Source organism: Caretta caretta, chromosome 28 (genome assembly GCF_965140235.1).
Source record: "Caretta caretta isolate rCarCar2 chromosome 28, rCarCar1.hap1, whole genome shotgun sequence".
Lineage (NCBI taxonomy): Eukaryota > Metazoa > Chordata > Testudines > Cheloniidae > Caretta > Caretta caretta.
This window is the reverse complement of record NC_134233.1, coordinates 5,513,029-5,584,874: the sequence shown is the minus strand read 5'-3', so window position 1 is coordinate 5,584,874 and position 71,846 is coordinate 5,513,029. Positions and strand designations below refer to the sequence as shown.

The window sequence follows — 71,846 nt, the reverse complement described above, 5'->3', positions numbered from 1 at the left end:
GGCTGAAGGTGATGGCTAGTGGCGTTCTGTTATTTTCTTTGTTAGGCCTGTCCTGTAGTAGGTAACTTCTGGGAACTCTTCTGGCTCTATCGATCTGTTTCTTTACTTCCGCAGGTGGGTATTGTAGTTGTAAGAAAGCTTGACAGAGATCTTGTAGGTGTTTGTCTCTGTCTGAGGGGTTGGAGCAAATGCGGTTGTATCGCAGAGCTTGGCTGTAGACGATGGATCGTGTGGTGTGGTCAGGGTGAAAGCTGGAGGCATGCAGGTAGGAATAGCGGTCAGTAGGTTTCCGGTATAGGGTGGTGTTTATGTGACCATTGTTTATTAGCACTGTAGTGTCCAGGAAGTGGATCTCTTGTGTGGACTGGACCAGGCTGAGGTTGGTGGTGGGATGGAAATTGTTGAAATCATGGTGGAATTCCTCAAGGGCTTCTTTTCCATGGGTCCAGATGATGAAGATGTCATCAATATAGCACAAGTAGAGTAGGGGCTTTAGGGGACGAGAGCTATCACCAGCAGGAGAGTGAATTTGTGTGGGGGGGTGGAGGGTGAGAAAACCTGGATTTGTGCTGGAAATGGCCCAACCTGATGATCACTTTAGATAAGCTATTACCAGCAGGACAGTGGGGTGGGAGAAGGTATTGTTTCATATTCTCTGTGTGTATATAAAGTCTGCTGCAGTTTCCACGGTATGCATCCGATGAAGTGAGCTGTAGTTCACGAAAGCTCATGCTCAAATAAATTGGTTAGTCTCTAAGGTGCCACAAGTACTCCTTTTCTTTTTGCGAATACAGACTAACATGGCTGTTACTCTGAAACCTGTCACAAGGAGAGAGTATCTTGATGTGCAGGTGTTTTGTTTTTTTTATCTCCTTCTCTTCCTCCCCAGGAAACAGAGGATGCTTTTCATCAGAGGCAGTTACCTACAAATCTTGTTGCCTGGGTCACCATGTGTATAAAGCCAGAACTTGTGTGCATATTTATTATCTAACAAGTCACTATCTAGACCAGGAAACCCCACTGGTAGCAAATTCCTCCTGCAGTTCACACATGCACACACAGAGACAGTTACCTTAATGAGTGGTACCTCACCTTGGTGACGTGAAAAACATCAATTTCCTCCTTATATTGCTCAAGGAGCCATGAGATCTCCTTAAATATCGGATTTTGTGGCTCCTTTTTGTGTAGTAGGATGCCCATCATGGGACCAAGGGCTTTGATGATGGCCTGCTTGAGCTGCATAGATGAGACACAGAATTTATGTTCCTATGAATTCATTCAATATCTTCCAATAGGCACACCTTTTCTACTTCTAATGAGTGCAATTTCCCTTGTTCCACTGTCGGAACGGTCCTATCCCAATATTTCCTGGTAAAGAACCAGGACTCGTAGGGTTGGTGTCAGGATTATATTCTAATGCACCTCACAACTAGAGCAGGTAAAATATTTCCCCAGATTAATATGCATTCTAGGCCAACTCATCCCTGCTGTAACTCCACTGGGGCTGAATGGACTTAGACCAGGAATTAATTTAGCCCACTATCCCGGGTTCATCTGCACATTAGGTGCACAAAACTAGAATCCATGTACACTAGGTACAGACCGAATTTCCATGATGTGGTGACATTATAAACGTATGGGTTTTCGATGTTTTACATGACACTCTGTTCCATCCAAAAGGACCTACCATTAAATGCCATCATCACAAAGAGTGCCAGACACACAGAATGTAACATCACAATTTCCGCTAAAGGTTTAGAACGTCAGCAATTCTCACCTCCAGCTCCTCACAGGTCAGCCAGTTGCTGGTCACATGACAATATAAGGGAAGAATTTGATTGCAGAATTGTGATTCACCCATTCTGGGGAATGAGCACTTTTCCCAGTTCATAAAATATCCATTCACTGCCCTTGAGCATTTTTCCAGAACTGCAGGGAAGGAGAGAAGACAGGCAATGTGAAAAGGACATAGTAATAATGAGGAGAAGTTGCTTTCTCAGAGAAGACACCCAGGCCTATCGTTTACTCCAATTCCATGGCAGCTCCTATCAGGACTAGATGCTGAAATCCCATATCAATTTGGAGCTATTTCTCTTTCCCCCATTCCATTTCTTGTTTCTTAAAAGGCTTTTTTCTTTGTACATCTCTCCATCTTTTTTCAATGACCATCATTTGAAGACTCGCGTCCTCTGCAGTTGTTGTTTATTCAACCCGAACACTGTATGATTTCATCTTGAGTTACAGTTTGTCTGAAAGATGTTCAGTGCCCCTAACTGCCATTGGCTTTAGTGGGATTTGAAGGTAGTGGGGAGCACTTTGCCCTAAAAGTAGGTGTATCTAGTGTCCTTGCTAAGAGGAATTAGGGCCCAATCCTGTTCTCTATGAAGTGGATGGCAAAATTCCCATTTCCCTCAAGGGCACAGGATTAACCCCTTACTGAGCATCACCTGAAAAGCAAAGGAAGAGAGAAGTGGAGAAGAAGAGAAGACAGAGAAAGAGGGTGAAAGGAGATGATGATGATGAAGAAACTAAGGAGAGAGAATGGGTGGAGGAGTGGGAAACAGGGGATTTTTAAATGTACAGTAATGAAATCTGCTCCCTTCACCTCCTCCCCCAGGAGCCTCCTGGCAGAGGGGCAGCTTCAGCCTTTGTGTCTGTTTATTTTAAACGATATGCGTGAGTCACAAAGGGCCTGAACTTACAAATGCTCAGCACCTCCTGCAAAGTAAGGAGCATTCTCAACTTCACTGTGTGCCACGGGAGCCAAGCAACGCAGCACCTGGTGCAGTCCAGGGAAGGGAGCACAGTTCAGGGCCTGTTTGCAGACTTGGTCAGTCACTTAAATCTGTACCAAGACCCCCTAAATATCCTGGCTGGGACGATTTAACTGGGAATTGGTCCTGCTTCGAGCAGGGGGTTGGACTAGATGACCTTCTGGGGTCCCTTCCAACCCTGATATTCTATTCTATGATCCATTTGGGGCACCTACAGGAAGTGCTGGCACTTACCACCACAAAATGCTTGTCTCATCCTGCTGTCCTCGACTAACTCCAACATGGAGATCATGACGTTCAGGATCATTCCCACAAAAGGGATACACTTAAGTGCTGCAGAGAAAGGCCAGAAGAGAAGGAAGACAGACAATCAGCTGCTCTCTGCCTTCTTACAACACACTTAGAAACACTGTGGGGCAGGATGCTATGGGTTCCGAGGCCATTGGCGCTGCGTAAGCAGAGAAGAATGGCTTTAAAGCAGCCATTGAAAGCCAGTGGGGGAGTCACCCTGAAGAGGGGAATCCTCCACAAGTGTACAGCTGTGCCCAATGCCCAACTCACTCCCAGAGTAAGGGGAGAGAGCACTGGGGCGGGATGGGAAGTGAGGTGGAGAAGAGCTCCACTAGACCTGATCTTCCACTCATTCCCATCCTTCAGGTACTTCACTCAGGGGCATAAGTTAGAGCTTGCACCTCCGGCTGGATCGCTCATGACCTGGAGGCCAGAACTAGCAACAGCAGTTAATCTTGTGTTTCTACACACACACTCAAACAGAGCTCTGTTTAGCGGAAACATTTTTAGGTAGAGAGATAATCCCCTGTCCTTAAATGAAAAACAATCACTTTGAAAGAAAAGAGGGAAGTGACCATACCATAGGCGGATGACAGGTTGCCCAACGTAATGAAAATAAACTCCTCAGGCAGCTCCAGATGATACATCAGCTCTACCATGACATCGCTGAAATAGCAGCGTGCCAGAGTCACTAAGGTGTTGCTAGCTGCCACTTTTAGTTTATTTCTTGCTTCCTAAAAACAAAAACCAAAAGAGAGAGACTGAGGTGACTGAAGCCGGTTGCACTAGCCAGAGTTGTTTACATGAGTCAAGTCCTTATTTCTGTGCACAAGTTGTGAAGGAACCAGCCCAACTTTCTGAGGGTAGAGTCATTCGTCATAAATATTCCTTGAGTCACTTGGCTAAAGAGTTTTCAGCCTTCGAGTTGCTTGCAAGCTGCTTCGTTACCCTATTCACTGTTAGCTACTTGTGGTGGGTGACTGGTCACCATAGTCACATGATATTTTCCCTGCCCTTCCCTGAGGCGGTAAGTGAGACACAGACTGGGCAGCTTCAAGATATTCCGAGAGCTTTCCTGGAATAAACTGTCCCCCAAAAGGAGGCTGACTTCCTTTGGAACAAGAGAGGGATTTTTCCATGGGTTTTCCTGCTGGCAAACTATATTCTAAATCCAATGCTGCTTCTTTTGGAGATAGCTCAGATTCTGTCTGTCTTGGGGCTTTATACTGCCACTTATCGCTACAATATCAGAGCGCCTTCCCCATAAAATCAGTATCAATAATGAAATCCTGAGTAGACTTCGGGAAAGACTTGCTCCTTAAGACACCATAGGCCTGTCTCTGGGTCTGAGATCATGTGTCTCAGGTCCTGATCCTGCAAAGCACTTCAGCACATGTGTAACTTTCAGCATGTGAGTTGTCCCATCTTATGCATGTGCACAAGTGCTCTCTAGGACCTGGGCTTTGGTCTGGAGGAAGGTGTGGGCCTCCAACAGAAGAATACATTTTCATTTCAGTATATAGTTTATCCCCCCAAAAGAGAGTTTGAATGAGTTAAAGCTTTGGATCCTTTGATTGGTATCTCGGGAGAACTAACTTACCTGAGTCTCTCTCATGTGGTTTGAGGCTAGTGTTGTTATTTTCTTCAGAAGCCTTCTCTCCAGGCCCTGGGTGTCCTGCTGTAAGACTTTCTCCAGGACACAGTAAATGTCTACTCTGTTTTGCTGGGGACAAAACATAAAAGAGAAGAATTGGGAAAACTCTTTCTTGCCGACCAGACAGTAATGTGGCTAATAAGCCCCTGCCCTAATTGGTGGCTTAATTGGTGTAAAACGTGCCCGGCCCTCCACAAGCACCGCATTGAGCAGCGCTTCAGAAGCAGCCGAGCAACTGACATCGTTTAATCTTCCTGGAGAGAAAAGAGCCAGAGGAAGCGCCCTTCACTGCCCCCTTCTCTAGTTTCATTTATTCAGAACAAACAATAAAAATGAGCACCTTGCCCTTGCTCTAGCCACTCCAGGCAGAATTTGTAAATGTGGAATATAAAATACCCAACTCCTGCAGTAAGTCCTCAACCGCTCCCAGGGGCAATGAGCTCAGCCGTTAGATCTACACGGGAGTGGGTTTCTGAGTGGGGGTGGAGGGACACATGTGGACAGGGGGTGCCAGGACCCACGGGTGTGCAGGAACACATGGAGACAGGGGCAGATGTGCCTTACTGAATGGGAGAGGTTAGGGGTCAGACAGGGTCTGCATGGGGGGAGCTGCCTAACAATTCCTTCCCGCCCCTCCCAAAAAAACTCTTCCATACTTTTCCCACCCATACCCAGCAACGCTCCAAGTTCACACCCAGGCTCCTTCCCAGCAATTTACTTCCCTCTCCCACAGCTCCTCCATTACCCCTGACTCTACCAAGCCTTTGCACTGCGCCTAAGGGGTGCAAGAAATATGGTTCTGTATTGAGTTTAAATGAATTATTACTCTGAGTTCTGTATTAACATGCATAGTAAGGAATCAATTTGTCAAAAAACATTTCCTGAATCCTTTTTGTTGTCTGTATTCATACAGACATACTTGCTGACAGGTATTTTGAAATAAATAACCAAAAATAATTTTAACGGGTGTAATTATATTGTATTATTTTGACAAACAAAATATGCAGAATTTTGCAGAACTTCTAAAATATTGTACGCATCATTTTTATTTTTTTCTTGCAGAATTCCCCCCGTAGAAAATATATAGATAAGGGTCCCTTCAATGCTATAATCTCAATAATATGTCATCATCATAAAGGAGTGTTGGCTAGGATTTAGAGCAGGGAGTCAGTTCACTTGGGTTTTATTCACATTCTTTGACTAACTTGCTAAGTGGTGTTGAGCAAGTTACTTAATTCCCTGTGACACAAGTCATCCGTAAATGAGGATAATGCTTCCCATTCTCACAAGGGTGCTGTGCGTCTTAATTCATTAGTATTAGGGAAGTGCTTTGAGATTTTTGGATGAAGATGCGAAAGAAGGGCAAAGTATTATTAGAAGAGATTACTGCTAGTCCGATGGTGTACTTTTACTGTCTACAGCCCATGTACTCCACTGTGTGTAAAAGGACAATGCTCTCTTTATAGAGCATTATATCATCCTGATCTGTAAGAACAGCATTTTGCATGATGAGTTTACGCCTGAGGACAGAAGGGCGAATACTGATTCTCCTGATGGTGCGCCAGGCCAAGTTCTACACTGAATTATCCCCGTGCAGTCCCCTGTACCCCCATGAAGTCAGGCAGAATTTGGTGTGGACACCTGGAAAGCGGATGTAATTTCATGAAACTGCCCTACCTCATCCTTTTGCAGTTTCTCGAGCAGAACTGTCAGAACGATAGCCAGCTTGGTCTCGGCTATAAAGGCAATCCTGAGGGCAATTTTGCCCTTATCTTGATCATCCATATGTGCCAGGAGGGAGACAACCTCATTATAAACACCTGAAATTAAATAAAAGGATAGCAGAAATTGGTGCTGGCCTCTTTAATTCACTATCTAGTCAAGATTCTGCAGGAGCCCCAACACTGTGAGAAGTAGACCTGGGAATCGTGGAAATCCTCTTCCTTCCTCCTCATGACCAGGTTTGTTTGCTGAACTACCCAGTGTGCTTGGGGGGAAATCATAATGAAGCAAATTTGCTCCTTTCAAGTAGATCCCCCCATAAAATAATCTTCCTTTCCCTCTTTACTGTCAATTGATGAGTTTTGATAGCATACAGAGTAATAATTTAACTCTAAGCCAAGAAATAGAGCTAAAGTTAAGCACATGCTTAAGAGTTTTGCTTAGTCAGGGCCCCATTTTCAAAAATCCTGAGCACCCAGATGTACCTATTGGCTATGCTGGGAACTTTGGGGGCTCGGTATCTCTTGAAAATCAGGCCACTGTTGGAGAGCTCAGTATGAATTTAGAAGCCTAACTTTAGGCCCCTTGTTTTGAAGAAAGCCTTCAATCTTCTTTTATGGTAGTTTAAATACTTGCAGAGAAGACTCATGGAACGGAGTTCATCCAGTTCATAGAATATCAGGGTTGGAAGGGACCTCAGGAGGTCATCTAGTCCGACCCCCTGCTCAAAGCAGGACCAATCCCCAACTTTTGCCCCAGATCCCTAAATGGCCCCCTCAAGGGTTGAACTCACAACCCTGGGTTTAGCAGGCCAATGTTCAAACCACTGAGCTATCCCTCCCCCCTGTACAGTTGCCTGTAGAGGTCATAAAGGAATTCCCCCCCCCCCCCCATGCACAATTGGTGAGGTGTACGCTGTGAGTGGGGTGGGGTGGGGTGAGTCCCTCCAACCTTCATCTGAAGCATCAGGGATTGACCATAGCAGGAGATGGGACACCTGGTAGGGTGGACCAGTGCTCTAAGATGGTTCAGAGAATCTGTTTCCTTAGCTGTCCTGCTCACATGCTCAGGGTCCAACTGATCTCCAGAGTTGTGGGTGGGAAGGAATTTCCCCCTGGTCGGATTGGCAGGGACCTTTGAGTGGGAGGATGGGGCACTGATCACCTGCTAGGATAATCTGAGTATATCTGACCTAATCAATTCTCGACCATTGCAAGGGCCTCAGGCATTGGTGGAACCTCAGTCTCTCCTGTCCTCTGCCGATGGCACACAACAGTTTTGTCTCCTAAAGACTGAAATGTTTTCGTCCAAGACAAATTTTGGGGTTCAGGGTAGGGTTGCTAGGTGAAATGTAGTGGCCTGTGAAATACAGGAAGTCAGACTAGATGATCTAATGGTCCCTTCTGGCCTTAAACTCTAGGAAACAATGAAATAGCTGGTGTATGAAAAAAATCAGGATTTGATCTCCCATGTATCTCTTCGCTCTGGGCAGAAATTCTCCAGGAGACTTAATATTTCACAAGAAATCTGAAATGCCGTATTTATCTGTCTCCATTGTAACAGCATTCCAAGCATGAAGGAGGAACTAACAAGATTTCCCCTTCCCAGGAAAGACTGCTTGAGGTTAGGTGATTGCCCATCCGTTATGCAAATTGCATCCTTCAGTTGTAACACCCAGATGCAAACGGAATCATATCTGTAACCTACACTGCCCATCCGTGTGGGATGAGGAGCACTAGTGTTGCTAAGAAATGTGACCCCCATGCTTTGTTCTCTTGCATTTAAGATATTAGCAGAGCTTCATTTAGACAGCTAGAGGAGAAGTCCTTCTGCCTTTTTTGTTCTAATTTCCCCTCTCTCTGATGGAGTTGGCTCCATGGATGCAGAAGACACAAAATGAGGGCCCATAACAAACATAAAACAACTGGGAGAAAAGAAGGAAGGCCTCCCCCATAACATTCCCTAGAAACTCAGATTCTCAGGAAAGTTTCCAGGTCCAGAGGCTGTAGGCCAACGCCTCAACTGGTGTAAATCAACACAGCTACAAGGAAGTCAACAGAGGGAGACTGGTTTCCAGCAGCTGAGGTTCTGCTCATACAAAAGGAGAACATTACAGCTAATCTGTATGCCTATGCTTTCTACATGTGTGTGTGAATATAGAATGGATATAGAGAATACAATGCTGACCCTTACCTCTGTCAGTTACCTCCTGCTCACTCACAAATTTATTCATGTTTTAATCTTTCCTCAACACTTCCTCCAGTCCTTTCTCCAAAGAGCTCCAGTACTGATAGGCAGCTGGCCTCTCAGGCTGTCCTGTCCTGTCCAGGATAGCCAGTTCAGATGATGCAAGCACTATTATGACATCGCTGTGACTGTGACATAGCACATAAACTGCTGCTGACCAGGTGGGTGCTGTGATGACATGGACAAGATCCTCAAAGGTATTTAGGCTCCTAACTCGCACTGAAATCAATAGATGTGAGGAACCTAAATACATTTCAATATGTGGACCCATCCATGTACGCAGTCCAATAGGTGGCTAAATTTGCTCCAGTGTAGAATTTCTCATTCGCTCTAAATCATTTTGAATTTTGGTTCCGTCCCTCTCTCAGTTTGCCACACTTTCCAATATTGGTTTTATTGGAAAATCTGCTCCTGGTTGAATGGATAGAAAATAAAAGCACCGAACAAAGAAAGAGAAGAAACTGCCTTGGAGAATGCACAGTGACACTTGAGTGTGGTTGGTTGGTTGGAATGCACAGTGACACTTGAGTGTGGGTGGTTGGTTTCCTTTGCTGCGGTGGGGGGCTCAGGGCTGTGGTGAGGGGATGGAAGGGGTGGGGCCTCAGCCGGAAGGGGCAGGGCTGGGGGCTAGCCTCCCCCAGCTGGCGGTCCATTCGCATCCGATGCTCACATTCCCCTAATGGAGGCTGCTTGGTGCTGAATACTTTTGGGAATTTGGTCCCACATGAAATGCCCAGTATCACAGATGGAGTTTGTGGCAGAGCCAGGAACGGACCCCAGACGTCCTGAGTCCCAGTCCAGAGCTTTCATCACAAGAGCTCTTGGAGACAGCTCCTTTTTTCTCTTCTGAGAGAGCAGTGCATGGCGCAGGCTCCAGGCACCTGGCAGACTCTACGAGGATACTAAGACATGTATGCCTGTGACAATGGACGCAGCTCAGTGAATGGCAGGACTTTCCATTTCCCCCTTGGCTGGACCAACACATTCTCTCAGAGATACCCTGATACAAACAAGCTGCCCCTCTGACTTAGATACTGCCCTCTGACCTGGCTAGTTATTGCCCACGTTTTTGTACATGTTGGTTTGATTAAAACATTTGTATTTATTACGTTGCTATTTGACCTTATCTTTTAGGAGGGCTCAGTGTGTTCCTGTTATCCTTGGGGAATGTTTTTGTGCCATTCTTGATGTTGTGGTTTTTGTACCACGCTTCTGGAATGTGTTTGTGTGAGTCCTTTGTGCCGAGCACTGTCCAGGACTGCGCGTTTCTGCACGATCAGCGCTGGGCTGGCCAGATTCTGGGAACGTGCAAGTGGGCAGGGCCTGACGTTCACTCACAGCAGGGAGAGGGGATACTGGGCTGGATGGGCCCTGTAGGAACCAGCCAGGCTGAGTTTCCTGCAGGGCAGAGGGAGGTGAGTGGGTCTCGTTAGATGCAGCCTGGGGGGCTGGCTGTGGTGAGGGGGGTCTCGGGCTTTGGGGGGGCGGGTTCTCCAACAGGCTGTCTCTGTGACTGATGCTGATCACACTACGCTGCCCTCTTCTTAAAGCCCAGCCCAGCCCAGCCCTGCCCAGCAGCCTGAGTCCACCCCGTAATTAGGAAATGAGATTTAATTTCAGGCAACAAAATGCCACGAAAGTGGCAGGTGAGCCGGCTTTGGGCTGCGCGGTAAGATGATAAGCAGCATCACACGGGCTGGTTGGTTGCATAATTGTGAACTTGGCTCAGGCCGGTCGCCTTCCCCACCCCCCGCCCAGCCCTGGAGGTTGGGGGACGACTCTGGGGAGGGCTGGGGGACGAGATGCTGGGTCCCTGCCCGGGAGAAGGGGTGTGCACTGGGCATCATTCTGGGATCACTCAGCCCCCAGCATGGCCAGGCCCAGGGCAGGGGGCACCAGGCTGCAGTCCACACCCACAAGGGATGGGCAGTTTGGGACAGGGCTGGCTCAGCCTGGGTTTGGTGAACTCCGATCTTTAGACAATATTTGCTCTAGGGCCCATTGGATGCACCCGTACTGCCTACAGGGGGCACTGCCGCTGCATGGGGGTGTCACCCACCCGCACCTCCTGCCTCCCACTGCCCCACCCCAAATCACCCCTGACCCCCCCACCCATGCAGTGTATACAGCTTGCAGTTACTGTAAACCTCTCCCCCTCCCTGCTACCCCCACTGCCTTCCCCCCACCCTACTGTAAGCCCCCCAAGTCACCCTGCTCTGTCCCAAACAATCTCCCCAAACAAGCAGGGTCTGCATGCAGGTCTCTGCAGGATGAGCTCTTCTGCAAGCCTGGTGCAGCCTCACCTGTCCCTGGGTCCCAGCTCCGCCCGAGTCATGATCCCCCCAATCCAGGCCCAAAGGTCTTGGGGGCCCTGGCACAGCTGGCACTGGGAGCTTATGCTCAAATAAATTGGTTAGTCTCTAAGGTGCCACAAGGACTCCTTTTCTTTTTCCTAACCCAAATGTATCCCATTGGCTACAGGGAGTTCCAAGCTGGGACAAGTTCACCTTGATGTCTTTCTCCAGCAGGCGGATGGTTGCAGAATCTCTCCTGGGTTACAGAATCGCTCCTAGCCAGGGCTGGCTTTGATGCAGCAGCCTGGGGACGGTGCCCCATCCTAGCTGGGCAGGGCTCATGCCCTCCTTGCCTGGCCAATCCCATCGGGCTCCCCTTGAATATGTCCAGGACGCGATGGCTGCAGCCCTGCAGCCGCTGTACAGCCATGGGCACAGTAGGCCTGTGTGTGGGTGTTCGTCTGGCTCCAGGGCTGGGGAGGGAGGAGGAGACCCGGGAAAGAGCAGCAGCAAGCCATTCCCTGAGTAGACAGGACTGGGCTGGCAGCTCCAGGCACGTTCCCAGCTCCGCGGAAAGGGACGTCAAGGCTGGCTGGACTGGGTCTGCGCTTCCCTCCGAGCCAGGCTCCGGGCAAAGCGTTGGTGACTGGGAGACCCAGCGTGTGCGTGATTACCCCAAACCTTCCTGCAGGCGCCGGGAGACTGGGTGGCACCTGGAAAGACCGTGGAGGTGTTTCCTTTGGGCCAGCCGTGGGGCTGGGGCTGCTTTGCAGCCGAGGGCGGTGGGGGGCTGCGTGGGGGCTCCCGCATGGGCCCTGCTGCCCGCCAGGGGACGGACGGCTGGGCCTGCACAAGGGGCCTGGGTTTATACCTGGCACAGACACAAGGGCTAGCGCCTCATAGCAGCAAGTGAGGATCTGACGGGCTCCATCCCCAGCCGCGCCCTGACGTGGCCCAGCTCTGTGCCTCAGTTTCCCCCTCTGTAGAACAGGAGGATAGCGACACCAACCCTCCGGCTGTCCCGCTGCAGGACTGGGCCCTTGGTGGCATGGTTCTGGAGGATAGCTTCATGCAGCCAGGGAAGGCTGGCATCAAGCTGTCTGTGTTTTCAAAGGCCCTCCAGCTCCCTCCCCTGCCCCTGCACTCTGGTGCGGATTACAGGGATCCCGGTGCGGTTGTTGATTGGGAACGCTTCCCAGCCGCTGCTCCAGGCCCAGAACACGGTGTGTTCGCTTTCAAACCTCGCACTACGTCTGTCAGCCTTTTACAAGGCCAAGACAAGAGCTGGGAACCAGCCAGGGCTGGAGCTCTTCTCCATCTTCCTTTCCCGGTGTGCCAACCAGCCGGCTGCACCGTGCCACAGCCAACAAGTTCCTTTCCCTTAACGCTCAGTGGAAACCCTTCCTGCTGCCCCTTGCCAGCCACGCCAGCGTCACACCCACAGACCCTGGTCGTCGGCGGATGGGGATCAAACCTGGGGCCTCTGGAGCTTAGTGCATGAGCCTCTATCGCGTGAGCTAAAAGCCCCCTGGCTGTTCGCGACGGCTGCAGAGCAGACTCATCTTATCTCTCTCTCGAATGGTCTTGGTGCCACTCGATGGGACACAACACCACACCCAGAAGGTGCGTGGGTTACATCAGCTGGCGGAGGAATAACTTCATGTCGAGCTTCAGATCCCCGTCTTGGGCTTTGATTGATTGGGAGGGGAGTCCCCAGGCATGCTGGGGTGGCTGGGAGGAAATCGAAAGGAGCTGTTTGTGCTGAATTGCCCCCCTCCCGTCACCCCACATTCTCCATAACAAACCCCGGGGCAGCAGCAGCTTCCAGTACACTGGGCTCCCCACAGCTCCCACCGGGGCAGACCTCAGCTGGGGCAGTTTGTCCCAGCCCTGTTCAGGGGCACAGCACATCTCCAGCCCCGTTCCTGGAGCCGTGGTCACTGACACGAGCAGTGGATCTGCCCCAGTGACTTCAGTGCAGCTGTGGGACTCAGCGCTGCAGAAGAGGAGGCCCTAGGTAACTAGCAGCTGAAGCGCCAGGATGAGAACCCTGGGCCCGAAAGCCGCCCTGTATGACGTCCCCAACCGCTGTCCAGAGGAGAGCGCTTGCCCTGGCTCTGGGACTAGGGCTTTTAATCCGCTCCGGGTGGCTCCGTTCCCCAGCGACGCAGGCTCGTTCCTACCAGAGGGGTTTATTGCAGTCTCTGTTTGCCTCCCGTTAACAGCAGGCGGGAGGGAGGGAGAAGCTAGGAATTGCACATCCACCCGCAAGGCAGGTCGGTCTTTCCCAGGGGCTTGGGGAGAGGCTCTGCTTTCACTTTGGCCCGTTCGCTCCATCTGATGCTGTTGTGGGCCGGATGTAAACCAAGCTGGCTGGGTTTCAGTCCAACACTCATTGCAGGGCCTCTTGGAGAGGCACCAAGTCCCAGGGTTAAACAGGGCGCCCTGGGGCTCCCAGCTCCCTGCACAAATAGCAAAATCTCATACCCAGTGTGACGAAGGGGGACTGTTCTTAATGTTTCCTCTGAATAGTGCGTGGTTCCTCGGTTTCCCCTAGGCAGTTCTTAAGTATCTAGGTGGTGGGGTAAGGGTGTATGATCGTTGCAGATCCCTAGAGGGCAGGTGTGTGCAGGGGTCTGGACACAGAGAATGGCCGACACCCTGTTTCCTGGCAACTGATGGCCTGGGCCCTTCCCCCCTGCAAGGTGAGAGCTAAAGGGGTTGGAGAACAAAGGAATCAGGTGCCCTCCTGGCCGGGTAAAGGGACAAAGCCCAGAGGAGGAGGGGCTGGAGGGAGTTTCAGTCTGGGGCTGGCTGGGACATGGAGTGAAGGGCAGACGTGGTTGTCTGGCTCACTGCCCCCCAAAATGGACCCCCCAGCTGAAGGGTCCAGTTCTCTGCACCTACAAGCTCTGTATTAGACCATGTTCCTGTCATCTAACAAACCTTCTGTTTTACTGCGAGAAGCAGCGCGGGGCGAGGGATGTGCTGGCCACGGCTTCCTGCAGCCCCCGTTGGCCTGCAGTGGGGAACCGCGGCCAATGGGATCCGCGGTCGGCCAAACCTGCGGACGCGGCTGTTAAAGAAACTGGCCCGGCCCACCAGGGGGCTTACCCTGGGGGCTGCGTGCCAAACGTTACCAACCCCGGTGCTACAGCAATCTCCCGTACAGCAATGGCTCTTACAAGACAGAGTAAGTTAGAACAACCCAGAGTCTAAAGCTCAGGTGTATTTGAGGATCTGGGCCAGTACTTGGCTGTTTCTATAGTAATGACCCCTGAGCAAGCAGTGTAATGTACATGCTTATCACTGAGCTTGTCCAGAGGCTGCATAGAATATCAGGGTTGGAAGGGACCTCAGGAGGTCATCTAGTCCAACCCCCTGCTCAAAAGCAGGACCAATCCCCAATTAAATCAGAATGACTAGATGTCCTGATGTGTAATAAAAACACTTCAAATCATAAAAAATCAACCCAGCCTACTTTACAGGGCCTGATCCTTCTCTCCCTTACAGCATCTGAGCAGTAGGAGAATGGCTAATACGGGCCAGTATTATGGTTGTTGTATTCTATTTATAAAAGTATAATACTGGCCAGTATTATAGTTGCTGTATCGTGCTATAAAACAACAAAATAAATAGAAAAATAAAAAATACAAATGAATGTTTTGAATTAATTTGGGGAAAAGAATTTACAGCACAGTACAAGGATTTAAAACATTTAAAACATTCCTTTCTTTCTCTCCAGTATTATAGTCTCTCTTGTTCCAATTTTGGGTCGCAGGAGCGAGTTGTATAAAGGCCCTACCATCAATCAAACGTTAACCCCACCCCTTGACCCTGTAAGCCCTGCACACAGGTCACTGGAAGTCCCACCTCATGGGAGTATTACTTCCAGGGTCAAGGCGGACACATGTCCGGAAGCAAAGTGTGTCATGTGACCCCTTTAAGAACTCCTCCCACTGTCCTCTGCTGATCAGGATGGATTTTGCCCTGACAGGAACGACTCGAAAGAAGATTTGACCAATCAGGTGGAGTTCCGGGGTTTGTGTGACCCCTCTAAGAACTCCTCCCACTGCCCTATACCAATCAGGAAGGGTTTCAGCCGCTGGGGACCACCCCGAGAGGAGATTTGTCCAATTGGGGGGAATTCTGGGGCGGGGTGACCCGTCAGGAAGTGGCTCGTGTGACCCCTCTAAGAACTCCTCCCACCACCCTCTACCAATCGCGATGGGTTTTGGCCACAGAGGACAGCCCCGAAAGGAGATTCGACCAAAATAGGGTGGGTTCTGGGACGGGGTCAACCGCCCAGAAGAGGGTCGTGTGACCCCTCTAAGGACCCCTTCCAAGGTCCTCTGCCAATTAGAGTGCAGCACCATCACCTCATAAGTCCCAGCGCTGGGAAGAGGAGGCCATCTCTTACCAAGAAGACGTGTTTTAGAAATTGTGGAAAGGCTGAGAGGAAACGTGGACTCCTTTACCACTCCTGGGAGACCTTCAGACTTTGTTTTAGCCCCGAGGACCTTTGGAGTTGTGTGGAGAAAGCGCTACAGCAGCGACAGTTCTGAAGAGGATGAGAGAGAAGCCAAGGGGATTCCTTTGGCCCAGCCATTGATGGATATGCCAGAATCCAACCCTGAAGCCCAACTGCTCATGAGACACCCCCGTGAGCATGGTGGCCTCTCGTCATCCGCCACCCTGGAGGAGGAAGGCCATCATGGCGTGGGGGAGGCATTGGCAGACAAGGTGAATGGAAAAGACGTAGCTCAGGTAAATGAATGATTAAGAAGCGACGGTCGATGATTGGGTGTAATGGGGTTAGGAACCAGGGGTTGTGTAAATCTAAAAACAAGCAGTGGGAACTTACGCTTGTTTCTTGTCTGAAAATCTCTCGACAGCTTGACGATGCCTTTCTAGAGGACCCGGAGGCCCTGGACGGCGTTGCATCAAACAGCGAAGGTGAACCAGGCCCGCCTTGTTTTTGCTCAACGCCGCTAGAAATTGTTGAAGATGACTCCGAGGAGGACGGCTATGAGGAGTTTAGGAGAGGCTTGGCATGGAACTCGCTGAGCCAGTGCCATGTCACGAGCGTAAAAATGTTATGCGGACTATTGTACACGTTGCTGTTTATGCTGTTCTTCATCACTGTCTTGGGGAAAAGCTTTTTGAAAATGGTGAGGGCTGTGTCATAAATGCCCCAGCCCAATGGCACCATGCCTGTGTGACTTGGACTTCAATGGATAGAAACTGCAAGCTCTGGGGCCTGTGTGCTGAGCTGTGTTTGGAAAGCTTATTGAACACTATTATTGCCATAGGTTATGTTATGCAACGTCTGTGCCTAACCCAAGAACATTTAGCGCAAGCGGTGACCTTGAGAAATGCTGTGCAATTCAGTGGAGACCCTGACCGTGTTTTAAAGAAAATGTCCAAAATGGAAGATGCCTGCTTACAGCGTTACATTGACCGTCTGGTCCACACAAAAACTGACAGAACCCTGCTTAAGAAAAAGACTATTTGTAAGAAATCTAAAAGGATTAATTGAGAGAATGATGAGGGGACAAACATGCAATATCAAACTTGGTCGCTGTACATTTTAAAAAATTGAATGAAAAGGGCTTTGTGATTATCTGTGTTTCTGTTAGAAGGTCTCTGGCCCTTAAGTGAGCTAAAAGTTTTAATGGAGATCTGGGTTTGTTTTCAAGAAGCTGTATGACTTTTAAATTGAAAAAAAATGGTTTGTGAGAACCTAGCTCTTGTGTCTTTGTGTAAAAGAGACCCATTTACAGCAACAAGCTGTGAAGTGGGAGGGGAACAAATCCTAGAAATGTGTTTACAGTGTAACCCTTCTGCCCATCAGAGTTGGCAACAACAGGGTCTAGGTTCAGTATCTAGGAGTTCCATTCCAGTAACACAATGCAAAACCAGGTCAAGCCCCCACCAGTGGGGCACTGAAGCTCCCCTACGACAAGTTGAAATCACTGAATACTGTGTTAAGTAGTAGTGGGCCTCAGAGCTGGGGCACCATGAACCCAAAGTGAATTCAGCTCTGCAGTCTGTAACCGAACTCCTAATAGAATTAAAATTCTCTCTGATATTACATAATGGAGAGAAGGTACAATTGGTGTTTGGGGCCCTCAGAAGGGGGCTCACACCACTAGGCACAAACCTCCATCCTCAAACTCTCTCAATTCACTGGCTTTTGCAATCCTTGTCCCTTGCCTAGCGAGTGCTACTTAGTTGATGGTGAGTCCCTCCGTCATAAAAGGCCAAGGACAGTTCCACTGTCCTTGGTTCACATAATCAGGATAAGGACACTTTATTCTTCCTGCCCCAATAACAGAGACACTGGGGATCCCACAGCAGCCAAAGTGACCGTTTGGGCTCCTGTGGGCTCATGCTAGGCGGGGTGGGTGTGCCTGTGCAAAGGAGATCAGCTCCTGAAGTCCTTTTCCACAACTCACCACCAGATGTCAGGGTAGAGCTCATCCTGCCTCTGCTTACAACACGAAAACAAAACAGGGATGGTTCAGACATGTGTTTGAGTACAACAGAGTTGACTCATCCTGTTGAACTGAATGGTTTTAACCACACCCCCACTGAATAGTGAAGGTAACTGTGATTCCTTACCCTTGTTGCTATAGGGATAAATTTGATGGGTGTGCACCCATAGTAAGGGAGGTGGGTGGGTGAGTTCGGATTAATATGAAATGAAATAAAACCTCAGGAATTCGCAGATGCTATTGGGCAGTTTAAATATAATCCCTGGAGTTGGCAGAACTCTACTGGACAGTTTAAAGGACCCAGGAACTGGCAGAACTCCACTGGACAGTTTAAATATGACCCAGGAGTCGTTTTGAATGCTATGGGTCACTCTTTCTAGCAATTCAAAGCCATTAAAAGTTTAAAATACTATATTTACCAAAAAAAAAACCAAAACAACCAACCAAAAAACCCCACCACACACATTAATAATCAAGGTGGGCCATTTCCAGCACAAATCCAGCTTTCCTTACAATGTAAGTGATCACTTTAGATAAGCTATTACCAACAGGAGAGTGGGTTTGTTTTTCTTTGGGGGGGGAGAAAACCTGGATTTGTGCTGGAAATGGCCCACCTTGATTATCATACACATTGTAAGGAGAGTGATCACTTTAGATAAGCTATTACCAGCAGGAGAGTAGGGTGTGGGGAGAGAAAACCCTTTGTAGTGATAAACACTCATTTTGTCATGGTTTGTGTGTATAAAAACATCTTCTGTATTTTCCACAGTATGCATCCGATGAAGTGAGCTGTAGCTCACGAAAGCTTATGCTCAAATAAATTGGTTAGTCGCTAAGGTGCCACAAGTACTCCTTTTCTTTTTGTGTTTTAAACTCTCTCTCTCTCTCTCTCTGTGTAAAAAAAACATAGGTGTTTTTTTTTAAAAGTATATGGCTGCAAACTGATAGTAATGGTGTGTTTCAAACTAACAGGGTGTTTTTTTACTGTGCAAAACGTGTTTTAAACTGGATTTTAAAAGTTGATTTTAAAAGCAGTTTGGTTTTTATTTTGCGAAATGAGGTGTATTTAAAAAAATGTTTGCGGGTTTGTTGTTTTTTGTTTTAAAGTGGTAGAAATAAACTCAAATCTCCTGTTTGTTGTGCAGCGTGAAATGGATTATTTTGTTTGAAAGCTCTGACTTTTTAAATAGAAAAACACCCTAATGAATATTTTATTTTTAACAGTTTCATGTGATTTATAATAATAATCAATCATCATCATCATAATATTGTCTGCTCCACCATACGGTGAAAACATGAGAGACCCTTAGACCAGAGCGTAAACAAGCTTAAAAGAAAAAGAAAAGAGACAGCTGAAAAGAAAAATTCCCCAGATGGATGGATGAAGCCCAGTAAATATATTGTGTTTGTGAGGTTATGAGGTTTTGTATTTTAAGTAAATACATCGGTGTGGGTGAGAAAGATGGTAAAGTTAAGTTTTGTAATATGTCCTTTCCCACCTAATCGGGTATGTGCAGTTCTCCTGACAATGCTGTAGTCAAAGCTACAGGGACACCTCCACCAGACCAGCCAAAGAACCAGAAATCTGCTTTGAGACCTTTAACAACTCAAAACAGCACAAGAGTGCAGATGAAGCATCAGGGCAGTCCAAACCTCAATTACGTCAAAGCCAAGGACAAAACAAAAAACTCTGGTGAAAACCAACCACGCAAACACAACGCCAGTTCCTCAGCGGCCACCTCCACACCAAGCCCTGAGAAAACCATGAGTGAAAACGCCCACCTACGATGCTTCGTTCAGAAGACTGAGGGACGTTGTATCCTCAGGGGTTCTAAAAGAATGGTATTCCAAAAAAAGGTTTGGGGAAAATATGATGCTTCGTTCAGAATACCGGTGAATGGTGTATCTTCAGGGGGTCTAAAAGAACGGAGGGCTGGAAAGCACATCAACAAAGCAAAAGCTTTGGTGGGTGACTTTTTGAAAAATACTTCAATTTTTGGCTCTGCGCAGGCGTGACTAGTCGTGGAAAGGGGCACCCGCAAGGATACACATCAGCTCAGGTGTAAACAAAAGGGGGGATAGCGCTTGGTGGACAAACAAATGGCTGCCAAAAAGTTCCAGGCCAGGATCGCTGTAAAAATTTTAAAAAGAGCTAAAGAGGTAATGGGGAGGGGGCACAAAAAGAGATGCCCTCGACTGGAGGCTCTCAAACTGGCATGTCTGAAAATGGGGAGGTGGAATCAGACTCTCACACAGAGTCTGGTTTAGAAAATTCCCCAGAGGGAACTCTAGAATGATGGATCCCCATCTTCTCCCGATGACCCTCACGGAGGCGCCTCGGAGTCTGACTCTCAAATAGCATCTGATGTAGAAGATGCCGCTGATGGTCCCGTAGAGGAACCCCCAAGTAACCCTGAAAATGCAGAGGTGTGTATGGAGAGAGTGAGAAGTTGGCAACGTGAATTACCTAGATTTGGGGGGGTCGGTGTATTGTGAGGAATTTCATTTTGTCAATCTTGAGCGAATAAATTCAGCTCAGCAGGTTGTTGAAGCCATACACAGGGGGATACAGTTAGTTCTCGATGATGTTAATGGTAGGGTAGGCCCTGATGATTATGTTCAGTTACATTTAGAGAGCTGTAATTTAACTAAGCCGTTGTTTTTGGTCTGAAGAACTAGGGATGAGCTGTCTGCTGAGGATTTCTTCAATCAGACCTCAAAGCTGCCACAGAGCAATAGAGTTGCATGTCAATGGGACATTGCACCTCGTTGTGACAGTTGTAAAAAAACAGGGGTGGGGACCGCTCATAGAGTTTTAAATTCTATCCTCAGTAGTCAAATCATCCATAAAAAAGAGACAATGTTTCGTAGACCTGACTTACACGGGTACCCATCTGTGTTTTGCGCGTGGACTCTTGGCTGTCATGTCCGACCATAAACCTACGGACGCGGAATCGTTAGCGGGGTGAGAAAGTTGCATGAGAAACTGGGCTGGTCAGATGAAAAAAAGATTATGCTCAGTGACGTAGCAATGTCTGAACAGCATTTAGGAGTCAACATACAGGTGGTGCTGTGTGCGGCGAAAGGGTTTTTTTTAAAACGGGGGGGCAGTTTACCCCAAGACTTATTTCATCCTGTTGCACGCTGAGCATTACTTGGGGTTCTGGTTGTGAAAAAGTTGTTTGGAGAAAAAAATTACGGTGAGTTTTGCCCCACGGTGCACAGTCACGGCCACTCTTGCAGGTCCAGCTGCTGCCTCTGCTTGAGCATAATATGCTCAGACAGCGTGGACGTGCAGCTGAGGTCTCCTCGCTGTAGACTGTATTGTCAGTCCAGAGAGCGTTTAGACAGACACATCGACTGGGCGTCGACAGAACAAGTTGAATGCCTGTCTAAAACGTTGTGCGATAAGGGTCAGTCTTACGTGGACAAGCAGCACAGGTGTAAAGGGAGGCGGTATAAGCGGGGTCAGGCTTTGATCGCTGGTGATGTAGACGGTCACCTCGGTTTTATGGACAGCCTTAGAAAGCCCGAATCCTCAGAAAAGTGTATTTGTTATGATTCTGAATACACATAGGAGACTGGGTTGCACACTCCCAATTACATTTTTGCTATGTCCCTCAAGCCGGAAAAGTCCTGGGAATTTAAGGGTGATGAGTGTCTTTCTATGTTTGTTCAGACCTTTATTGGCAAAGAGTTCCGGGTCTACACGTTCCAGGCGCACAATTCCAAAGGTTACGATGCATACTTCATCATTAGACAGTTAATGAAGGAAAAGATGTGCCTAGAACTGATCACTCAGGGTAGTAAAGTAATGTGTGTAAGGTCCTGGGCATTCGTTTTATAGACTCTTTAAACTTCTTGCCCATGAAGCTTGGTAAGCTCCCGCAGGTGATGGGGTTTGAAGGGTGCAAAGGGTATTTTCCACATTTTTTGAACACTTTAGAAAATCAAAATGACGTGGGGCCTATGCCCGGTGTGGAGCACTATGGTGTAGAAAGCATGATGTCCAGGGAAAAAGCAGAGTTTCTCGACTGGTAGCAGGCCCACAGGTAGGAGACGTTTGACTTGCAGAAAGAGCTCGTGTATTACTGTCAGCAGGATGTCAAAATTTTGAGACAGCCTTGTATCCTCTACAGAAAAGAGATTATGAAAAAGATGGAGAAGGGAGATCTAGTAGAGAGAGAACCTGGTAAATTCACCGAGATAAAACTGTGTAGAGATCCATTCTGGTACATAACACTGGCATCTGTCTGCATGGCTATGTACAGGTTTATGTTTTTGGAGCCTAACACGGTAGCTCTTCTCCCTCCAGACAATGATCACAGGCAGGAAAAAGATATTCGACCCCATCTGTTCAGTGGCTGTTGTATACCTCTCACAAAGAAACTATACAAATACGGCATGCTTTACAGGGTGGGGAACTACAGGTAGGCTCCTACTCTTTAGACGGTCATGCCAGTGTTGACAGGGTACACACAGCCTTAGAGTTTAACGGGTGTTCTTTTCCACGCTTGTGCCACCTGTCATTGTGAAAAAGCACAAAACTCTATGATGGGGACAACTTTTGGGTTTCTTTATTACAAGACGCAGCTCAAGACCGACTATCTGAAACAACTTGGTTTTGTAGTGAGGACTCTTTGGGAGCAAGAGTGGGAAGTGATGAAAGAAAAAGATAGGGAGCTTGCAGGTTTTTTAAACTGAGCCCAGTTGCCCTAGCCTCTCGTGCCTAGGGATGCTCTTTTTGGGGGAAGGACAAACGCTATGCACGTATATTACAAACTTAACTCCAGGGAAGAAATCCACTATTATGATTTTACCAGCTTCTACCCTTTTGTAAAGAAAACCAAAGAATACCCTCTCGAACACTCTGATATAGTTTATGACAAATTTGGACCCCTTGCAAATTATTTTGGAATTGCAAAAGTTAAAGTGTACCCCACACAAGGCTTCTTTTTCCCATTGTTACCTGTCAGAGTGGGTGGCAAGCTTATGTTCCCGCTATGCCGAACCTGTGCGGAAACCGAGCAGCGGGAGATGTGCATCCATACTGACGAGGAGAGGGCCATCCTGGGGACTTGGTGCACGGTGGAATTGAACACGGCCATAGCGAAGGGGTACGCGGTGGCAAAAATATATGAAATCTGGCTTTTTAATGAAAAATATGATGTACTCTGAAAAGACTTCATCAAATGACACCTCCACCAGAAACAAGAGGCTTCAGGGTACCCCAGCTGGTGCACAGACGAAGAAAAACAAAATAAGTACATGAACAATTTCTACCAGGAAGAAGGCGTGCGTTTGTGCCAACACGAAAACAGGTTTAACCCCGCTAAATGCCAAATCGCTAAACTCTTTCTAAATTCCCTCACGAGTGAGATCCCGCCAGATCAACACATCACCGAGTTTGTGTCGGCAGGCCCGAAAACATACGGGTATAAGCTGTCGGGAGGAAAGGCCTGTATGAAAGTCAAAGGTATTACCCTGAACTTGGCAAACTGTCAAAAGATCAACTTTGACAGTTTGAGAGATCTAGTCCTGGACTATTACACGGGCCTGCGAGAAAACACCTCAAAAAAGAGAGAGGTGCAGCAGCCCTCTATCGTAAGAAACAAAAATCAGTGGTAAATAGAGACCAAAACCCTTAAGAAAACACAGAAAGTCATTTACAACAAGAGGGTCCTAGGAGAAGGGTTTAAAACCCTGCCCTACAGATTTTAAAATGGATACGAGGTGGAAACACCCCTTTTTCTGCAATTCTCACGGGGCCTAGCAACTGTGGGAAAAGTTACTTTATAAAAAATGTGTTGGATAATGCCAAACAAAACATTGTCTGTTATGCCTGAGAATATTGGATAACCTGGCTATAAAAAGCATTGCAAGATACACATGTCTGGGCTTGTTGAAACACATTTTGAGCCAGGCTAGGCATGCCCAAGAATTTAAATGTATTTTTTACAAAATTCATCACCAACCGGTCGTTTTGCACTAAGTCGTTAGAATACAATTTTAAAATCCGGTCAAAAGATAAACACTTGCTCCGATGATGTAAGAAAAACACTCGGTGATAGTCACAGGCGACAGAGCGGGGGTCTTGTAATTGTCTATTGTGAAACACAATGCCTGTGGCATTTTTGTTTAAAAATTTCATAATGCTTTTAGGAAACAACATGCTCTTCGGGGGGTGCCCGTATGAGTCTAAAAGCTCTCCACGTTACGCTCCGCCAGACACAAGGCAAGCCAGTGTTCACCAGGTTGGTTGTGTGGATGTGCAATACAAACCTAGGGGTCTCTGAGACAGCTTGTCGCCAGGGAGCCAAATCACAAGGGAACACATCTAAGAAATTCTTTTTTGTGTAAGGCACCTTGATAAGACACACGAGAGCTGCACGGTGTCCATGTTCACATATAGTCAAGCAGAACGTCTCTCCTCTGATTTCTCTCTATGATGTTGTCAAAAACCCCATGCACGATCAGATTGACGGTGATGGTTAAAGCCTTCCCAAAACATATTTCTGCTCTCAGGTTCCCGGTTTTAATCAGGGAATAGCCATCGGCGCATTCCTGGTCGGGAGACAGGTCAAAGGCAAACAAGATGTAACCCTGTGGAAACTTCTCACGGTCGATTAACAGAGAACGATCTGTCATGTGTTTACCAGCATCTGTACCAGATTCATGTATTCTCTCATGCAGCATCCTGCCTCCAAGTCTGGTTGCAGAGGCTTGGTTGGTATCTGTTCACCATCCACATACAAGGCCACAAAATTAATATCATAATGTTTAAAATGAAAGGGATTTTTCGTGTAACTTCCACTCAAGGCATAGGACAAACCCTAGGACAAGCATTTTGGGTAACTGTCCCAAAAAACAGGTTCTCCTGGTTATTGACCCTGCTGCCCACGGGGATGCTGAACACTTTCATTCCCACACGGTCCACGGGATATTTAGCATTTGTGGTAAGCAGGGACTCCGCGTGCCCCAAACGAACGCTCAGGGCCATCCGTACTTTCTTCACAAAAAGCGATGCTGATACAATGCGCAATTTAAAGCCTTCGGCTGCACTGCCCATTTAACAGAAAGCGTCTTTACTGCGCGTCAGTTTAATTTTCACATCCACTCCGTTCAACAAATGAGACGTATCTGTTCTGATCTGTCTTTATTTCAATGGTAATGGTATCGATGTGGTGTTTTCTGACAGGAACGTGATGAGGTTTATCGTAGGTGATGGTGACAAACTCATTGTTCCTTCCTCAGACAGGGACACAGCATAACAGGGGAACAGAAAAGTCCCTCACAAACTGGTGTTCTACAATAACTGTGTGCAGATACAAGGACTTAACCCCCCCTGTGATGTCTGCCCAGAAGGGGAATTTTTGGACGCTGCGCTTGGGGCCCAAACCTAGAATGTTAGCTAGCTCCCTGCTGGTAGAAAACATAAAAGTAAAATCAGCGGATTTAAGGCTAACTTTTCTACCCACAGGGTCATAGTTCATGACCACCTCCGGCGGTGGGGGAGGACGAGCCACGGTACTGTTCATATGATCCAATCATTCGGGTATGGACGAGTAATAACCTCGTCGTAGGATAAAACTCTATGCCATATCTTCAAAGGTGATTCCAAAAGGGGTGTTCTCGCGGATAGTGTTCCAGCTGTGTGGGTGTTGTATTTCCACTAACCCCACCTTCCAGGCACCCGGGAGACCCAAGGGCTTAATTAGCTGTATTGTAAAGTTCGAGCTGGTGTTTTGAAGAAAAACTGCAGAGCTGGCATTGCTGGGCAAAGTCATGTAACACCTGCCGTCGCTCATTTTTCTCTCCCTCAGTCTTTGCAGGAGGAATCTTTTTGTTTGTTTGTGTCTAAACGTCAGAATTGAGAAGCTTCCACCCAGCTGGTAAACTTATCGTCCCCGTCCCCCCGGCAAACCATTTCACCAGTAGCTGCTTTTTTCTCCCTTTTCCTTTCTCCGCTAGAACTTTTTCGATCTGGCAAATCCTGTCTCCTTTGGGGTTTACTTTTTGTAAATCTTCAGGGTAAAAAGATCCAGTAACTGTCTCACCCTCGTAATCTTTTAATCGGTATACAGGTCTCTGGCTCCTGGTTAAGGCTTCATCCACTATAAATATCTCATTGGTAAACGTCTGTTCACAACCTTTTTCAAAAGCTCCTTTGGTTTTAGAGAGTCTCACGTGGTCGCCTTTTCTAAAGGGGGCAACAACCGGTTTTATTTTAAAACCGTCTCTGTCAACCAGTTTCCATATCTTCAGAGAATTGGAAGGGTTAACATCAGCGGGTCTGGTACGTAGAGTTCTGTAAAAGCTCTGGTTGTAACTCTTCATAAAGTCAGGTAACAGGTCAAGGTGGCGAAAGGTGTTATGGGCGGTAAAATATCGCCACATCCTCCGCATCTTTTTCAAGTTCTGTTAAATCGCTCCACAACCCCTGCTTTGACTTCATTATCAGTAACAAAAAGCGTTAACGCTGTGCCATTTCAACAATCTGCTAAAAGGTCTGTTTCAAAATTCTTTCCACCGATTAGTTTGTCATTTTTGAGGCACGCGACCTTGGCTAAAAATAGCTTTAAAGGCCTTGGATACCTCACCACTCATCTTGTCTTTTAGGCCTAAGGCCCAGGCATATTTGGATAGAACGTCTATCACTGTTAAGATGTACTTAAAACCGCTGTTGTGTTTGGAGAACCAGTGCATACGGACCAAATCTGCCTGCCATTGCGCGTCCACATCTGAAAGAACGGTCTTGGTTCTTTTAAAACGTATTCGAGCTGGTTTGTGTAAAGTGTAAGCATCCTGGTGTGAAAGCCAAGCTCCTACCTGTCTTCTATTTAAAGTTTTATGATGCTTTTTGGCCACTTGAAAAAGAAGATTGACCCCGTCAAAGCCCCCAACTTTCCTGGGGGTTTAACAGATTTTCTTTAACAGAGCCGTCTGTGGAGACATGACTCTTCCTGGGACCGTCTTTTACGAACACAAGTATGGAGGGGGACACGTTCATTCTCAGACATTTAAATAAGTTTTATTAATCGCCTGGTTTAACACAATCTTTTACAGCCGCCTGAAACAAAGGACGCCATGACCCCGGGAGTCTGAGCTGGTTCATTCTTCCATTTTTGTCCTTTTCTGGATTTTCCTCTTGAGATCTGGGTCTCAGACAGGAGCAAAAACAGCTGATGCGCGATGGATTTACTCCCACAGGGCTACCGATGTGCAACTTCTCAAAGGCCTCTAGAAAGGCATCGTCGAGCTGTTGAGAGATTTTCAGACAAAAAACAGTGTAAGCACCCCACTGCCTGTTTTTAGATTTATGCAATGCCAGGTCGATTCCGAACCCCATTACACCCCCATGATTGACAGTCGCTTCTTAATCATTCATTTACCTGAGCGCCATCTTTCCCGTTCACCTTGTGACTCCCCCAAGCCACAATCGCCTTCCAACTTTAGGGCATGGACAATGAGAGGCTGTCACACTCACTGGGGTGCCTCACAAAGGTTTGGATTTTGGGGTCAGGTTCCGACGTAGCCATCAACGGTTGAGTCAAAGGGCCCTCCTTGGAACTGTCACTGCTGTAGTGCTTTCTCCACACAACTCCAAAGGTCCTCGGAGCTAAAACAAAATCTGAAGGTCTCACGGGGGTGGTGAAGGAGTCCATGTTTCCTCTCAGCCTTTCCACAATTTCTAAAACATGTCTTCTTGGTAAGAGATGGCTTCCTCTGCCCAGCGCTGGGACTTATGGGGTGATGGTGCTGCACTCTGATTGGCAGAGGGCGTTGGGAGGAGTTCTCAGAGGGGTCACATGACCCTCTTCTGGACGGTTCACCCAATCCGAGAACCTGCCCCATTTTGGTCAAATCTCTTCTCGGGGAGGTCCTCTGCAGCCGAAACCCATCGCGATTGGTAGAAGGTGGTGGGAGGAGTTCTTAGAGGGGTCACACGAAGCACTTCCAGATGGGTCACCCCACCCCGGAACTCCCCCCAGTTGGTCAAATCTCCTCTCGGGGTGGTCCCCAGTGGCTGAAACCCCTCCTGATTGGTAGAGGGCGGTGGGAGGAATTCTTAGAGGGGTCACACAAACCACTTCCAGACAGATCACCCCACCCCGGAACTCCCCATGATTGGTCAAACCTTCTCTCAGGGTGGTCCCCAGTGGCTGAAACCCCTCCTGATTGGTAGAGGGTGGTGGGAGGAATTCTTAGAGGGGTCACACAAACCACTTGTAGACAGATCACTCCACCCCGGAACTCCCCATGATTGGTCAAACCTCCTCTCGGGGTGGTTTCCAGTGGCTGAAACCCCTCCTGACTGGTAGAGGGCGGTGGGAGGAATTCTTAGAGGGGTCACAGAAACCACTTCCAGACAGATCACCCCACCCCGGAACTCCCCATGATTGGTCAAACCTCCTCTCGGGGTGGTTTCCAGTGGCTGAAACCCCTCCTGATTGGTAGAGGGTGGTGGGAGGAATTCTTAGAGGGGTCACACGAACCACTTCCAGACAGGTCATCCTGCCCCGGAACTCCCCCTGATTGGTCAAATCTTCTCTTGGGGCGTTCCTATCAGGGCGAAACCCATCCCGATTGGTAGAGGACAATGGGAGGAGTTCTTAGAGGGGTCACATGACACACCTTGCTTCCGGTCATTTGTCCGCCTTGACCCTGGAAGTAATACCTCATGGCTTGGGACTTCCAGTGACCGGTGGGCAAGGCTTACGAGGGCCAAGGGTGGGGTTAATTGTTTGATTGACGGTAGGGCCCTTATACTACTGGAGCGCCTTCTTCTGTTTGTGTCCCTTCCGCTTCAGTCCCCAAGCACTCGGCCAGGACAGATGTCACTTATGACCTCCGTTGCCACCAGCTGGACAGAGGGACTTGGGTCTTTCTTGAGGACCTGGAGAGCTGAAATGACACAGGACAACATGTTAGTATACAGACTGTCAAATCACAGCTAAGCGTGACCACAGAATCTTCAAGTACCAGAGCAGAATGATCACATGGTAAAATGTGAAACTAGGCTCAGTCCTTCTATTGAGGTGGAAAATACATGAGAGATGAATATGCCTCACTTTTCATATTGTCACCTGTGCCGGAAATAGCTGGAGACTTACTACCTCTGAATACCACGCTACAGAAGCTCTCCAATACAAAGAAAGCTTGAGCTTCCTCCATTGGCTCCCTTCCATGCTCCCAACAAGCGGGGAGACCCTGACTCGACCAGAAAGTCATCCACTCTGCTGTAAATGGAAGAAGGTCCATTGTTTCAATAGCTTCCACTTTTAAGTTTATTTTCCATCTCTATTCAAGAGCCACTGTCTGAGCTCCAATCACCCTGGAATTCAACAGAGGCCAGGTCCAAGCTGCTTTGTGCAGGACGCAGGGCACCTACTGGAAGAAAAATTGCTGGTGGGAAATTTGGGGTAGCAGAAAGTGGCTACAATTTCTCCTCACCTGGGGAGTCCTCAGAGAGCCAATAAAGCCCAAAGAGTGGATAGCACTGGCTGCGGAGGGGGCCTTGCCAGGACAACCAGGAGATGCACGGACTCACATCACACCCTCTGCAGCTTCCTCCTTCAGGGGAAATTAAAGCTGACTTTCTACTGGGCAAGAGTGAATTTGTCCTTTGACGTGTGGCTGATGCACTTTGCACCAGTGCTATCGGTTACAGCTGCTAGTCAGCTAAATTCCTTTAGAACTCACGGATGAGCAGAACTTCAGCTGTATTTATTACTTACACATCAGCAGATGTTCCAGGTCCAGCCATTTCATACGCTGCCTGTCTGTGTGTTCCAGGATGATGCCTAAATACACAATGGAAAACAAACAACAACAATAAAACCTTCCCTTGTTGAGTGCAAAGTGATATTAGCAGCCCCTAGACAGGTCTTTGGCCTCTCCTACTGTGGGCCTAAGGGTGAGCTGTGGGCAAGAGGATGCTCGTTCAGTTTAGAGTCCACACTGAAGAGAATGAGAAAGACTTTTTATTTTAAGAATGTTTACACAAAACCCATTTGCTTTAAAGAGTCTGTGTTCCTCTTGCCACTGCTGTCAGTTATTGGAGACATGCTAAGCTAGTGTCTTGGTCTAGTGGTCTGAGCAAAGGACTGGGGCCAGGAATAAGTGAGTTCTAAGCAGGGATCCCACAAGGTGACTGATAGGTGAGACTTAGGGCACAACGCCTGCCTGTCTCACCTGGGTATGCTTGGGAGAAGAGGGCACAGGGCCAAAGCGGAGGAACCTTTTGCCTCCTTGACAAGGTGGTGTGGCCAGGAACCTGAAACAGCAGGCGCTGAGGGCAGGTGGGCTGCATGCCTCCCAATGATGAAGTAGTAGTGAAGAGCACTGAGCAACACTGTGGGTGGGTCTGCACTTTGAGCGAGGGGGATCACTCCCAGTTCAATGGGACAGGCCCACTCTAGCTCGGACAGCGCTCGCATGCTAAAATTAGAATGTAGGTAAAGCAGCACGAGCAGTGGGAGGAGCTAGCCACCTTGAGAATCGACTTTGGGGTTTGGATGGGATCATACTTGGGGTGCTTAAACTTCCTGCTGCTCCTGCCATCGCAGCTACTCTCTATTTTTAGCACTCAGGGCTAGTGCGGGTATGTCTCATCAAGCTGGGAATTAGACCCCCAGTTCCAAGTGTAAACATGCCCTACGAGACAGTGTCCCAGCCTTTACTACTAAATGACTGCACCATGCTTTCCCTGCAGCAATCCCAAAGCACTTTATAGCAAGTCATGATTTCCTCCGAGCACCACACTGGAGAGGTAGGGATATTAACATCCCCATTTATGTATGGGAAGCTGAGGCACAGAGAGATTAATGGCTGCACAGTGGGATTTTCTTCTCTCTCCCTCAATGGGAATACCAAAAGGGACACTGGGCATCTTCTCTCACCAGCTAACTTGGCTGCAACTGCCCGCATCTCTTCCCAGCTGCTACAGAAGTACGTGATGGTGCTTTTGTACAAGTTCTCCAGCAGCTCGGCATTCTCTTTGGCCTAGAGGAAATCAGGGACACATGAGCTCTCTCTGGCTAGAAGTGCCCTTTGACTGCCAGCACATGCTTTTACGAGCCACAGGTAAATCAGAGAAAGAACAGGTGACTGGGTGGACGTGGGAAAAATGGGGATCTGTGGCAGATTTACATTTTCCATCACCCTCAGTCATATATCCCACTCTGACCGTTATTTCCATTACCCATCACACATCTCTACACCACCACACGCCACTCCAGTCAAGAATCTCAGACACTTCAATAGCTCACTCACAAGGTGTCTGCAAATGTCCACCTGGAGCTCCTCAGGCTTCAGCTCAGCTGTGCTATCAAGGTGTTCATTCACTGCAGTTTGGAGCCTCTTCAGTCCCAAAAATGGGACACAGAGGTGAAACGTAGCTCTGCATTCCTGAAAAAAAGAAAGCGTGTCACACCATTTAATTGTTCCCTACTGAGTGCTATGGTCATTCAAAGGGAACTCATCTGCTTGCCTGCTCATCTATTCCAGGATAAAAAGGGATTCATCTGGATGTAATTGGCAGAAAACATGCAGGAATGAATAATAGAGGGGAGAGCTTCCACTGCAACCTGGAGGTAGCATCAATGTCTTTTTGGAACAGATCTACCTATGAAAGCTGCTTCACCAGGTCTCTCTTCTGTTCTGGTGAGGCAGGGGCCTGGGGTGCAGAGACAGACAGGAATAGAGAGCTGTCGGGCTCAGACCCATGACCTATCTTGGATTCTGGTGAGGCAGCCATGGAGCAACCTGGCGGGAACTGACTCAGCAGGAGGGCAATGAACTGAGGGGAGAATTTGGGCCTCCACAGCAGGCAGGAATAGCAGATCTCCCCTGGCATTGGGAGGAAGATTCCTTTGGCTTAGTAAATAAGTCACTCTCGGTCTTACCACTGAAACCCTGGGGTTCGGGTCTTGCAGGTGCAGCAGAAGTGTGACCCAGCTCTGTCTAACCTGCTCGGCGAAATAGCCCTTCCATTTTCTTTTGGTCACGCGGGCCAGGATGCCAAATAGGACAAAGGACAATAAACGAAGAGCATCGTCCTCCTACAGCCAAGAAAGCCCCACAAGTTAGTAACTAAGGGACAATCACATCACGTACCTCGCACAGCCATCTCTTCTACGCTAAAGTTGAGGGATTCCAACTACAGCTAGTCGGAAACACTTTCATGCACGAATTTTTGATTTGAATTTGCTGATTCATCAAACTATTTTAGCGACAGTTCCATTTTGATGAAATTCCTCCAGAAGCCAGGCAGGGGTCCTTAGAAACCTGCCTGCTATCTTGACAGTGCACCCATTCAGCTCCTTGGAAGCCGATCTAGCAGGCTGACTGGGATCGTGGGCTTCCAAACCCACAGCGTCTGGGACCCTGGCTCTCAAATTTGCAACTCCCTGGCACTTCTAGCTCCCACAGTTTCCTGGGTTCCCAGCACCTGGGTTCCCAGCACCGAGAGCAGACTGCCCGGACCCAAGGCTTTCAATAGAGCTCGGTTGAGAATAGTAATTCCATTTCACAAAGAGTTTTGAAGTTTGGGGAGAGGGAGTCCCACAAATAGGAACAAAACCAAAATTTGAAATCTCAAAATTCTCTGCAAAAACGGAATCATTCCAACCCTCTCACATAAAAATGGTATAGAGCAGGCCCAACACTCTCTATTGTACCTTGGAACCCCCTTTTCATGGTTATCTAGCTATCTAATCTAGTATTCAGACTTTCTTTGAGGTTCTCAGTGGCAAGAAAGAAGAACAGAAGGGGGAGACTGTGGGAGCAGGGATGTCATCCCCATCCTCCTAATGTTCTCCTCCTCCGTAAAACACCTCTCTTCCCTGGGGCCGAAACATCTCTTCACTCTGACATGAGCAATGCCCAGGGAGTAAATGGAGTCTAATCAAGATCGCTTGAACTGGGGCTGGAGAGTTCTGGTCACATACGTTGTCAAAGTAGGTCCGGATCTGTTGGGTGAGGTCTCTGAAGGAAGAACCTATGTCCTTCTCTTTCAGCTCCTTCAGGACTTTGGCCACTGCTTTCATGCTCTCGCCAATGACTTCAGAACTGAAAGGGTCACTTAAGGCCCTGATCAGTATGACCATAAGAAACTTCTTGTGCTTTTTCACCTGGACAAAAATAGGACATTAAAGAACACTGATCACTGATCACACTTCTAATACGTTTTCTTTAGCAGTTATGAAGCTGTGGGAATTTCATCTCCCCCTCCCAGCCCCGGAGACCTATAGCTATATTTCAGACCAGGTTGGAGCTACAATGAGCCAAACTTGGTGCCATAATACACCTGTGTCATCCTATCATTAGATTCCTAGTTACTTAGATTCCAAGGCCAAAAGGAACCCTTGTGATTATCCGGCCTGACCTCCTGCATAACACTGAACTTCCCTGAAATAGTCTCTGTTGGAACTAGAGTGTATCTTTTAGAAAAACATTCAATCTTGATTTTAAAATTGCTAGTGACAGAGAATCCACTCCAACCCTTGGTAAATTGTTCCAATGGTTAATTAAAATTACCATTAAAAATCAATGCCTTATTACCAGTCTGAATTAGTCTAGTTTCATTTTCCCCCATTGAATCTTCTTATACCTTTGTTTGCTAATGGGAAGAACCCATTCTCAAAATGTGTTCCCCATGTGAGTAGTTCTAGACTGTCCTCAAGTCACTCCTTAACCTTCTCTTTGTAAGGCTAAATAGATTGAGCTCCTTGAGTCTATCACTAGAGGTATCTTTTCCAATCCTTTGAGAATTCTTGTGACTCTTCTCTGAATCCTCTCTAATTTATCAGCATCCTTCTTGAATTGTGGAGACCTGATCTGGACACAGCATTCCAGCAGTGCTCACATGAGCGTCATATTCAGAGGGAAAAGAACTTCTTTACTCTTATTCAAGATTCCTCTCTTTATGCCTCTAAGGATCATTTCAGCCCTTTTGGCCACAGCTTCGCATTGGGACACCTTATGTTCAACTGATTCTCTGCCATGACTCAAGTGGTTTTCAGCATCATTGCTTCTTGGGATAGAGTCTCTCATCCTGTAAGTAAGGCCTGCATTTTTTATTCCTAGATGGAGACATTTACACATGGTCATATTAAAGTGCACAGATTGTTTGCTTATGCCCAGCTTAGCAAAGGATCTAGCTTGCCCTGTATTGACTGCAAAGAGGTTACTCGGGTATGTGAGAGAGCAGAATTTGGCCTAGTGCATTGTGTGCAGCCTCTGTAAACTCCGAAGAACTATTTCCCTTGGTTTCTCTAGTTATGCTGCATTCTAGTCAGTATTCTCTCTTACCTTCTCAGGTGCCCCATAGACTAAATTTCCCAGGCCTCTTACAGCCATCTGCCGGACAATGCTGTTCCTATCATGTGACCTTTCTTCCAAGATGCGTAAGACTGGCTTAAGGAACTTCTTCTCCCTGAGCATGGGATCACTCATTAGCTGAAAGAAAATCAACCTGTCCATTAGCCCCAATAGGATCAGTAAGATTGGGAATAGAATTTGAGCAGACATGTCATACGCTAAAAACAACAAGGAGTCCTCCTACAGCCCCAGTCTTGAGGATACAGACAAATATGGCTACCCCTCTGATACTTGCCACATAATCCACTGTAACTTTAGCATTCCACACAAATGAGAAAGGTCTACAAAACATGGAGCTTTCCTTTTGGGCACTAGAATAGGGATCCACTCACCTCTTGAGAGCCTCTTAGTGGCTGGGTATGGTATCACAGTCCTTTTCTCACCCCTGGTGCACCCTGCCAGCCGTCCTCAGTGAGCCTTCTGTGGCTCAGGCCTCTGGCTGAGTCCCAAAGTCCAAAGGAACCCCTTCTGGGGTAGTCCAGAACAGTCCCATTGCCCTCACTTGGGTCTCCAGCCCCAACTCTGGGTCCTTTACATTCTGCCCTTTGTTCAAGCTCTCCATTAGCATTGTCCCCTCCATGGGGCTTATGCCACTGTTGGTGGTAGGGGAACCTGGGCCTGCCCCTAACTCTGGGTTCCAAACCATGGATCCTATAAACAGGAGCTAGGCACTGCTTGATTTCAGTTCATTGTCGCTTCTTCCTACCGGCCACTTTTAGCCTCACCCTCACCTCAGGGTTAAAGTTCTTCGGGACTCTCTTCCTGAAAACCCAGCTTAAGTAAAGGCTGCCAGAATCAAACTCTGGCTGTCCCCTGAATTTCTGTCGCCAGAGAGCAGCGCCCTTTCTTGCCCCTCCAGTTCCTGCCAGGAACTGACCTGCTAAGGCCCTTCAGCTCCTTTTAGCCGAGCCTCATGGGCTCGGATTGGCTGCTTTCATGAAGCCTCTCTAGGCAGACCCAGACTGGGGGCTCTTTTCCTGGGGCAGGGTGTAGTAGGACCACGGGGCCTCTTGTAAGGAGCCTCAAAGCTCAGGTACAGCCCATCACAGGCACAGAGAGGTTGTTTTTCTTAGAAGCAGATGAGCCCCGAAGATAGTTGCTTAGCATAAGTGGGAAATATGATGCAGATGTTGGAGGAAGGTTGTGGAAAGGGAGGATGCTGCGGCAGGTATCACACTAGCCTAGGACTTAGGAGACCCAGGTTCCATTTCCTGCTCCCTCAAAGACTTCCTGTGTGACCTTGGCAAGTCACTTAGCCCTTCTGTGCATCAGTTCCCTGCCTGTACAATAGGAAATATAGTCCTTCCCTACCTCGCAGGAGTGTGGTGGGGATACAGACATTAAAGAGTTTGGAGGTACTCAGATACTAGAGTAATGAGAACCTAAGATAGACATTAATGTAGTTGTAGGTTGCTTGGTTGGTAGTATTAGGACACTAGGTTCATTCAGAAGATCTGCTGAGCGAAACCAAAATCAGGAGCTGTTGGTTAGGATCAGCACTAGGACTTGGCAGAAGAGATCCAGTCATCCAAACTCTGTCCGTATCTCTCTCAGCCAGCACCTGTGGTTGTGTAGCTAGTATAGGCAATGACGGCAATAAAAACCACAGAGAGAGAAGGACTCAGAAAGGTATCGTGAAGTTCCTGGTGAGGTTTCCATATAAAGGAGGACCTATTCTACTGTCTAAAATGACAATTACTCCTATGAAGAGAACTGTACAACTCCCGAAAGAAAGGCAGACAACAGTCTAATGGTGAAACTACTCTTCAGAGCCCTGTGTCTTACCTGGGCAAGGAAAGCTGTGCTGGTGACTCGGTGGTTTTCTGTGGGGGAATTCACCCAGCGGAGGAGGCTCTGTATGATCTCAGGTGTTATGAGTCCAGATCTTAGCAGAAGACTGGAAGACAAAAGAAACCGCTCATGGGCTAGATTGCACACTTCAAAAAAACTCAGCTGCTCTGAGCAGACAGCTCTGATATCTAGGAGTGGGAGCGGTGTGTTTCCACCCAGGACACCCCACCCCCCCACAAAGCTATAAACGGGAGGTTCCCTCTCAGCCACTCTATTGGCTACTGATTCCCAAGGATAAAATGATGCCTCCTAGATCTCTTACCTCACCAGCAGACACACTCCCTCATGGTGAGTCTTGGGGTTTTCCAGAAGAATCCACGTTCTCTGCTTCCTGAGCGCTCTCACCAGTCTCTCATTCCCACCCTTGAAAAGCACAGACTCGAATGCTTTGATAGAAAGCCTGGGGAAAGAGAGGCACAGAACTGCAGCAATCAGGAGGAAGGTGCAGCTTGAACAGAGAGTCAGGAAGCCCTGGCTACTTCTCAGGTCTGCTGTTCAATCGGCAGTTCATCCATTGGCAATGTCCTGGACACCAGTGTCCCTGGAAGGACTTGATGCTGGGAGGTAAGTTTCAGTCTCATACATCTCATAGGACTAGTTTTGCTAGGGACAATATTTTGCAGTCCTTTTTCTCTTTCTGCAAGGACTATGGGCACTAGGAGAGTAAAGTGATGTGGAAAAGGTACATGATCAGGACCCAGAAACAGGGGGCATCGAGTGTGGTGATCACTAATGGACATTCTGGGGTCATATCTCCAGATATGAGGTGACAGAGTGCTGAGGGTTTGCACTTGAGTCAGCACTCTGGTCACTATTCCTACTAATTCCGTTCCTCACAGAAGGCCTAATTGGAGAGAGGTGTACCTGATTACAAGGTCAGATTGGGGCTAGTGAGTCAAGGAACCAATCATTCCATTAACAGGGAAACTGTGTAAAAGGACATGGGCAGGAGCCCTTTGAGGGGAACAGACAGAGAAAGAAACTTGGGTGACCAGATGTCCTGATATTTGGGACTTTATCTTATACAGGTGCCTATTCCCTCCCCCCCGCCCCACACCCCTACCCCTGTCCTGATTTTTCACACTTGCTGTCTGGTCACCCTAAGAGAAACAGAAAGACAAAAAGCTAGGAGAGCCTGACAAAGTGAGGTCTCTGAGTGGAAACACCTTACCCCCCACCCGACTTTTGGAGAAGAGTTTAGAAAGTTGAGATACAATATAAAGGTGCTATGTATTGGTAGGGGGATTAAATAGACTATATGTTGGTGCTTAGAAGGAAAAAAGTCTCAACGCGGTCTGTGTTTGTGGAAGATGTGGGGGTGCAACACCCCTCTCTGTCACAGCTGGGGGCTCATCAGGGATTTCCCTGTTATCTATGCAAATGGAGAGCCTGTTGGAGAAGCCGGTGTAGAGGTTTGGCAGTCCGGTGATGGAGGGAACACTGAAACAAGTGATGAAGCAGCAAAGAGAAGTGTGGAACAGGGGTTCTCAACCTTTCTGTTTCTGAGCCTCCCCCCACCCTCAACATGCTAGAAATACTCCATGGCCCAGTTCCAGGCCTCTGCCCTGCCAGGCATCAGAGTTTGGGGCTCCTGGCTCCGGATTTTAACCCCACAGGGTGCAGGGGCTCGGGGCTTTAGTGCAGGTGCTGGGCCTCAGGGCTCCAGCCCGGCTGGGCTCAAAGCTTCAGCTTTCTGCCCGGAGCCCCAGCTAGTCTAAAGCCAACCTTGCTTGGCAGACCCGCTAAAACCGGCCCGGTTGAGAACTGCTGGTGTAGAACAGTGGCCTCCAAACGTTTTGGCTCACGCACCCCCAGGGTGACCTGCCGCAGACGCGCCACCGATGGAAGACCTGCCGCAGGCGGGCCGCCAAAGGGGAGCACCAGCCTTGGACGTGCAGAGCTGCCGCCGAAGGAAAAAAACGGCGGAGTGCTGTCCGGCGGCGCTACTAATGCCACGCTCCCCCCGGGATCATCCCGCGCACCCCAGTTTGGAGACCACTGGTGTAGAAGACCCGACAGACCTTCCAACAATCCCAGCAGGCAGAAAAACAGCCTTTCCTTGCCTGGTAGGTTTAACAGCAAAAGAGCCATCAGGAATTTATACGGGAGCAAGCCCAGGTCTGGCAACAACTCCTCCAAAGTTTGGCGAGTCCTGTGACAGGAAATGGAAACCAGGAACAGGAGATCAGACTGTAAAATGGGACCTGCGAACAACCCCAATGTGTTTTTGGTTACTCTTCAAGGAGCAGCAGAGAGACCTCCTAGGGACAGAACCATGTGGGCCCTTCAACTGGCACCCTATTTAACCGGGGAAGCACATACAGGGCTTTTAGTGATGAGCAGGCAAGAGATTATGACATGATTAAGGCAGCCATGCTGGACGAGGTGGGGCCTGTCCACAGAAAAGTACTGCCAGAAATGTAGAGTTGAAAGATGGATTGAGGGATTATGCCTCTGTGCATTTGGACAGGAATTAAAAGATTGGGCCACTCATTGGTAAGGCCAGATACTCAGACTGTGGGGGAGATCATGGACTGCATGATTCTGGAAGTTTCTTCAGAGTCTCCCTGAGCATATCCGAGGATGGGTTCTGTGGCGCCAGCCAGTTCATCTGGACCCCACAGTTAAAGTGAGAGGAATTTATAGAGGCGGACATTCCCAGAGTGAGTCAGTGGTTTAAGGGACTAGATCTGAGAAGGACCAGAGTGCCTACAGCTGGGAAGGGCAGCAAGAAGAAGAGGGAGGAGCCTCAAGGAACTGTAATGGGAGCTTGGCCTACAGTGTGCTTCCGACATGGACGTGAAGGACAACTAAAAAGAGACTGTCCTAAAATGGACTGTGGGTTTGCCCAGTTTTGTGGTTGGGACAAGACTCCCAGGCAGGAAAGAAAAAAGAAAGTACCTACCGTATCGGTCTGGGTAGGGAGGAGCCACCAAAGGGACTAATGGACACAGCTTCATCCTGTTTGCTAATCAGGCAGGAGTTAGTGAAACCCCACTGGATACTTCCCAGAGGTAGGATCAAAACTGAATACCAGGTCCAAGGGGACAATAAATTCTGCCCAGTGTCCATGGGGACGATAAATTCTGCCCAATTTTAAGGACCCTGAATATTAAGGGGAAGTTTAGGCAGAAACATGTAGCGGTAGTGGATGGATTGCCCCACTGCCTTCTACTGGGCATGGACTGGAATCCCTTTCTAACAGGGACACCAAGGCAGGTATGGAGGCCAAAGGGGGGTGGAAATAAAACCTGAAGGGCCAGGTAAAGAGGAAATATATGTAAAGGGGCTGGAGAAACCTAGACACGAAAGTATAGACAAGAGGGAGGAGAAAGAAAACAAAGGTCAAGCGTAAAGGTGACTTAAGATCATCCGTTGGGGTCAAACAGTCATCAGAGCCCTTACCACCAGGATCTCAGGAGCAGGCATCCCTAGAACACTTTGGAGGGACTCGGAGCAGTCTGTGTCCATGGAAGAGGCCGGGGCACAGCCTACCACCCCGTCACATATAGGTACCTAAAATGGGCCTGCACATGGGCCAACAGCATGAGCAGAATATATACTCGTGTCTGCAGCGCCAGCAATCACATAGCTAGGTACCCATCCATCTGAACAAATTCAAGTTTTGTGGACAAAACTGAGGCACCCATCTTGAAAACCTGACCCACTGTGGCCACTACCTAAGATCAGCCTTACTGGGCCAGTCCAATGGTCCATCTAGTCCAGTACACTCTCTTCCAACAGTGGTCAATGCCAGCTTCTTCAGCAGGAATGAACAGAACAGGGCAATCATGAAATGATCCAATCCCTGTTGTCCAGTCTCAGTTTCTGGCGGTCAGAGGCCTAGGGACACCCAGAGCTTGGGGTTGCATCCCTGACCATCTTGCTGAATAGCCATTGATGGACCTGTTCTCCATGAACTTATCCAATTCTTTTTTTAAAAAAAGCCCAGTTATACTTTTGGCCTTCACAACATCCCTTGGCAATGAGTTCCACAGGTTGACCGTGTGTTGTGTGAAGAAGTACTTCCTTATGTTTATTTGATACCTGCTGCCCATCCGTGAAGAGAGCTGAGATCCTGGTTTCCTAGGAAAATTCAGAGACATTATAAAACCATGAAGTCTGGAATTTGAGCACCTTGTTGGCATGGAATAAAGAAACACAACAAGAAGAGAAACTAATCATGTTGTGAGATTGGTGGGAAATGTACATTAATGTGCTACCAGAGCTGAAGTCAACTGAGGACTCAGGAATCTTAGTGTTAACTGGCGAGGGGCACAGAGTGGGTGCCGAGGGACCTGGTACGTACATTCTAGTTCACTAAAAGATTGCCCCATGAGTCTCAAATAAAAGCCCATGTCACCAATATCATTGTGAAACGCATGTACAGATGCTGTGTAAAGAGTCATGGATATGCATTGAAAATTACATTCTTAGGATCTGTGTCTCGGGACTAGTCACCAGGAAAGGTGACAAAATGGTTTTCTTTCAGGCAAGAAATGTTTATCCATCTGTTTGTTTACATGTGAACCCTACATGCTTAATGTACATTCAGTTGAGAAGGACTGTGAGAACTTTAAAGAAAGAAAAGTAGCAGGAAGTAGACAGGGGGTGGTGACCCAATTTTGGGGTACACATCAAAGGTTTGCTCTAGTCTATTTGGGGGACATCTTTCACTTAGGAAGTAGATGGACCGCGAGTTTGCTTCATGAAAGAGGGGTCGCGATCAGGCTTGGTTGAGAACTTTGGGTGAGAAACATCTTGAGACAGGAGGTTAACCTGTTGGTTAAGTTTAGTTTCTCGGAGCAAGTTATGATTTCATTTGAAATGTAACCATTTTTTGCTTGCATTCTTACTGACGGTCACTGGAATCTCTGTTCTTTGATAATCTCCCTTCTTGTTTTCACTAGAAATATATCTAAGTGCTGTGTGTTTTGCAGTACAGAGTCTAAGTATCGAGTACAGAGTCTAAAGTAGAAGTAATAAACGGGTGTGTACTGTTCCATTGGGAACAGCAGGCCTGACAATTCTGTGGGAGTTCAGTGGATAAAGGGCTGGACACCATACGGAATGGTCAGAGGACTCGGGGGTGGGTGTGTGCCTGTCATTAACCTGTACAAAGAGACTGAGGTCTGAGGAGGCCTGGGTGGCAGGGTTTGTTTTGCCAGAGCCTGGTCGTTTCAGGGAACTGACCCACAGCAGGCACAGACAAGACTTCCTCACTCGAAGGGCACGTGGTGGTAAGGTGCCTCATAACCCTGGGAACTCCTCGGGAGCGTCACACAACTCTACTGGAATTCTCTTGGTTTCTCTCCCTTCCTTCTAATTACCGGCAAGGGTTGCCCTCAGTAAGTTGTAGCCCTTTTCGGATTTCTCTCGGGCTGCTTCTCGTTGGCAAAGGCAGCTTTTGTCCGAGGGTTTGGCTGACCTGCTGCAGGAGAACAGGAAACAACTCTGGGAGCAGTTCCCGCACAGCTTTGCTCGACTGCAGGGCTGACACCACCTCAAAGATGGCACATGTTGCCTGAAAGGAGAGCATGGTAAAAAAGGAGATCTCTTCCCAACACCATCACACCCTCTCTCCCCATCTGATATCTGCTGTATGAAATTCTCCCTTCTGCCAGTAACTTGAATGACAGCGAGCAACTTGCTTAACTCGTGGCTCACTTTCCCACATCTGTACAAATGTGTATGACCTCCCAAGGCATGCTGTGAGTCCAAAGGAAGATTTGCAAAGAAACCTGCTCCAAAGACTTTCTAATGGCCAGATAGCATTAAGTAAATCAGTAACGTATCTAAAACTGCCGTATTTGTTCCACAGGCAGCAGAGCTGGACTCAGGGAAACAGTCCATCAGAGGAGAAGTGCCCACACAGCAATATTATACCACACTTCCAGCTTTCCATCAGCAGGATTATCGCAGGGCACAGGAAAGCCTGAAAGACATGTTTGCCATCTAACTTACTAAGAGAGGTTCAGCAGCTGCCAAATGCCTGTCCATTTCGGTCTCTGAGGTGATGCTGCCTTCTGTTCTTGTTGGAGTCTTTATCTTCTCTATTAGGGCTCGTAGGACTTGAGTGGCAAGCAAGGGGTCTCCCCCCAGAGATCTCCACTGCTCAGCGGTGTCACTGCAGTTTAACAGAAGTTACAGGTGAGCCCTGGACACTTTTGTGGCTCACCCTGAATGTGTCATATTTTAGCAAAGACCAAATGTTCTCCTTGCCTATGATGAGAGAGTTAGGAGTCCTGTCCTCCTTTAACGCTCCTTGTGTTTAAATATTGAGTTTCCAGTTACAGAACTAAGTTAAGTGACCTAGTCCTCCTGCAGCCTAACCATTAATACTAGACTTCAGAAGGACAGGACACAGAGCGCCAACCTCACTTCCTGTTTTCTCCACTTCCCAGTCAATATGGAATCATGAGCATGTGGCTCCCAAAGATCTAGGGTTTGGAAGGCAAGTGGATGAAAGAAAAGCCAGATTCCTACTAGATGGACATACAACTATGAGAACGAATGTTCTTGGCCATCCTAGGTCCCCTTCACAAATGGCGTCCCTACCCTCTGTTTGCCAGAAGCTGGGACTGGGCAACAGGGGATGGATCACTTGACAATGACCTGTTGTGTTCATTTCCTCTGGGGCATGTGGCACTGGTCACGGTCGCAAGACAGACTACTGGGCTAGATGGCCTTTTGGTCTGACCCAGTATGGCTGTTCTTATGGTCTTAGATTCCAGCACTGATAACTGATACCTCAGTTAGGGATCTTGAAATGAAATGATGGATCTGCTTCCAGTCCACTTTTAAGTACCAAGGATGGCAACTCTGCTCAAGCAGCCACACCCTCATTGATACCAAGCAGAGGTCTGATGATAATATTGGCCCTAGTCTTTGCAATCAGCCAGGGATTTGCACCTGAAGCTGTCATGCTACCAGGAAACCAACAGCCACTGCTCATTTCCAGAGTGAGCTCAATTCAGGCGTCTAGAGAGGTAGATGTTTCCAACAATACACTCCAGTTATACCAGTAAAGATAGATCTTTAGGATGTCAAAGCAGCTATTCATGAATGGAAACAGAATGACACTTAATTTCTCTCCGCACCCCACCTTAACATGTTCTTGGACCTTCCTGCAGAAAGAGCCAGGCTATTAACCCTTAGGAATGATCCCAAACTGTTTGCGGCTTAAATGAAGCCCTACATCTCCTAGGAAAGCTGTGGGATCCATGTTTTACCAAGATAAATGCAATAGGTAGCGGTATATACCTGTCCATCGGCAGACGTTTGCTGAGGAGGCTGGAGATCACTGCCTCTTGGTGATGGTGAGCTAGAATGGACACTGCCTCCACCAGGAACTGCCTCAAGCTGCCCTCCTGGATAGTAGGCATGTGGCGATATAGTATAGCCAGGATATCTGGCACCTGGAAGGAACAAAACCAGAAAGAAATGTCCCTTTTTCTTTCTCTCCATTCACTCTACAGAATCAAAACCTTTATTTAGCCATTTGCTGCTTTTTTAGAAATGCCTCACTTCAAGAAGCAAATGTTCAAATACGTCTGCGTAACTTGAGCCCACACAAATTGCCCACACACGGCTGTAAAAATTAACACTGACACACACATAGACATACCAGGTAATTTAATGTGGTGGTGCCCAGCTATGCATTACACAAACGAGTTCACATGCACAAAAGGCAGCTTGGCTTGCCCAGATTTTGCAGCTGTGATTTAAGCAGCCAAATCTGACCATTTGCCTCGAAGAATGCAGAGCTCATCAACAACCACAAGCACAAAATATGCAAGTGCTTTAAAGACAGTGTGTAAATGCCTGGGACTCTGAACAGGTGACTACCTCTCATATTCATTCCTAGCCCTTCACATCTTCAAAACACTGTGCAAACATGGCAGTTCTGCTGCGAGGGTTCCCTGTCCTGAGGCCTTTCACCAGCCTTGTTAGAAGATTTGTGGAGTGCTCCTTTCATCTAGCCCTGATGTACTGGGCTCCAGAATAAGGCATATAAATAGTGGATCCCAAAGACACTAGAGTTTTCTCCCTCCTTCCTTCTCTTCTTAAAGGGTACGTCTACACAGCAAAAAAATCCCACAGCAGTGAGTTTCAGAGCTCAGGTCAACCTGGGCCTGTGGGGCTTGCACGATGGGGCTAAAAGTGGAGCTGTTCCTGCTTGGGCTGGAGGCCAGGCTCAGAAACCTGGCAAGAGGGTGGCAATAGCCCAGTGCTCTTTTTAATCCATGTAGCCCTTAGCCATAGGCCTCCTAATACCTGGAGGCCTCCAAGTGCCAGTCATTCTGTCTTCTTGTCTTTTCCCCAGAGTCTGTTTTCTCAAGCCTTTCTTGGCTGAATACTGTGGCAACAAGCTAGAGCAATAAAGAACCAACCATCTTCCTTTTCCCTTGGATTATCTCGGTCTACTGCTATTGATTCTGCCATTGCCTATCTTAGGGTAGGAACAGAGATGGAATCGACTCTATGTCCGAGGGGGAGAAACAGCAAGATTTTTCTTCCTTACACATGAGGGCAAAGATCAAAAAGCCTAGAGTTTAGGCAGAAAAGCTCTCCAGTTCCCAGTTTTACCTTGTCCAGCATGGCATCTCCACACTCCTTCAGGATGATCTTCATCCATAGTCCAGCTGCCGTGGCACAGGTGGGGCTAGCAGACAGCAGACCACCCAATGTGGCCGCAATAAAGTCTGTGACCTGTTCGGAGGGAAAGTACTCACTAACAACCTGGGAACAGATCAAAAACAGGAGAGACCGCAATGATGTTTGGCTCCAGCACTTTTAAAAATGGAAAAAAAGATATACCTGCATCAGCAAATGGTGAATTAGCCTCCTGTCTAGCTCGCCATTTGGGATTACAATTCTCTCTCTAGTCTATAGACTACATTTTTGTCTTCTACACTAATGATATCAGGTTAGAGGCAAAGACTCTGTTGCATAGTTAGCACAACATTGTACTGGATAGGCAGGAGGTAAGTTTCCCTTTGTAGTCTCTTACATACACTGCATCTTTTTACAGCATATAGAAGTCAGTCAAGAGAGGCATGCACACAAATATCGGCGAAGGCAAACCCACAAGGTGACGGAATGAATCCTGGGTGGTTTCTCAGCTTGATGTTCCACTAACACAGTTTTTCTCCTGGGTGGCTGGATGGCAGGGCCGGCTCCAGGCACCCGCCGAGGAAGCTCGTGCTTGGGGCGGCAGATTGCAAGGGGCGGTGTTCCGGCCAATCTTAGGGCGGCATGGGGGCTCTTTTATTTCATTATTTTTTGTGCTTCACTGCTCTGGATCAGTGAGAAAGCAAGAGCCGGCCCTGCTGGATAGGTACATGCGTGTGCATCCGCGTGCGCATTTTCATGGGCGTGCAACGTTCTTTGGAATCTGGTTTTTACGTGGCATTCAGAGCACACATCTATGAAAAGCATCTTGCTGGTTACTAGCAGCCAGCGCCCTGCTCCCACAGCTCCCTCCGAGTACGGAAAGGCATCATGAAAGAGCAAATGTCAAATGAACGGTGCCTGGTCACTCGCACATCCGCACAAGCTTTTTGAGTCAGTTACCCTGGCCATTTTGGAAGATGCCTGAAACAGAGCCTCGGGGTCTGGAGCTGTTAGTGCTTCACGGAGACATCTCAGCTCCTCCTCTGCAGAGCCCAGGTTTATAGACTGTCCTGGAGTGGAGAAAAGGAGAAAAAGTACTGTAACGATTAAGGAAACTGAACCCCTACTGCATGGATCTTTATACGGGAGGATCCATGTGCTATGTTGTCATCAGCATAGTGTAAAATCTTGGCCCCACTGAAGTCAATGGCAAAACTCCTGTTGACTGGAATGGAGTCGGGATTACACCCTAAAATGTCTGAACGTTAACAGTAGTGGTATGTTATTGTGAATGATCCAGGATTGAACAAGCACTGTATTCAGCTTGGAGCAGCTTTGTGTGTGTGTCTGGTTTCAGTAGTCTCTCTGCTCTCACTATTTACATCTAAGCTCCTATTCAAGTACAACTCATGCAGGTAGATCAGAGGTTCCAGTTTAGAGGTGAATCCCTCCATCAAACTCTCCTTGTAAAAGAGACGGGGATAGACAAAAAACTTTGGCAAGAAACCCAGGCTCATCATCAGTCACTTCTAAACAATGCTGGGATTACTATGTTGTACATTCAAAGGTTGGAGTCCCTTATTCTGTTTCTGAATCACCAACACTGTTTTTAGGACTGATTAAGAATCATAGGAAATAGGATGACCAGGGGTCCCGATTTTATAGGGACAGTCCCCATTTTGGGGTCTTTTTCTTAGATAGACTCCTCTTACCCCCCACCCCCTGTCCCGAGGTTTCACATTTGCTGTCTGGTCACCCTCATTGGAAATGGCCTTTAACGATAACCAAGCTCTATCCCTTAACATCTAACCATTAGGTGAAAAGAATATCCTACTCTTTCACAAAGGGGAAAAATGGCCTCTACTTACTCCAGTCGCTCGGAATGCTCATGGCAGAGGGCTGCTGGAAGAACTTTTTGTTTACAGAATTATTCCAGGAAACCCCTCCAGTCCAGCCAGTGGCAGGGTAAAGAGAATGAAAATGTTTAGTACCAAGGGCTTGTCTCCATGGAGATATTCAAGAAAGCTAATCCCCATTCATTTTCAAAATGCATTCGTTAAACTTCATTCAACACCTGTGGGGACACACTTATTTAGAATTAAAGTGGCCTTCATTCAGGTTAGTTTCATTCATGGAATTCACTACAATTAATAAGGCCCATTTTAATTCAGAATCAGAGCATCCACACATGTGTTTAATGCCATTTACCTCATGCACTTGAAATGTACACCTTTAGTTCATTTGGATTAACTTTCCTTACTGTCCCTGTGTAGACAAGCCCTAAGGAATTTAGCCCTTATCTACCTGTATGCAGACCATTTATTAGTTGTACAGTTCCCAAAAGTGTGATAGGCTCTTTACACATCAGAATCTTCTCTTCTAATGAGGTATTTACAAGATGCGCACCATTCTGTTATCTAAGCGACAACAGACAGGACAGAAAGAACTAGATAGGCAGACAAATGGACTTTACAACAGTGAAAGAAGGTGAAGAATTCCTTATACCTGCTAATGGTCTCCTCACCTTGTATACAGAGAAGGCAGCTGATACAGTCAACCACGCACTGACGGGACGTGGCCAGCGAATCACAGCTGTATGGTGCTATTAGTCCAATCAGAGATCCAAACCGATCAAAAGTTCCCTGAGTCTAATGAAAAAAGAACGAAGAACGAAGAATGAATGGTCTCCAGTTGGACTAGACTTCACTTGCCATCCTTATTGTTCAGACCAGTCAGCTCTGTGTTTTTGGGGAACCAGGGCACAGTATCTAGCCTGTCTGACTCATGAAAGACACCCCCCGCCCCCACCAGTCTCTGTTTGAACCAAAACCCATCAGAGAAAAGGCTTGCAGAGAACAATGAAGGGTGTTGGGAGACACACCTACACCCCTCCTGAGAAGGGTGACAAGATTAAGACATCTCCATTTGCATACAGAATGAAGAACAGAGACAACTCCCCTAGCCTCATCTGCATGAAAGATGGGATAGGAATTAGCATGAAGAATGAGGAACAGAGAACCGCACTGAACTCTGGGACCAGAAAAGCAGGGACGCATTGCATCATGGGAATCTCTGCTCCAGATGCTAATGAACCTATGCCTGCACACACCTAGCTCAGCAATTATCAGACCAATTCTAGTAATAAATCTTTATTATCCTAAAATACTGAAGCAGCCTAGTTGCCTTGTGAGCTCCCTGGAAAAAAACACCACCCATAGCCAAGAGTGATCAGCTCCTATTGTCTAGCCTAAAGAAAACCCTTGAAAACCCATTAGTTTACCCATAAACAAATCTAGTGTTCTCCCTTGAACCATTGTATTTTCTCTACAAAACCCCCTACCTATGCCCAAGTAAGGGTTCTGATGTATAGACCCAAACTCTGCATCAGTTCCACTGGGATTCCATCTCCTGACTGATTGTGCTGGGGGCTCTGCCTGTCTCCAGCACTCAGGACCCGGAGCTACCACCATTACCTGGGAACCCCACCCAGTTCAAGCCTCATGGAGTGGGTGAGATTCCCCCCCCCCCTCGCCCCTCCGTTTTCTTTTCTTCCTCAGGTATTAACCTTTCTAATGTAACCATTATGTTTGTTTAGCCCTCCTTGTGTAGTTATCACTATTATTCAATAAATAACTTTTATGGTTCAGCTGGTTGCTTCTCTCTCCCTCTCTCTCGCTCTCCAAATTTCACTCTGTATTTTCCGCTTCCCCCATTTACTCTGCAGCAACCCTTCTTTTACCTAAGCTAAAGGTCCCGGTAGCGCCCAAAAATACTGTGGGGTTTGCTCATGAAGTGGGTTACTACCAGTACAATTGTAATGTGGAAGTGGGATAGGGATGTGTTAAACTTGGGGCACATAAGAGGGGAGCAGCTGAAAGTGCTGCTTAACCCAGCCCATTGAGTACAGGGACATATGAGAGGATCAGCTGGAGAGGGCTGATTGACCTGGTCCGCTCAGACTTGCTCTGCTCGTGTGAGCGTACGTGCGTGCGTGTTCATCTAGTTCTAGGGCTGGAGGAACCCAGCCCTGGGGAACCGAGGTCCTGCAGGGTCGCTCCATTGGGAGGGCACTTGCCGAAGGAAGGAGTAGAGCTCCCTATGAACACACAAGTGACATAAGCAGCAGATTAATAGAATTACAGACCCCCCCCCCCCCCCCAGGAAGAGTAACCCTAATCAATGAGCCTACCCCAAAGTAACAGGCACATCTGGTAACATTGTGCCCCTGATTCCTGTTCTGTACTGGGTAATGCACATTGGAAAACATAATCCCAATTGTACATAGAAATGGATGGGGTCTAAATTAGCTGTTATCACTCAAGAAAGAGACCTCAGAGTTATTGTGTACAGTTCTCTGAAAACATCCGCTCAACATGCAGTCAAAAAAGCTAACAAGATGTTAGGAACCCTTAGGAAAGGGATCGATAAGAAGACAGCAAATATCATTATGCCACGATAGGAATCTACAGGACCCCCACACCTTGAATACTGCGTGCAGTTTTGGTCATCTCATCTCAAAAAAGATGTGTTAGAATGGGAAGAAATACGGAGAAGAGCAACAAAAATTAGGCCTATGGGATAACTTCTCACCCAAGGGAGATTAAAAAAAGAGCGACGTTTCAGCTTGGAAAAGAGACGACTCAGAGGGAATATGCTAGAGGTCTATAAAATCATGACTGGTGTAGAGAAAGTCAATAAGGAAGTGTTATTTAGCCCTTCACCTAACACAAGACCAAGAGGCCCCCCAATGAAATTAATAGGCAGCAGGTTTAAAACAAACCAAAGGAAGCATATCTTCACACAATGCAGTCAGAAGACAGGATACTGGGCCAGATGAACCATTCTTTTGTGGGAGGCAGGTTAGCCATTCTTATGTTTTATGTTCTTAGCTGGTTAAATAGAAATTTTCCTTTACCACCCTGGGAGCATAAGAACCAAGAATGCATTTGTGACACTGGCAGACCAGGCAACCTGTGTATGACCCATAATAACTTAACAAGAGGCACTTCCACTGTATCAAGACAGTTCACTTGCATGTGAATTTCAAAGAGATGGATTAGACTAGCAATCCTCAACTCATTCAAAAATGAACAACAGATGCTAAGTCTATTTGTCTGTGTTGATCTATACGCGGTTAGAAGTTTCACAATGTAACCAAATTAGCTTGTCGATGCTCATTCCCTTTCAGGTCTTCATTATGTGTGCAAGGTGTTCAGTTAACCTTAAAATCAAAGATGTAAGATACTGCAGGAAACTAATAATTTCTACATTGTCTTCAGCTTAACTCTCTGTGTTATAATGGAAGAACGGCTAATCACCTTATGCGAATGAGTAACTAGTTTACTGTGTATGCACAGGAAATAGAAGATTAGCTTCAAAGCAAAGTACAGGAGGCGATCTGCATTGCCTAGTCTTTCTCGGGGGAAGGTCCTGCTGGAACCATTTTTGTGAGGTAGGCTTGTCAGCCTGCTAGAATAGCTAGAAAAGAGAAGGCTCGGGCCTCATCCTGTCATCTCTAGTCTGCTGAAACAGACAGAATGGACAGAGTTAGTACCAGAAAATCCCTCCCAAAAGTTCCTCTTAAACAGGTTTAATTGTTACTAAAATCCCTCTCCAAAGCACCCGACCTCCATGGAGCGAAGGAATTACATGTCTAATGGAAGTGCCAGGGACCAGATTCACCTCTGAGTGATTGAAGACAAAGGAGTTACATGAGAGATGAACCTGGGCCTGTGTACGTGATGTCTTCTGTAGAATGTCTGATGGGAGCTGTCTACCACATTGCATGCTGTTTGATGTCTGCTGCTGTGTTCTGTTTCCTGGGCAACTTCTCCCACATTGAGTGGCCAAATGACAGAGAGGAGCATTTCTTTTTATTAATTTGAAAAAGAGCAGAGAAGTCCCCCCCGAAGCCCAGCTCCTTTTAGAACTTCATTTTTATACTGAAGGTGCATCAAACTCCCCACCCCTCAGCTCTTCAAGATATTCTGTTCATGTCTGAGGAACAGGAAGTCTCCTCTGGATGAGTTTCCATACACAGGGCTTAACTCAATATGAATGAATTCCTCTTTGAAGAAGTGATCAGTTTCAACTGGTTCTCTTGGATTTGGCTACTGCAGTGGTGATTTTCTTGCCGGTCCAAGTAGTGTCAACTACATTGTAAGAAGTTGGTCCCAATCCAGCCCTGGCATAAAATGGCATAGCTTCTGTGGATTTCAGCAGGGCACATGCCTGCTTATCCCAGGAAGAATTTGGTGCTTTTTCCCCCGACAATTCACTCCATTGTGGAAAATTCCTCCACAACTGAAGCTTGACCCCCTAAATCTCTGACTCTTCCCTGCAGTAACACAACAAACAAACAAACAAACAAACAATCTTCACCATGGTTCAATGGTCTACTCACTTGAAACATTTCCTGGAACCAGTGTGCGGTTGGTTCTTCCTCCAGCAAAGTCTTCATTAGCTTGCCAAGGGCTTCCAAGGACTCTATGTACAGTGACTGAAACCAGAAGAGAAGGAGTGAGGCTCAGCACAGATAATTTGTGTGTGTGTGGGGCGGGGGAGGGGACGACTGGGGGCTAGGGAAAGCTAACCATAACCTTGCCAGGGAGGCCATGTGTGACTGCCATCACCCAGTGTCTGCTGGGCAGAAATACAGTGGATGGTGCCTGAGGAGAATTGTTGTCACGTACCTGTATAGGCAGAGCATCCTTTGCTGTCTCACCTTCCTCTTTCATCATCTTCTCCAGGGGAGGGAGGGGAAACAAACTTTTGAAACACTGATGAAGGAGCTCACGGTTTTCCTTCAAGGTCAAAGATGGTTTGAGTTTGCTGGCAGAAGAAAGAGAGAGAGAGAAAAGTCATGCATTAGACTCAGTACCACCTCCAAGTAAAAGAAATGGGTCCAATGACTGGAGATTGTCTCAATCTAAAACCCCAAATGCAAACAACCCTTCACTTTGCAGCTGAGCACCTCTTTGCACCTCTATTAAGTATTTGGCTCATTGAGAAGTAAAGCTAAAGCTTCAAGTCCCCTTTTTAGAGAAACCCACTAGCTTCCTTCCCCCTGCCAGCAAGCCAGACACCTCCCTCCCCATCTGAACTCTCCTGCATTGGACTGCATGCCCCACAACCTCCAAGTTTGTGTCTTTCAAGCACAAACCTCCAAATGGACACATTCAAACCCTCAAGAACTAAAGTTCTGCTGGTGAGCAGCATGTGAGCCAAACCCGGCAGGCATCAAACTGCTCCCAACCTGGCACTCATGAACTAACAAAGACGATGTCACAGTGCCAGGAAATATGGCAGAAAATAGCCTACCTCAGATGTCTAATGGCAAGAATTGCCTTGTAGCGAACTGGAGATGCCAGGGAATCCAGTGGTTCCTTTTTAATGAAGTCCTGAAATGCACGAATAGGGAAATTTAAAAAAATGGGAAATAAATTTGAAAGGCAGAGAGGCTTTCCTCTCATACCCTGAAACAGGGCCATATGCCAGACCTGTAATAAACAGACACCGTGCTCAGCAGGCTCTCTGCCTCAGAAATGGACCGTAGGGCCATCTGCAGGCTATACGGAGACAGAAAGATAACTCCCCAGACACAAGCCATTCCTGCCACTTACAGCCCACAATAGGTCGGCATCCCTGCCAAGCTCAGAGTGGACCCAGCAGCATTCTGGGTGCCGTGCAGGTAGCTCATGAGACTGCAGTGGTACAGTCACAGCCAATGGATAAAACAACATCTACCTGGAAACCCAGTCTGATGACATTACAACAAACTCCTTTGTACTTCAGTCCTCAAAGCTCCTCATCACTCACCAGCATGTAGCCAAGGAGCTCCAGTTTGTAAGAGAATTCGTACTCCTGGGAGTCTCTGGTCTCCAAAATGGCACAGCTAATCTCCGTGACATTCTGGATGAGGGTTAATTTTAGGTGCATGTCCTACATAACCCAGAAGGAGAAACAAGAGGATGTGGATGAGAAACGGAGAGAAGAACCAGAGTCCAGAAGATAAAGATCAGGAATTAAATCTAGCCACAGGAGAGGAGAGAGGTGTCCACAGACCCCAGAAGGCAGAGGACCCTGGCTCTGCACCCACCTCAGAAGAAGAGAAAACCCAGGTTCATGAAAGAAATCCAGGGCCACTTACACCAGAGCAGCCAGGACTCCTGCTTGATGCAGCAAGGAAATCAAGCTCTGAGCAATTTAAACAAGCAACTTGTGGATAGAAAAGGCAAGAGCCGAGGGCAGATTATTTAGAATTTACCTTGTTTGTAAGAGCGATGCCCAGCACCTGAAAAACAAAATGCAAAACAGCTATTAGCAATGTCTATAGTCCCACATAACACACATCCTCAAAATGGCCTGGCTGGTGAATATGGAGCAGAGAGAAATCATGATTGTTAAATCTTCCAAAAGGCAGGAAACGTATCCAGAGGGGGTGTTTTGCAGAGGTCAAGATCAGGGGCCATCCTATGGAATATTTGCATTTGTGAACTTCTGGAAGATATCCGTTTGGTTCAACTGTGATCAACTTTTTTGACAAAGGCTAAATGAGATTCTCACTTAGACAGGGCAGAACTGAATGGCAAAGTGACGTGGCGAGGTTGCACTGAGAGGAGAGTCAGTACCAGCAGTCAGACACCTAGGGAACAGAAATAAGGAGCACACAGACAAACAAGATGACAGAGAAGAGGGAAGGGAAGTAGTGAGTCCAAGAAACAGAGTGACAGCAAAGAAACTAAATACAAGTTAGCACCATTCTCTCTTGGCTAGCAAAAGATAGAGCTAGATACACATACATATTAGGGGAGTTAGAGTGTTATTCTGAATAGCCTGAGTGTGACTCCATGTGAATTACTGTGTAGCTGTGCTCGACAGAATTTCAGAAGACTATAGAAAAACTAGAGAAAACACAAAGAAGAGCAACAAAAGTGATACAACATGTGACAGCTCACGCTCCATCCATTACAGTTTTAAATTTCAGTTATGTGACAAATTATTGCTCAAAGGAGAGTTTTAGAAAATACAAGCCCTCTCTCTATAAACTCAGAGGCAATTCTATAACTTCAGGGTAATGCCCCTCACAGTTGTCATGCAAAGGCTCTTACCTGACAACTGGTTCTGTAATGGTGAATGATGTTCCTTGTGATGTCTGCCTCTACTCGGGAGAGAAGCTGCTCTTTTGGAGCATGGACAGCCACGTTGCTGTATGTCAGCATCAGGGTCTGGCGAGTCTTGCCTCTTGTCCCATGGTGGTAATCCTAGACAGTAGGAAACATCACTAGAGACAAGTTCTTCTGATTCATTTGGCCTTGGAATGAATCAAACATTGGTGGAGCCGGGCCCCCGAGCCTTGAATACTGCTGGAGCCTGGGCACCATGAGCCCATAGAACTCGCCGCCCCATCGCCATCATTCCCACTGGGTAACTCTGACCCAGAGAGCCGAAAAAGGCTGAACCGACAGCAGTGGAGTACACGGGAGCTTAGTCATTGACACTGGTGGGTACAAGATCAGGCGCTAAATGTCTTGCCTAAGGCTGCACAGTGAGTAAATGGCAGAGCCAGCAATGGGAGCCCAGAGGCCTAGTCTCCTGCTCTATCCTCTAGATCAGTGGTGTTCAACCAGGGGGACTTCTGTACCCCTGAGGGTCTGCAGGGGTCTTCCAGGGGGTATATCAACTCATCTAGATATTTGCCTAGTTTTACAGCAGACGACAAAGAAAGCACTTGCAAAGTTACTAACTCAAATTTCATACAATGGCTTCTTTAGACTACTCTATATACTGCCCGCTGAAATGCGGGTACAATATTTAGATTCCAGTTGATGTATTTTCTAATTCTAGGGCAAAAATGGGAAAATAAGCAGTCTTTTTTTCAGGAATAATGTGCTAGGACCCTTTTATAATTTTATGCCTGATTTTGTAAGCAAGTAGTTTTTAAGTGAGGTGAAATTTGGGGGACACAAGACAAATCAGACTCCTGAAAGGGGGACACTAATCTGGAAAGGTTGAGAACCACTGTTCTAAATCAGAGGTTCCCTAATTGTCATCCGTAGACCACTGGTGGTCTACCTAAAGCGGGTTGGTAAGCCACATGTTGCTTGCAACACCTCCTCATTTCCAGCTACAAACCTGGGATAAAAAACAGTTAAAAATACCTTCAATGCTTTTCCATGCAAGCAACTGATGTAGTTCCCACACATTGTGCATGGGAGGGGCGCTCAAGCCATGAGACATCAGATGGTAAAAATCATTTGAGAGAACCCCAGCTCCACATTGTGCTCCTGTCTGCTTAACGGCAGGCATCACGTAGAACGCATACATTGGGGGACAATGCTAGCTGACCGGAGCAGACACTACCGCGGGGCTGCTGCCCCTGCTTTAGAGGGAGAGGAAGTTTGAGAGAACCCCCTGGCTCCTTTACCTTCAGGCGGCTGACGAACCCAGAAATCTTAACCTGGCTCATTGCAGCCCCAAACTCCTGAAGTGCCTTCAAGGTGAGGTCCAAGTGGCTCGCAGCACAGACTGCGAGGATGGAGACGACTCCCTGTCACCCAAGAGAAATACAGGTTAGGATCGAACCAGGTGTCTGATAGAGCCCACGAGTCCATTCCTTTCACCCAAAGTGGTGTAAAGTGCCAATCAGGCCTGAGACACATGGGGAGCGGGCGCTGAGTGAAATAGCAATCAAGAGGCTAGGAAGCAAAATGGCATCTGTCCCAGGCCAACTCAGAGCTGAGCCCCACAGGGAGAATTCAGGGATTACTTGGTAAAATGGGAAGAGGGACAGAGGCCTCACCTGTCTCTCAGGGGCTTCCATATAATCTGCTGTTGTCAGAAGTGTATGAATCTGTGATTTAACATGGACCAGGTCCTGACAAGCTGCTAAGGACGTTCCTAGCGCCTTATACAGGAAACTCTGAAAGAAAGAGACCAGCCCTGGGATATCAGGAACACAACGTGCCTGTCAGTACAGACCCAGCTCAGCAACACTCAGGAAGGAAGAAGACAGCCAAGTCCAAGCACCCATGCTGCAGAAACATCCCATCGTCTAGCCCAGCCAGAGAACCAACAATGCAGGACAGACAAGCAGCCTGTCCAAGCAAATATTGGAAGGGCAGGGGGGCAAGAGAGCAGGGAATAAGTACAAACAAATTTTATACGCAGAATAAAATATCAAATAATGAAACCTTGAGAGAAGCCTTATGCAGCCCTCCAATCAGAATTTCAGGGGAAAGTAACTAGAAACTAAACCTTAACAGAGAACAAACCTTCTCTTTGGAGGGGCTGGCATAGCCGGCCATCTGCCAGCTCAACTCAAGGGATATCTGGCTGCTCCAGGCACTGTCGTCTATCATCTCCAGAGATGTTCTTAGGAACTGAGTGTAAAACCAGAGTTAAAGCAGATGGTTAATTGCAAGAATGTGGGGGCTGTTGTCGGGTTTTGTTTGTTTGGATGGTTTTTGCTTCCTTGTTCTGTTGTAAACTTTCCAATATTCAGGTGTCCTGGGAAGATTATTTCCCTATTGAGAACTATAAACATTGACAACCCAGACTTCCTCTGCCTCTTGTTCTTGAACCTTTGCCTGAGGATTCCTCTCAGTCCCCAAACCCAGATGGACAGTGAATTGGAGAATGAGATGGAGCCAAGACATCTGACCATCGAGGAGTGATTTTCCAGTGGATGGACGATGGCTCTAGTCAACTTTGAACAAAGGGCCCTGGACTACGAAGGACCAGGCACCTTCTCTGAAGTGCTATGGACCCTTTATGACACCTCCCGAGGTACCCAGGGTTGTGAGGGACCTCACTACCACCTGCCCTTAGCATGAGGAAGCCTTCTCTGTACCTGCCAAGTGTCAGCTCCTGACTCGGCCAGTCACAGGAAACACAAGCACACCCTTCTCACCCTGTCCAGGATCCACTGTCCTTCCACAGATAAGCAATCAGTACACTCCAACCGCTCGTCCTCTGGACATCCCCAGAATGTCCAGCCCCTGTTCCACTGGACACTCACAGAATTCAGAGGTTTGCTACACACCACCTTACCAGTTTCACCTCAGCATCACCGCTCCATTTCACACACTTCGATACATTGACAGTGAAAAGAAGTAGAGTTTAATTCACCAAGATCAGAGATTTGAGAAGCAGCAAGAAAAATTAATGTAAACAAATGGTTACATAAAAATAAAATCCTAACACACTTTTAGAGCTTCAACTTAAAGAACCAAACAGTCCCCTGTCTCACAAGGGATAGCTCCCCCAAATCTCTCTCCCAGCAGGAAACACCCAGACCAAATGTGATCCTCCATTCATAAGACAAGCCAGTTGGCAATTTGTCCAATAGGTGAAGGATACCTGGTGCAGGATACCTCTGGACCTCCAGATATAGTTCCAAGCATCCATTGTCCGCTTATAAACAGGGTACCCCCTATTGTTTGTTTGTTTTTCTTGTCTCGAATCTCCTCTGGAGACTTTGCAATCACTTGATTAGAATTTTGCTCTATTGATTAGCATCCACTGTGAATAATTACTCAGTCTACATACAGCCATTCAAGCAGCTAAGCATCTTCTGCGTGAAAGAAACTTCTTTATCACCTTCTGGTGACCAGCCCCAACGCACAGACCTTCAAAGCATCAATTTCAGTAGACAACCATAACGCCTTAGATATTATCCATCCAGTCACTGTGCAATGATTATGAGGATTATGCAGTGTGGCACAGGCATCCAGGAAAGGCTTTACATGACACCCTTTGATGATATAGAGATCAGATCCAGGGAATCCTGGGAACCCTATGCACTCCTGTGGCCTCTGCCAGTGGGTACCCAAAGGACCCGGGGTCACACCCTCAACTCCCATTGAAGTCAGCCAGAGGTTAGTAACTCTCAGCACTTTGCTGTTTCAGGCCCGACTTTTGAACAGCAGCCAGGAAATATCAGAAACCTCACAAGAGAACCTAATCTTAGTTGATTTTTGAGCCCAAAGAATTTCAAATGAGGATGGATCTGGAATGGGAAATTCTAGAGTGTAATCCAACCCCAAATGGAACTCCAAACCTTCTGGGGCTTCTTTGTCACTAGGTCCTTTCCTTTCATTTTCAGCCCTCGCCATAAAAATCTTCCTTGTCTGGATTTACATGAGGCTGTAAAGAGCTCTTTCTGACCACAAAGGCTTCTCCATGAGATACAGACACCAAACCTTGTCTTGTCTCTTTTCCTTTTTGGGTTTCTCAGAGCAAGTTTTCTTTTGAGTGGCAAATAGAAAAAAAAATCCTTTAGACGTCCCCCAGTGATGCATTAGCACCATTAGCATGCTGGGTTTCTGGTTAAGTTTTGTGTTGTTCCCAGGGGTAATACAGAGGGATTTATAACGAGAGCTGGTTGAACAATAGTAAGGCCATTTCACAAAACAAGTGGGATTTTTTTGTTTTCTTGATTTTTCAACATACAAATGAAAAGTGAAAACACAAAAATATTTTGCTTTTCAAAATCAAAAAGGACCATTATTCAATTCTTTGTTTTCCCCATTTCCTTCCCTTTATCCCTCATCCCCGTGCTTTTTTCCCCCTCTTCCACTTTGTGATTGAAAAGCGGGGGTGGGGAGGTGGAAGGGGGAAGGAGACAAACAGCAAAGCAACTGGAAAAAAAAACAGCTTCAGTTTCAAAAAACTAAACATTTTCTATTTGGGTTGGGGTTATTTTGTTTTGGGGTTTTTTTGTGTGTGTGTTTAAAAAAGAACCCTGAAAAATTTGAAAATGTCCCATGAAAATAAAAAGGCCATTTTTAATTGAACAAAAGTTGCAAATGAAATGGTTTGACCAGCTCTGCTTATAATGAATAATTTATCATTAATTTTTCCCCCAGCTGATATATTTGGAGGGGGAAGAGAGGACTGTGACAATACATCTGAAAGCCATCCTCTACCTGAAGCAGCATGTGCTCCCACCGTGCATGGTCCAGGGAATTCTCTGTGTTTCCTATAAAGCAGGAGGCAAAACAATAATGTCACCTGGATTAGCAAGAAGAATCATCCCAGGTATCTCCTTTCCAATCAGTCCTTCTAAAACTCCTGGTCTGCCAAGCTGTAACATACCTGGGCTTTCAAGGCAAAATGGAACTGTACCTATTGGGTTCTGGGAGAGTCACCTGGCCTGAGGGGCTTAAAACAGCCCTGGGCGAGGGCTGTAGGAGGGAAAGAGGTGAGAGGTTTTTCGCAGGAGTGGGTGGGTGAGATTCTGTGGTCTGCGTTGTACAGGAGGTCAGACTGGATGATTATAATGGTCCCTTCTGACCTTGATATCTATGAATCTATGAAAGGGATTAACAAGAGCTGGGCTGACGGGGAAAGCAGCCACAGCTGTAGCCAGGGTAATCAGGGCCCAGCTGGCCCTTATAAGAGGGCCTTGGGCCAGTAGGAGAAGGTCTTTCTCTCTAGTTTTGAAGGGAGTAGGGCCTGCCTGCAGAAAGGGTACTGGGAATGAGGCTGGGCTGGGCTGGGCTGGGCTGGGCTGGGGAAAGGCCAGAGGAGCAGGGAAGCTCTAGGCTGGCAACTCCCGAGGCTATCGGGCCTGGCCCAAGGCCCATAGGGGTACTGCGTTGCAGGGAAAGGCAGCAGACCCAAACCCCCTTGCCTGTGGTGACTGGCTCTTACACTTCAATCTGCCCCAAGGTGCAGGGGCCCAGACTCAGGCAAGGTGGGGATTAGAGGGTTGGGCGTTCCCCAGAGAAGGGAGACCCATAGAGACTGAGGGGGTACTGCCAGGGCGCAGGGGTCTGAGAGGGACACGGGCCTGCAGAGGGTGCTCTGTGCTGGAAAGAGCTAATTCCCAGATGGCCAGCAGGAGGCGCTGCAGGGGTGAGTCGTTGCGCCGTCACAGGGACCTGCGCCGACGTTCTTTGTTGGACCAACAGAAAATGTCCTGTTTCAGAGTAGCAGCCGTCTCAGCCTGTATCCGCAAAAAGAAAAGGAGGACTTGTGGCACCTTAGAGACTAAGAAATTTATTGGAGCGTAAGCTTTCGTGAGCTACAGCTCACTTCGTCAGATGTTACGTACCCTGCTGGCATTTTTATTCAGGGTCCGTCAACCCACCAGGAGTGAGATGCTGAGCACTCCCAATTCTGCTTGACTTGAATGGGAGCTGAGGGTGCTGAGCACCTCACAAAACTCTTCAGCACATCAGAAGACTGGGTTTAGTAGGAATACAAACTTTTCCTGCAGAATCAGAGATTCTGGACTTGATCCGAACTGGATGTAAATCGGTGTAGCTTAACTGAAGTCAATGGAATTATACTGATTTACATCAGCTGAGAATCTGGCCCTGTTTCTGAGTGTCCAGCTCTAACCTAGCCTTCTTTAATGGCGGCACAGTGTAGTGCTGGGGACTCTGTACAGCCGAGCAAGGAGGGAAGATACAGCTCATTTTTTAAAATCTTTTTTGGAATATCAAACCCGCTTGTCCATGGGGGGGTTCGACGTTCATGAGAAACATAGCGGGCTTGTGCTGCACCTAGGGTCTGTCCTGCTCCCCAGAGACTAGACAGGCGCAGCTCCGTCACTGGAGCTCTGCTGGCATAACGCCATCGTGTAGACGCAGCCTGCGCTGACTGAAGGGTTTTTTCCATGGAGGTCAATAGAGTCATACCACTGTAAAATTGGTGAAAGACATTATTAGGCCCACAATACCTAGATTCTCCCTAGGGCACCCACTTGGCCAACCTAGCTTTTATGGCGCAGGTTTCTTATGGGCTTTTTAATTGAATCCCCCTTGAAAGTAAACGTGGGGTTTAATTTTCAGAAAAAGTCCGTTTGCAAAATCAGACTCTATATGTAACCCCAAAATCTTTCACTAACCTCCAGCTTCATGCGTATTGACCTTCCCAAAAAATAACCTAGCAAAGGCGTGGGGGAAAGTGCTGTGGAATTTCCATTCAGCTGAAACCTTCCTGGCCTGATTCTGCCCTGTTTGAATTGGCCTCAGTGGTTCACAGTTATCCAGAGGAAGGAAAAGTGTGGGCCTAGAAGCCCCAATTCAATTCCCCACTGTTCCCACGTACTGCAACAGGAATGGCACAACACACGTCAATACGAAGCTGCATTTTCTGGCTTCCCTTCTATTCTCCATGGACCACACTCCTCCTAACTAACACTTTACCTTCAATGTACTGCAGCAGAGATGGGATCTTTACTACCCACATCTCACCCACTGCTGCATGGACAGTTTGGTGCAGGGCCTTTAGTAACTGCAAGGCAGCACATCCGTGTCCTTCTCTTTCATATGGGGATGAGGCTACTACCTGTCAATGAGAGAGAAAGAACAGGCTAAGTTTTGTCAGCACAATACCCGTTTGTTCCTGAGGGAGGGAATAGTTCAGAGACTCTCATTGTGGAGACAATCCAAGAGAGTTGTTGCTTCTACTGCAGTGCCTTCCTGAAGAAGAAAGCATTCTAGCTAGTAGGAGGATGCAGGACAGTGTGTCTCAGGAGAGGCCGGAGAGAGAGAGAGACCCAGTCATACACATTCCTCAGCCTAAGTCAAGCATCTAGCTACAAAACCAATTGTATAGTTAACTGTCCCATTCCACCGAAAACCTATTCTCATGGTCTACTCACCAGGAGTCGCGCCAGCAGCCCCTGGGGTGTAGGGAGTTGCACTAGGGAAAGAAACAGAATAGCGTTAATTATGCCAGGCTTTGCAGAGAGTCCTGCTGATGTTCTTCACCTATCCATTTCCAACATGCCCACCAATGTTGAATACAGCTGATAATAATTTGCATTTCCATAGTGCTTTCAGTCTGAGCATCTCAGAATGCTCTACAAACATGTATGAATTCCACCTCATAGCACCTCTGTGAGGTTGGCATGAATTACTCCTTCATTTCACAAGTGGGGAAGCTGAGAGAGAAAGATCAAGTGATTTCCCCAAGGTCACATCCGAATTTTGGTGGCGAGCTAGGAACAGAACCCACATTTCCTAGCTCCCTCCCATGGCCGTGTTGTAATCACAAGACCATCCCTCATTCATTTTAGCCTCCTGATTGCAGATGAGAGAACTGGAGCAGACTGAACCTGTTCATTTCATAGTGCCTGGAGAGAAGAAATGAAAGAGTTTCTCTTATAAACCTCGTCCACTGTAGTCGAGGCAAGCAGCTGCTTCTCCTTCCCGCTGCTTTTTCTCAGCCAGTTCCCTCAGGCATCTGCAAAGAGGCTTCAAAGTACCCGTGTACTGAGCTGGCACCTCATACTCCAGCAGCCTTGGCCATAACACCTGCAGAGAAGAGCGAGACTGCTCAGTACGGAGCTATTTCCGTTCCCCCACCTCCAGTATCCTGCTGTCTGAATCCCTCCCTGCCATGTGCTTCTCCTTTGATTCCTCACGGACCCTTCCCTAACCTATCACCTCATCTCTCTCTCCCCATTAGCTCACTCTACCTGTCTGGTGCCCCCTCACTCTGTCTTTTAAAGACACTATCTTGTTTGGTGAGTGTTAGGATATAGATATTCAGGCCTGTCTGCAAAGGCCTGTACTTTAAGTATTTAGGTGTATTCTTATCACTTGGCTAGTTATAGAGGTATAAAAGAAAGAATCAAAATCACTGTCTGCTGGTGTAAGAGCCTTCTCTTACTGTGACAGTCTGAGGCCCTGTTCTTAGGCTAAGGCCTTTGGCTAAGCAGCAGAGGCAGCCATAAGCTAGGAAGCGAACAGTCACATCCTCACATTCCAAACTAGTCACACTGAAATCAGGTGCTATTGGGCTGTTAGGAATACAATCCTGTCCTGATAGTGCCTATCACCTCCAGAGAAAGGGAAGGGCCTAGAAGATGTAAAAGGAAACTTAGTTTGATAGCATCCTGTCTGGCAAGAACTCACTTATCAATACTGGGATGTGAAATCCTCACTTCTGTATTGTCTTGTCATTATCATAGAATCATAGAATATCAGGGTTGGAAGAGACCTCAGGAGGTCATCTAGTCCAACCCCCTGCTCAAAGCAGGACCAATCCCCAATTTTTGGCCCAGATCCCTAAATGGCCCCCTCAAGGATTGAACTCACAACCCTGGGTTTAGCAGGCCAATGCTCAAACCACTGAGCTATCCCTCCCCCCATTATAGTTCCCACTTTGCTATTGTTTGTCTGTATAATCTCTGTCTGGTTCTGTGCTTGTTCCTGTCTGCTGTATAATTAATTTTGCTGGCTGTAAACTAATTAAGGTGGTGGGATATAATTGGGTACATAATCATGTTACAATATGTTAGGATTGGTTAGTTAAATTTCAGGAACATGATTGGTTAAGGTATAGCAAAGCAGAAGTCAAGTTTTACTATATAGTCTGCAGTCAATCAGGAAGTAGGGGGGTGGGGGAAATGGGAACAGGGAATGGGGGTAAGGAAATTGGAATCATGTTTGGCTAAGGGCAGGAATGGGAACAGGGACACAGGTGTAAGGCTCTGTGGTGTCAGAGCTGGGAAGGAGGATACTAAGGAAGGAAACTGGAATCATGCTTGCTGGAAGTTCACCCCAATAAACATCAAATTGTTTGCACCTTTGGACTTCGGGTATTGTTGCTCTCTGTTCATGAGAGAAGGACTAGGGAAGTGAGTGGGTGAAGGAATAAGCCACCTAACAGTGAGCAATTGGGCTCTCACCCAGAGATGAAGCCTCTTTCCCAGCATTAGAGCATTATGGAGATATTTAGATAGTACCATAAGCTTACTCAGAACTTGACAGACCTATATAAGGCACAGTCCCAGCCCCAATATCTCTTCAAATCCAGGATCACCAACTCTACGTTTCAGAAGTATTCATGGGGGATCTAAGGGGAAGTTGCACTCAGACAGTGGAAAGAATTAAGAGACGATCTCTGCAACATGATTCCTTCCAGTTAAGTTGCTTTATATCTTTTCTCTACTGTGAACCGCTTACTCCATGATGAAGGGGTCACATCATCCCTGAGATGAATTTGACATGCTGATTCTCCATTATGCTGATTGTGCAGAAGGCTTCCTTGTGGAGGGGTACAAGGAACATAAGGAAGAACGTCCCTATTTCAAGAAGCAGTAGCAAGAGGTCACTTACTTGGGTCATTCCATTGACTGAGGTGTCCAGACATTGCAGGATGTCAATGCACAGGGTTTGGATCGTGCTTTCTTCCTCAACACCCTGGGTGAGAAGTGTTGTACCCTGCTGTGAGATAGCTAGATCGAACTTATTCGCTATAGTAAGACACTGGCAATAGAACCAGTGTCCTTCTCTTACAAAGCCATCTTGAGCATTGACCTATGCCTGCTTTTATACTGCACTGGAAGTGCACAAACGTCTGAAGGGAAGAGAATAATAGAAACTCCAAACTGGTGGGTCAGATCCCAGGCTTAGGAAAACCCTAAAATGAAGGGAATGATTCACTGAACACAAAAGAGTTCCCCCACAGTGTTCAACTTTTTAAAATTTGAAAAACTGTTTCATCTTTTGATCTCTGAGGAAAAACATTCCGATTCTGCCCAGGGGAAATAAATTTGCAGAACCAGGGGGATCCAATCTCTTTGTTCTGATGCCCCAACCAGCTTGGTCATTCTGTGTGTAGTGAGTGTGATTCTATCAATGGGACCAAAACTGGCCTGATGAGAAAAAGCAGCCTTCTTTAAGAGAGATGTGTGTGTGGTTATTGCCACAAGCTCCAACTTTGTAGAAAAGGGGCCAGGCAGAGCTAAGATCTTCAACAACTTACTGTCAAGTTGAACTGTTTATGTTCATACATATCACGGATTCAGTCATGGAGCACAAAGTGTCTGGGGCCCGCGGCTGTGTCCATGGATAGAAATACGGATTGAAGATATTTTTATGGAACCTGCATAACCTGAGTGTTTTGCTGATAGTTTAGGTCTGCTTTGACAGCCACAGAACGGGGCATCGTTCTGTTTTTTGGAGAGTCTATTTAAAACAAAAAGATGTGCTTCCTTGTACAGGAACATTTCACTGAAAAATGGTGTTTTCTGAATGTTCAATGACTCATCAGAGGTTGGAGCAGCATAGATAACTCTGTTAGATGGAAATACCCAGTGTGAGATTCTGGTCTCTGTTACACTCGTATAAATCCAGAGTAACACCACTCAAGTCAGTGGAGTTACCTTGACTTTGCACCAATATAACGGATCCGATTCTGGCTCTATTCATTCAGTCCAGCTGTCCTGGAGTCAAAACTCCCACTGAAGTCAAGGGGAGCAATCAGCATGCAAGAATGGTAGGACCGAGTCCTAAGTGTTAAGAACTCTCCTTACCAGTTTGCTGGTGGACACACTGAACTCGCTGAAAACATATGCTACCAGATCCCATGCTGCACAATTCTCCACACTTCCTGAACTGAGCAGCGTTCTGATGAAATGAAGAGCTGCCTTCCTCACCTGCAAGGGTAGAGATTACACACAGCACTTCTTGTTAGCCCTTCTGCCTGAAATAGGAGCTAGGATATGATAGGAGAGTCCTTATGCTTTTGATTTTGTCTCCTTGGATTAGAAACATGGATACATTTAACACCGGCAGGAGAATGACATGCCTTCTCTATTCTGCAGTCTCTCATCTGGATCGGAATGAAAGCTCCACCCAGATATCCATTCATCCCATAACACTGAAAAAGTTGAAATAGTTCACTGTTCCACACACAATCTTACCGTAGCATTCTGATCACTGAGAGTAGATTTCACTGCCTTCACAATCAGAAGCTTTTTAACTCTTGTCTCAGGCACTGAAAAATAAGGAGAGGTGTACAGTGCTTCTTTGTTCCACACACACTCACTTTCCACATTGGAATTAATCCTGGATTTCAAAGGGCCCTAGTTAAGAATAGTATCAAGCTTCTCTCCTCTACAGAATCAGTGGGGAAGACATAGGTCCAGATTCTGGTCTCAGTTGCACCAGTGTAAATCTAAAGTAATTCCATTTCTCTAAATAGTGCCATCCTACTACCATGATGGAAATATTATAAAGGAGTTTGATAGACTGAGGTGACTGAAGCTAATCTGTGTTTACACCGGCATAACAGGACTCAGAATCTAGTCTAGAGTGTATAATACTTAGGATTCTCGAGTCAGGAGTATTATTCTATTTTTATCTGATTATTGTTAACATGCATTAGCCCCAAGTTAACTTCTGTATTTGAAGTTGAAAAAGACCTTGACAAATATCTTGGGCTACATTCAGCACTTAGTTGAACCTGTTGATTTCTGTGGGGCCATATGGGAGTAACTTAGGGCAGCATTTGGTCCCTTAGGGGATCTCCAAACCACTGGTGACTGTGTGTTCTAGAGCCTCTGTGCCCCAGTTGCAGAGGTGATGAGTCTGCTGCAGCCCTGCCGTGCCTACACAGCCTTGGTTCTTTAGCTCAATCTCGAGTAGCTCAAGCTTTTAGCTCTGGATGTCCTCAACTCAACCCTCAGCATGTCGGCCAAGAGGGCAGCTGGCACAGTTGCTCCTGTGTTACTTACAGTCAGCACCAACAATAGCTCTCAGGAAATCTAAAGACGCCACACGAACGGCCTCATGCTCAATCTCCAGCTGCTCGTGTAGAAATGCCAGCAGATCATCAGGAGAAGAACGGGCTGCAAGGGAAGAAATCACATCCTCACTGTCTGCAGAACTCTTCTTCTTACCGTACCTCACAAAGGTAAGGAAGTTACAAAGAAACCACTGTGTAACTCAGAGTCTCTTCCCCTTACCTAGCAGAAGTACACAATGGAACAGCTCTTTGTGGTTTTCGATGCTGAGCTGCTTAGCTGGAGAACAGATCTGTGGGAAGAAGGGAAATGGTGAAAGAAAAACGAATCAGAAGCAAGGGAAAAGAAAAATGTTCAATTCATTTCTAAGCTTCCACTTCCTGCTTGTCCAACTAGAGGTCTGAACCCCAGGGAGATGGTCCTGCATGCACAGCAAGACTCCAAGACAATGACCAATACATTAGATAAGAGAAGCTAAAGTGTTTTGAGCAGCAGAGCTGACCTAATCAAGACACAGCCACAGTTTTTACTTTACAACTCTGACTCCCCCTGGTAATCGGCTTAAGGTGAAATCGCTTTACAAACTGAGCTGGATAGTAGCTAAGAAAATGAGACCGCTCCCTGCTTACTCTTGAGCCTGCAGAAATCAGTAAGGCATGAGGAGGTCCCCAGGCTCTGCACGATCATTCCATTGATTTTTTAGTGTTAATATGCTTCAGATCTGCTGTGCCTAAGCTCAAGGGATCCAAGCAAAACCACCCCTCACCTGGTTGTGCAGAGCACTGCAGATGGCTTGAAACTTCCCTTTAGGTAGAGGGATCTTATATTCAACAGAGACCTCCAAGAGCTGACTCAGACTCTGCAACAGAGGGCGAAAGTCAGATGGTGGGCACACAAAGGAGCCATATGTAGTGACTGAAGCAGATTCAGGGGATTCCTAGATTCCAAGGCCAGACCGGATTCTTGCCATCATCTAGTCTGACCTCCGGTCGGTAGGACACAGGCCATAGACCTTGCCCAGAATAATTCCCAGAGCAGAGCTTTTAGAAAAACATACCAATCCTGATTGAAAAATCGTCAGAATCCGCCTCGGCCCTTGGTAAATGGCTCTAATGGTTAATTATCTCACCATTAAAAATGTACGCCGTATTTCCAGTCTGAAAGTGTCTAGCTTCAGTTTCTAGCCATTGGATCAAGTGACACCTTTCTCTGCTAGACGGAAGAGCCCATTAGATAATAGGAGTCCCTTATGTAAGATATTATAGACTGTAATTAAGTCACCCTGTCACAGGATAGGTCCACCCCGTCAGGGTGGTATCAGGTTGAGGAGGAATTGAAGTAGATCTGGAGCGGCCCAACTGGCCTAGTCTCCCTAGCCACCACAGCAGTCCGGGCTCCTAGGGCAGCATCGCCTAATGGTCGGGATCAGTGCAGCAGCCCTTGGGTGAGGGACCGCGGCCCAACGGCCTGAGTCACTTGGGCTGCCCTTCTCGGGATGGCAGTGTGGCCTAGTGGCCAAAGTCAGGAGACCCACCCTTGGCTGCAGGGCAATGCGGCCTAGTGGCCAGAGTCGATAGAACCACCTTTTGCGGTAGGGTAGTGTTGCCTAGTGGTGAGCCCTTCTCCACTGGGTCCTACCTATTCCACAGGGTCCCAGCCCAGGGCGCAGGGGTATCTGCCACCAACTCAGTGGGGATCCTTCCAAAGCATGCTGAGTCAAGCCTGCTACCTCAACTGGATCAATGCTTCGTCCACCTAGGCTGCTTCCCACCCGTTCTTCCGCAGCTGGGAGTCTCAGGGATTCTGGGGTCTCTCCTCCATCTCTGGCATTGGGTGGCTGGGGGTCAGCTGCAGCCACAGTCCGGCTGGCCTCTGAATCCTGGAGCACTGGCAGTCTCTCTGCAGGAGCCTGCAATGCGCCTCTGCTCCCTTTGGCAGCCATCCCAGCCTGAGCTGAGCGGCTCTCTTTTGTATCCTGGGTCCAGCTGAAGCATGCCGAGCAGAGATGAGGGGGCATGACCTCCTCGGCCCACAAAGCATGATTAACCCCTGCTGAACCAATGCGGGGTAGGTAAACCCCATCACACACCCTTTTACTTTCTGTGTATTAAACTAAATAGATTGACTTCCTTGATTCTCCCTCTGTAAGGCATATTTTCTAATCCTTTCCTCACTGTGGCTCTTCTGTCAATTTAGCAACACCCTTTTTGAATTGTGGCCACTAGAACTGGACACAGGATTCCAACAGTCGTCAGACAAGTGCCAGATTTAGAGGTAAAATAACCACTGTGCTCCTCCTTGAGATTCCCCTTTTGATGCATCCCAGCTTTAGCTTTTTTGGCCACAGCATGAGTTCATGTTCAGCTGATTATGCCCCATGACCCCCAAAATCTTTTTCAGAGTCACTGCTTCCCAGGACAGCATCCCCCATCATGTATGTCTGGCCTAAATCCCTTGTGCCTAGACGCATACATTTACATACAGCCATATTTAAAGGCATATTGTTTCTTTGCGCCCCGTTTGCTAAGTGATCTAGATCACTCTGAATCCGTGAGCTGTCCTCTCCATTATTTACCACTCCCCCATTTTTATCTCATCTGCCAACTTTATCGATGATGATTTTATGTCCTCTGCCAGGTTATTGATTAAAAAATGGTGAAAATCTAATTCCTTCCTGCATCTAACACACTTTTCTCCGTTGCTGCTTGAAGCTTCCAGAATGTCTCGGATGCCATCTACATACTTTACTATGTTTACACAGTTGTGTAGTGCCCTGATGCTATCAAACAAGTCCATGATACATTGGTTCCCTCCAAATCATGGGTATTTCAACCCCCAAAGTGACCACATACTCTGTACTAGAAAGCTTCAACCAACATAGACGGTGAGTAAATATCACTACCAAGAAGTTATAGCTGTCTCATGACTTCATTTACAACTGTGTAGCCCCACTGAAGACAGAATATGGCCCCTTACTTCTCGCTCATGTAGTACTGAGGGTGGATGAAAGAGAGAGACAAGGCGAGTGAGACAATATCTTCAATTAGATTATCACACCCACCTTGTCGCTCCAATGTCTTGGACCAACATGGCTACAAGAGCACTGCATAGAACGGTAGATGAAACAGACAGGCAATGATTTTATATCTATCTAGTTATGCAGTGCAAAGCAATGACCCTCAAGCCTCCTTGTTATTAATTTTCAACCGTTGACAGTTGACTTGGTACCGACCAGAGACAACATATGGTAGCCCCTGCTCTGAGGAGCTTATGATCTATCTAAAAGAGAGACACAGAGTTGACAGGATGTTTTGGGAAATCACAAGGAGAGAGTATCTTGTTGTGCAGGTGTTTTGTTTTTTTATCTCCTTCTCCTCCTCCCCAGGAAACAGAGGATGCTTTTCATCAGGGGCAGTTACCTACAAATCTTGTTGCCTGGGTCACCTGTGTATAAAGCCAGAACTTGTGTGCATATTTATTATCTAACAAGTCACTATCTAGACCAGGAAACCCCACTGGTAGCAAATTCCTCCTGCAGTTCACACATGCACACACAGAGACAGTTACCTTAATGAGTGGTACCTCACCTTGGTGACGTGAAAAACATCAATTTCCTCCTTATATTGCTCAAGGAGCCATGAGATCTCCTTAAATATCGGATTTTGTGGCTCCTTTTTGTGTAGTAGGATGCCCATCATGGGACCAAGGGCTTTGATGATGGCCTGCTTGAGCTGCATAGATGAGACACAGAATTTATGTTCCTATGAATTCATTCAATATCTTCCAATAGGCACACCTTTTCTACTTCTAATGAGTGCAATTTCCCTTGTTCCACTGTCGGAACGGTCCTATCCCAATATTTCCTGGTAAAGAACCAGGACTCGTAGGGTTGGTGTCAGGATTATATTCTAATGCACCTCACAACTAGAGCAGGTAAAATATTTCCCCAGATTAATATGCATTCTAGGCCAACTCATCCCTGCTGTAACTCCACTGGGGCTGAATGGACTTAGACCAGGAATTAATTTAGCCCACTATCCCGGGTTCATCTGCACATTAGGTGCACAAAACTAGAATCCATGTACACTAGGTACAGACCGAATTTCCATGATGTGGTGACATTATAAACGTATGGGTTTTCGATGTTTTACATGACACTCTGTTCCATCCAAAAGGACCTACCATTAAATGCCATCATCACAAAGAGTGCCAGACACACAGAATGTAACATCACAATTTCCGCTAAAGGTTTAGAAAGTCAGCAATTCTCACCTCCAGCTCCTCACAGGTCAGCCAGTTGCTGGTCACATGACAATATAAGGGAAGAATTTGATTGCAGAATTGTGATTCACCCATTCTGGGGAATGAGCACTTTTCCCAGTTCATAAAATATCCATTCACTGCCCTTGAGCATTTTTCCAGAACTGCAGGGAAGGAGAGAAGACAGGCAATGTGAAAAGGACATAGTAATAATGAGGAGAAGTTGCTTTCTCAGAGAAGACACCCAGGCCTATCGTTTACTCCAATTCCATGGCAGCTCCTATCAGGACTAGATGCTGAAATCCCATATCAATTTGGAGCTATTTCTCTTTCCCCCATTCCATTTCTTGTTTCTTAAAAGGCTTTTTTCTTTGTACATCTCTCCATCTTTTTTCAGTGACCATCATTTGAAGACTCGCGTCCTCTGCAGTTGTTGTTTATTCAACCCGAACACTGTATGATTTCATCTTGAGTTACAGTTTGTCTGAAAGATGTTCAGTGCCCCTAACTGCCATTGGCTTTAGTGGGATTTGAAGGTAGTGGGGAGCACTTTGCCCTAAAAGTAGGTGTATCTAGTGTCCTTGCTAAGAGGAATTAGGGCCCAATCCTGTTCTCTATGAAGTGGATGGCAAAATTCCCATTTCCCTCAAGGGCACAGGATTAACCCCTTACTGAGCATCACCTGAAAAGCAAAGGAAGAGAGAAGTGGAGAAGAAGAGAAGACAGAGAAAGAGGGTGAAAGGAGATGATGATGATGATGAAGAAGAAACTAAGGAGAGAGAATGGGTGGAGGAGTGGGAAACAGGGGATTTTTAAATGTACAGTAATGAAATCTGCTCCCTTCACCTCCTCCCCCAGGAGCCTCCTGGCAGAGGGGCAGCTTCAGCCTTTGTGTCTGTTTATTTTAAACGATATGCGTGAGTCACAAAGGGCCTGAACTTACAAATGCTCAGCACCTCCTGCAAAGTAAGGAGCATTCTCAACTTCACTGAGTGCCACGGGAGCCAAGGAACGCAGCACCTGGTGCAATCCAGGGAAGGGAGCACAGTTCAGGGCCTGTTTGCAGACTTGGTCACTCACTTAAATCTGTACCAAGACCCCCTAAATATCCTGGCTGGGACGATTTAACTGGGAATTGGTCCTGCTTCGAGCAGGGGGTTGGACTAGATGACCTTCTGGGGTCCCTTCCAACCCTGATATTCTATTCTATGATCCATTTGGGGCACCTACAGGAAGTGCTGGCACTTACCACCACAAAATGCTTGTCTCATCCTGCTGTCCTCGACTAACTCCAACATGGAGATCATGGCGTTCAGGATCATTCCCACAAAAGGGATACACTTAAGTGCTGCAGAGAAAGGCCAGAAGAGAAGGAAGACAGACAATCAGCTGCTCTCTGCCTTCTTACAACACACTGAGAAACACTGTGGGGCAGGATGCTATGGGTTCCGAGGCCATTGGCGCTGCGTAAGCAGAGCAGAATGGCTTTAAAGCAGCCATTGAAAGCCAGTGGGGGAGTCACCCTGAAGAGGGGAATCCTCCACAAGTGTACAGCTGTGCCCAATGCCCAACTCACTCCCAGAGTAAGGGGAGAGAGCACTGGGGCGGGATGGGAAGTGGGGTGGAGAAGAGCTCCACTAGACCTGATCTTCCACTCATTCCCATCCTTCAGGTACTTCACTCAGGGGTATAAGTTAGAGCTTGCACCTCCGGCTGGATCGCTCATGATCTGGAGGCCAGAACTAGCAACAGCAGTTAATCTCGTGT

At 47.2% G+C, this 71,846-nt stretch overlaps 3 long non-coding RNA genes across 3 annotated transcripts; all 3 read right to left on the bottom strand.

Annotated features, from left to right (window-relative positions):
• Nucleotides 1–27,852: 27,852 nt before the first annotated feature.
• LOC142070364 (uncharacterized) lies at nucleotides 27,853–30,456 on the bottom strand. The gene is made up of 3 exons (XR_012666319.1): nucleotides 30,382–30,456; nucleotides 29,218–29,283; nucleotides 27,853–28,384 (listed from the first exon to the last, which is right to left on the bottom strand). It is a non-coding gene; the product is annotated as an uncharacterized LOC142070364 (long non-coding RNA).
• A 5,583-nt stretch (nucleotides 30,457–36,039) lies between these two features.
• On the bottom strand, nucleotides 36,040–41,837 carry LOC142070362 (uncharacterized). Its single transcript, XR_012666317.1, has 3 exons — nucleotides 41,678–41,837; nucleotides 41,044–41,237; nucleotides 36,040–36,113 (listed from the first exon to the last, which is right to left on the bottom strand). It is a non-coding gene; the product is annotated as an uncharacterized LOC142070362 (long non-coding RNA).
• Nucleotides 41,838–51,039: 9,202 nt separating this feature from the next.
• Nucleotides 51,040–52,233, bottom strand: LOC125629740 (uncharacterized). Its single transcript, XR_012666279.1, has 3 exons — nucleotides 52,148–52,233; nucleotides 51,650–51,729; nucleotides 51,040–51,160 (listed from the first exon to the last, which is right to left on the bottom strand). It is a non-coding gene; the product is annotated as an uncharacterized LOC125629740 (long non-coding RNA).
• Nucleotides 52,234–71,846: the final 19,613 nt, after the last annotated feature.